The following is a 72,089-nucleotide window of genomic DNA, read 5'->3' on the forward strand; positions in this document are numbered from 1 at the left end:
TGTAACTCCGTTCAAGGTCCACGGAAGTACATTGCAACTACTGAACCGGCATGTCAAACACCAAATCAACAGTAGGGCAGACCTGAACACAGTCAGAATCAACCACATCAATTGGAGAACACAGCACTGAAAATCAATCAGAATGCCAGCGCGTGAGTGTGGAGTCTGCTAACGCTAATCATATCAATCTACGGGCAGAACTGAAGGCTATCAGGGTCAGTCAGATTGGTTGTAAAGTGAGACTAAAGATTGTGGGGGGAAAAAAAATCACAGTTTACCTTTTTCCAGTTGTCACTGAATCTGAATTGCAGTTAATGGGTTTTCAATTGCTTTATGGGCCGCAGGTCTGTGTTTGTTTATTTTGTGTTTGTACAAAAAAAAATGAGGTTATGCATTACAAACAATGTGCTAAAATGCTGCTTTTTTACATTTCCCTTCAGACTTTCTGGCATATGCCCAGCAACTGCCTTTTTGCGAAAGCTTATTTTCTTGAAGAATGTTGCGGTCAGACTTTGAACGAGGACGGGGTTCTGTGCTGCAAATAAGCTTTATTTAAGATTTACAATTGTTGCACTTGCAGAGTTGTGAAGAGTGTGGAAACAAAGGGTGTTGCTGGAGCCAGACAAAGCTTATTTTTTTTGAAAATAGCACAGTGAACACATAGATTTACAGTAGGTTTCGAAATTCGAGAAAATATGCCACATGCAGCATTTCTGAGAAGCTGGAGACTGCCCCAAACCCTCCTAAAAAATAAATCTTTATCCTTTCGTAACCACAATTGTTTTCAAACATTTTGGAATTCACTGCTGCTTCAAATTCTGCTTGGTGTAACAAAATACATACAAAATTATAAGCATTGCACTCACAATTCTTTCTGATGCAGTCTAGTGGCAGGTCAGAGAATTCCATCAACTGCTGGAACCTAAATTGACCATTTCCTTTTCGTTCAACACTGAAGTTGGGAGATTAAAGACTGAGGATAGGATTCTCCGTCGGCCAACGGCGGAATCGGGAAACGCGATCGGTTAATACGCCAAAATCGTGGCGGGAGCCGTTCTCATGCCAAATCGCAATTCTTGGAGAATATCGCCCCATGGCTCAATTCCAACCTTGTGTTGAGTTTGTATGTTCTCCTTGTGTCTGTGTGCGTTTCCCCCGGGTGCACCGGTTTCCTCTCACAATCCAAAGATATGCCGGTTAGGTGGATTGGCCATGCTAAATTGTCCATTAGTGTCCAAAAGGTGGCGCTATCTGGTTACGGGGATAGGCCGGGGGACTGGGCCTGGGTGGGATGCTCTTTAAGAGGGTTAGTATAGACTTTATGGATTGAATGGCCTCCTTCTGCACTGTAGGAATTCAAATAGAAAATATGGCAGATAAAATTTACTCTTTTCCACATAGAGATATTTGATTTCCTTTTACAGTAATTTAAAAAAAATTATTTCATGGGATATGGGTGCCAGGGCTTGTGGTACAGGGGGCAATGTCGCTATTTCTGGGCCCGAAGCTCCAGGTTCTAGTCTCACTTCAGAACGGCCATGAAAGGTGGATGCACGAAGTGGCCAAACAGGTTGGTTATCGGACTGCATCACCTTCCAATCCGCCTAATGGCAGGCGGTAAAGAGCGGGAGAGTTTCCTAGTCAGCCACATGGCAGAGGGTAACCACTATATTACTTTTCCAAGTATATCCATGGACCAATCCAAAGAAAGCCCATGGTTGTCAGTGCCCTCTTAGGGAATGGTACCTGAAGGAGCGGATGGACGTAGGTGTTGCTGGTAAAGGTGAGCATACATTGCCTATCCCTCACTCCCCTTGAAAAGGTGTCTGTGAGTGAGATCCCTTCTCGAATAGACCAGAGAAGCGTGCCGGGCCATCCCAAAGGGCAGTTGGCCATGTTGTTTTGGGTTTGGAGCCACATAGAGGCCAGGCAAAGACGGCAGATTTCCTCCCCGAAAACATAATGTAGAGCACTTCAAATAAGAACATTGGTGACTGAAGTAAATAAAATGTACAAGCAACATGATTTCTTGGCTTCTCTGCTGGAAGTCAGATATAGCTTTACATTTCCTTCCTGTGCTTATGGCAGGAAATTCTCTGAAGTACATCAGCACTTGTTCCAAATGAGGCAGCCCTAAGTATTTAATACTGGTGCGCATTAAGATTTGTTTATAACTTTTATCTTGCTTCAACAGCAGCACACCCAACAATGCAGAGCAGTCATTTGTGTTGAAAGCCAGTTCTACATTCTGCTTCCATTTCAGTAATCAGGATTGAAATAAATATATCTACATGTCTATATTTGACAATATCATTTAAAATTCAGAACACACCGTGCAATTTCTAATATCCAATTCCACTTCTACCAGTGTTTGCAATGCTTATTATCTACAGGATGCACCGATCACAACTCACTGAGTTTACTTTGACAACCATTCCCACCAAGCAGGACACAAGCAGCAAACATACAGGAATAACAACATCTCGAAATTAGCTTCCGATTCGTATTCCATCCTAACGTGGACATTCAAAACTATCCCTCATTTTCATTGGATCTGGACCCTGAAATTCTCAACTTTACACCATGGGCCTGTTGCCACCTCTCATGAGGCTGTGTCCCTTTATTTTTGGAAATTGGATTCTCCGGGTTCCCTAAACTGCTTATTTCTTGGCGGCACACCGTACGCTGGCGGCTGGATTCCATCCTCCTGCCGCTTCCCATTGGCAACATCCCAGGCCAATGTGCATATCAAAGGAGATTTGGAAGAACTGAACCAGAAATACAGCCAGGCACACCAGCAGGCAGGAAAGGCTTTCAAAGAGACTGACCTGAAAGACTGGCCGGTATTTTCTCTTCTTTTGACTGTGTGTCAAACTCACGAAACCCGCTGGCGGGGGTGCGCTGCCAGCGGGAAAAGTGAACCCCGGCGACCGGAGAATTCCGGCCAAGGTATTTCAACTTTCAATCCACTGGAAATTTTGCAATTTGAAATGAGACAGGGCACTGCAAGTTTGGGGGGAGGGCGACCATTGTGGAGGTTCAGGGTTGGGATTTCCCTGGGGGTTTCTGTGGCGAGGGAGGGGTTCTTCTTTAAATTTTTTATCACATTGGGACACGGTGGACTTGCCTGTCAGGGGCCTAGGTAGTTGGAGGGGGGGGGTGGGGGCACATGTCCTCGTTGGCACCGGCGCCACTGCGCATGCGCGGATCCTGCGGCACACAATTTGCACCGGGATCGGCAGCTGGAGCGGCGCGAACTGCTCCAGTGCCGGACTGGCCTCCTGTAGGGGCCAGAATTAGTCCTGGGAGCGGTCCATTCACACCATCATAAAACGTCAAAGACCCATTGTGGGAGCGGGGGGAGGAGGGGTGTAAAAGAGTTAATCCACACACTGCCGGAAGTATTGAAAACACCAGGCTTGTGTCAGCAGAAAGGTCACTTACAGTGCAGAACTGAAACTCTCCGTACTTCAGGTTGAGGAACCACACCGTTCCTCTTGAATCAGCTGAGTCTGCCAACAGTTGCATCTTGTTCTTCCCAGTTTAACTTGGCCCGGGTATTTTGCCAGTGTAAAAGCACGAGCGTCAACCACACTGATGCTAGATATACTGGGAGGGATTCTGCGGGAATCGGCGAGGTGGGCAACTCTGGCGTGAAGGAGTAGCGTCAACCACTCCGGCGTCGGGCCGCCCCAAAGTTGCAGAATCCTCCGCACCTTCAGGGGCGAGGCTGGTGCCGGAGTGGTTTGCGCCACGCCGGCCGGCGGGGGAGGGGCTTGGCGCCACGCCAACAGGCGCCGAAGGGCCTCCGCTGGCCGGAGCGAGTTGGGGCATGCGCGGGAGCGCCAGCATGTGCTGGCGTCATCCCAGCGCATGCACAGAGGGGTTCGTCTCCGCACCGGCAATGGCGGACTGGTCCAGCCGCCGGTGCAGAGGAATAGAGTGCACCCACAGCACAGGCCTGCCCGTGGATTGGTGGGCCCCGGTTGCGGGCCAGGCCTCCGTGGGGGCAACTCCCGAGGCCAGATCCCCCCCCCGAGGACCCCGGAAGCCTCCCGCGCAGTAAGGTCCCTACGGTAAGTACCTACTCTAATTTACGCCGGCAGGACTGGCCGAAAACGGGCAGCCACTCGGCCCATCGCGGGCCAGAGGATTGCGGGGGGGGGGGGGGCGCTGCCAGCGGTCACCGACCGGCGTGGCGCAATTCCCTCCCCTGCCAAATCCCTGGCGCCGGAGAATTCGGCAGCCGGCGGGAGCGGGATTCACGTCGCCCCCCCGGCGATTCTCCGACCCGGATTCAGACAAGGTTGCTTGAGTGAGCAAATCGTGGAACGGACCAAACAAGGCAGGGGGACATGGAGGGGGAGGGGGGGGCAATTTTGTTGTATTAAACAGGCAATTCACAAATTCTGCTCCCTTCCATTAGCAGAATAAAATAGGACTGTTGCAATTAAACACTGAACTTGCATTGAAACTGGCATGGATATCTGCACCCATGAGGGGGATTTTAGCCTGGAAGCTTTAGGTGTGGTGTTAAAATTGGGACAAATGTGAACATGCCAGATTCACATACTGGCCCCTGCACTTCACTCAAGAGCAGCTTGCAACACGGCCCTTTAATGTAGGCGCAATTCAACTAATTGGAAACAACGTCCCAAAGTGAGCGTGCTTAGCCGCGTGTTTCCTGGCGCTCACAGTGCTAAGAAACACATGGCTATACAATGCAATTGCCGTTGTCTAAGGGACCTCAGCGGGGAACGTGTGGCTGAGGCCGCACATAGCCCTGCTTTATGCACTGGGGAGCTCTGCTCGCCGGAACTCCCAAGTGTAGCGAGAGATCGGGACTCCATTTAAAAATGGGGAAGTCCCCGGTCCTCCCCAACACCCACGGCCCTCCCCAATGCAGTGAGACCCGACCGATCACGTGTGGGTGCGCACAAAATGCCAGTTTGGCATCTTGGCAGTGCCAACCTGGCACCCTGGCAGTTCCTGTGTCAGATGGCAGTGCCACCTGGGCATCTTGGCAGTGCCAGGTTGGCATCCAGGTGGCACTGCCAAGGTGCCAGGGTTGCACTGACAGGCCATGGAGCATGGCGCGACCACTGGAGGCTGCCGCCGTGCACATGTACCTTTGGGGGCTAGGCCTGCGCCGGAGTGGTTTCCGCTCTGCCGGCTGGCGCCAAAACTGGCGCCAATGGCCTTTGACGCTACGCTGCCCGGCGTCGGGGCTGGTCAAAAGGCCTTCGCCGGTCCGCGCCTGCGCCGGTGCGTACGCGGCCGCTGACGTCACCACCGGCGCATGCACGGTAGGGGGGGTCTCTTCCGCCTCTGCCATGGTGGAGGCCATGGCAGCGGCGGAAGAAAAAGCGTGCCCCCACGGCACTGGCGAGCCCGCCGATTGTTGGGCCCCGATCGCGGGCCAGGCCACCGTGGGGGCACCCCCCGGGGTTCGATCAGCCCGCGCCCCCCCAGGACCCTGGGGGCCCGCTCGTGCCGCCAATCCCGCCGGCACCAGAGGTGGTTTAAACCACGTCGGCGGGATTGGCCTGTCAGCGGCGGGACTTCAGCCCATCGCGGGCCGGAGAATCGCCGTGGGGGGCACGCCGATCGGCGGGGCATGATTCCCGCTCCCATCGATTCCCGGGTGGCGGAGAATTCCGGCCACGGCGGGGGCGGGATTTACGCCGGCCCCGGGCGATTCCCCGACCCTGCGGGGGGTCGGTGAATTCCGCCCATGGTGTCAGTCATATTTGGCATGGTCTTGGTCAAGGTATGAATGGAATTCTTTGATTGGAACATTTGATGTTCCACAGATCTGGCCACTCTATCCATGAAGGAACCCTTATCGCATCTAAAAAGTCATTTAAGTTTTACCATAATAATTTCAGAACTCCTAGAACTTTTGCAGCCAAAATCGAGACCAATATGAAAATGGCTTATTGTCACGAGTAGGCTTCAATGAAGTTACTGTGAAAAGCCCCTAGTCGCCACATTCCGGCGCCTGTCCGGGGAGGCTGGTACAGGAATCAAACCGTGCTGCTGGCCTGCTTGGTAAGCCAGCGATTTAGCTGAGTGAGCTAAACCAGACAAGACGTCAAACACGTCTTCCATCCTTTGAGTCTCACATTTCCTTGGATTTCAAGCATCATACCTCAGTTGGCGAAAAGTCAGCACAAATTAATATCTATAATAAACTTGTCTCTTTTTTCCCCCAAGTCCCTCAGAGCTAAGTTCATAATAATGCTTCCATTTACCATAACAATGTTACTCACAAGGAGAAGACAAACCAACCCAGTAACTCAGAACAGTTTTTGATAATGCTTTTCACTGACATTTTCCACCAATTTCAACCAAACAAAAAGATAACATTAGAATTGAAATAACATTTGAAGACAAGGTAGGTATGAGTCCAATCAAGGAATACAAATTATTCACATCAAACGCCATGGGCGCGATTCTCCAAAATGGAGACTAATATTTATCTCAACTAAAAATTTACAAAGTACATCATGACAGGAAAAATAAACGGTGACGATTTAAATGGAATTTCATTGTCCAGCTCAACTTTATTTATTATTGCTGCAGCATTGACAATAACATATTGTTAATTAGCCATTATAAAAAGGAGAGGAAAAACAGCATGAGAAACATCATTTAGGTGACAACAAAACTGGATGATTATTTTTTTAAAAACACTACCTTTGTTGCTAATTTCTGCTTGGGCCACATAAAAATTGTAAGTGACGGCAATATCCTCTTCACTTTCTAGTTTCTCTGAAGGGACTTAAAACAGGCAGAAGGGCTCTCATTAACATATGAGGGGACCTGTATACTTGTTTTAGGTGGCAGACAGGGATGCCTGGACGTGGCGTGACCCAATTTTACATGAGGTATCACACTACAAGCGTGACATTGTTAAGAAGCTTGGCAGCAGCAGCATACTGCACTTCTCTCTTGTCTGTGCAGAAGTACCTCAACACTTAAAGGCATTGTGAATGGGGAAGAGGCAAGAGGAAGCGACTAAAAAAACTGTACAAATTACATTTGCCCTGCATAAAGATGGATGTGGTTCCATCTTGATATACATGGAATACACATACAAATGTTGGATTCTTCAAAGCAGGCACTGCACATCTTCTGCAAATGTGAAACACTTGGAACTGGACTTAATAATAATAATAATAATCTTTATTATTGTCACAAGTAGGCAGAAGATACAAAAGTCTGAAGACCCGCACATCCAGACATAGGCACAGCTTCTTCCCCACAACTACTAGACTCCTCAACAACTCTCCCTCGGACTGATCTATTCCCTGTAAGAACACTATTCACGATGCCCTATGCTGTTCTTGCTCATGTATTTGCTTTGTTTGGCCCTTGTTCCACGCTGTACCCAATCACTATTTGTCGATGTACTACTTGTCAATGTATTCTGTCGATTATTTTTTTTGTCTACTGTGTACATACTGTGTACGTTCCCTTGGCCCAGAAAAATATTTTTCACTTTTCAGTTCATGTGACAATAAATCAATCAATCAATCAATCAATCAATCAACATTAACATTGCAATTAAGTTACTGTGAAATCCCCGTGTCACCACACTCCAGCGCCTTTTCGGGTACACTGAGGGAGAGTTCAGAATGTCCAATTTACAGAACAAGCACATCTTTCAGGACTTCTGGGAGGGAACAGGAGCACGCAGAGGAAACCCACGCCGACACGGGGAGAACGTGCAGACTCCGCACAGACAGTGACCTAAGCCGGGAATCGAACCTGGGACCAAGGCACTATGAAGCAACAGTGCTAACCACTGTGCTACTGTATCAGTAAGTCCCATTGCCAGGATCCACACTGGCTGGCATCAAGACTCTATGTGGCGTTTTACCAGCAGCAGCCAATTAAGAGGCCGCCACTGAGATTGCCGTCCAATTGAGGATAGAAACTTGTCTCTCAGAGCTGCCGGTTCAATTAGAGGGACAACAGTACATCAGTCTCGGCATTACCATTGCTGACGCTGCTGGAAGAAGGGGAAGTCCGTCCATGTTGAGGTGTCTTTGAAGAGTGGTAAGTTTTTCTTCTTACTGTGCTGGGGCCAGGCAGGCAGGCCACAGTGATTGGGGAGAAGAGGTTCCACGTTCAGCGCTGATGCCTTCGTCGCGAGGTTCACAATTGCTGACGGATGGAGCCCCTTCCAAGGCTGTGGAGAAGCCATAACAGAGGCTCCAACCTTCCAAAAATTGTGCCTGCATGCCGCAGCGACGCCTCCCAATTCTGGTAAAATGGAGGCGAGCTGGGAGGAGGCCATAATTGGGCACATACTCAGAATAATTAGCCACCCAGTGGGCCGTTGCACTCCTGAGATGCCCGCCTACCTGTGATATTTCATGACAGTGGGAGGACGTCAGGCTCTCTGCCCAATGCCTTTCACCATCAATTTACTAGCTCACCTTTCTTCAGGATGGCCAAGAGGGGTTGGAAAATTCAGCCTATAATTTTTTTTTAAACAGACTCTGACATTGCGAAAAAGCTCTGCAAAGGTGCACCAAACTTGAAAAAAGTTACCGTAAGTATTTGTCAATTCCCTGCCTATCGTTGACATACAAAATTACAAAGCGGCCTGAGATTGAAGTTAATACAAAATAACACAATCCTTCTGAAAACGAGCGTCCCAATCTTTGTGTTCACACCAGGTTCAGGTCATGTTAAATTGAGATCGAAGCTCTCCCGATGAATACATTTCCTTACCTGAAGATTAAGACAGTTTTTAAAAAATCAGATTCATCTAAATTACTGCTTCAATATATGGGAATGTGGTGCTGCAGTTGTAATGTCACTAGACTAGTTGTCCTGAGATGCAGGTTAATCCTCTGGGGGAGCTGGGGGGAGGGGGGGCTCACAGGTTTAGGTCCCATCATGACAGTCGGTGGAATTAAATTCAATTAATGAAAGCTACGGCTGAAAGCTAATTTCAGTAATGATGACCATAAAATTTAGAATTGATGAAGATAATCTGCCATCCTTACCCGGGTTGGCCTATTTGTGACTCCAGATAGTTGACTCTTAACTGCCCTCTGAATCGGCCATCTTAGCCACTCAGTTCAAGCGTAATTAGGGGTTGGCAGCGATTACTTGTCTCAAAAGCAATTATTGAAATTGAGAACCCTGTACCCTCGGGGATTACAAGAAAGGCTGGGGAACTCACGGTAGCATGGTGGTTAGCATCAATGCTTCACAGCTCCAGGGTCCCAGGTTTGATTCCCGGCTGGGTCACTGTCTGTGCGGAGTCTGCACGTCCTCCCCATGTGTGCGTGGGTTTCCTCCGGGTGCTCCGGTTTCCTCCCACAGTCCAAAGATGTGCGGGTTAGGTGGATTGGCCATGCTAAATTGCCCGTAGTGTAAGGTTAATGGGGGGGTTGTTGGGTTACGGGTATACGGGTTACGTGGGTTTAAGTGGGGTGATCATTGCTCGGCACAACATCGAGGGCCGAAGGGCCTGTTCTGTGCTGTACTGTTCTATAAGGCTGAAGGATCCTGAAAATATTGTTCATGTGACATTAGATATCTATATTTTACTGCAGTGGATAGATAATTATTTCTACTCTTTTAACTGCTCTGATCAGACACCTACCACTGCTTTTTTGAAGTTAGAATGAGTCCCCAGAAAACTGTGCATATTTACAAGGCATCCCCGAGACAGAAATGTTTGAGAATCATTGACGGACACACCTGCATGGAAAGTAAATAACACAAGGGGATGCAGCAGACATTGCGAGCATTGATTTGTTTGGAGACACCGTCCCAGTTCTTAATTCCCCTCCCCCTGACATGGATAGTAACAGGTAAGCTTCTGAGGAGAGGTGAAGTTGTGACAAATGTTCCTAAATATTCCTCATGGGATGGCCCGGACCATTCAAACTTCAGCCTTGGTCCATGCATGGACCAAGAGATGAGATGAGAGTGACTGACCTTCACGTCAAAGCAACATTTGACTGAGTATGGCATTAAGATGCCGCACAAAACTGAAGTCAATGGGAATCGGGGAAAAACTCTCCGGTAGATGGGGTCATGGCTAACATGAAGGAAGGTGATTGTGGTTGTTGGAGGTCCAAGGTTCCTATGATAGCACCTTTCAAAACCACCTCGCCAATGTCATCCACATTCTGTGGATGAACACATAAAAAAATATGGAGTTCAGCAGTCCTTGTGATCCTGGGGTCAGCAGTCAGTTTTTTATTCATTCATGGGACGTGAGCATTTCTGACAAGAATTTGCTGCTGTTCCCTAATTTCCCTTGAAAAGGTGGTGGCGATGGTGAGCCACCTTCTTGATCTGCTGCAATGCACCTGGTATGGGTACATCCACAGAGCTCTTATAAGGGAGTTCCAAGATTTTGACCCAATGCCAGCAAAGGAACGTCAGTAGCCAGGGTGGTGTGAACCTTGAAGGAGTACTTGTAGCTGGTGGTATTACCAAGCATCAGCTGTTTTTATTCTTCTCAGTGGTGGAGATTGTGGGATTGGGAAATGCTGTCAAGGGAGGCTTGTTGAGTTGCTGTAGTGCATCTTATCGCTGGTGCACACTGCTGCTACTTTGTGCCATTGGTTGAAGGAGTGAAGATTTAAGGTAATGGATTGGGGTGTTGATCAAATGGGCCGCTTTGCTTTGGATGGTGTTCAGCTTCCTGAGAGTTGTTGGAGCCTCACTCCTCCAGGCAAGTGGTAGTGTTCCATCACACTCCTGACGTGTGCCTTTTAGATGGTGGATGAACTTTGGGAGTCAGGTGAGTTGTTTACAACAAAATTCCTATGTGCAATGGTAACATTTTTTTATAGCTAGTCGTTTAAGTTAATGGTCAATGGTGATCTTGAGGATGTGATAGTGAGGAATATGGAATGGTAATGCCATTGTCATTATACATAGAGGGGAAATGGTTAGATTTTCTCTTGTTGGAGATGGCGTGACACTTGTTTGGCACAAATGTTACTTCACACTTATTGGCCCAAACTTGAATCTTGTCCCAGTCTTTCTGAATACAGACACAGGCTGCTTAATTATCTGGGGAGTTGAAAATGACATTGAACTCTGTGGAATAACAATGTACATCACCATTTCTGACCTTATGATGGAGGGAAGATTATTGATGAAGCAGCTGAAGATGGTTGGGCCTAGAACACTACCATGAAGACCACCTGGGCGAGATATCCTGGGTTTGACATGATCGGCCTCTAACAACCACAAACATGTTCCTTTGTGTTAGGTATGACTCCAACCACAGGAGCATTTTCCCCAATTCCCATTGGCTTCCATTTTGCTCCTTAATGACTTGCTAAAATGTTGCCATGATGTCAAATGCAGATAGTCTCACCTCACCTCTTGGATTTAGCTTTATTTCTTATCATGTTTAAACCAAGGTTTTAATTATGGAGCCGAGTGCCACTGGTAGAATTCTAACCGAGCCTCAGTGAACAGGTTATTGCTGAGTAATTAGCTTGACGGCACTGTCCATAACATCTTCCGTTACTTCGCTGATGATCGAGGGTAGATTGATGGGTGGTAATTGGCTGGAATGATTTGTTCAGGTTTTTGTGGACAGGACATAACTGAGCAATTTTCAATTTTAATTGGGTGGGTGCAAGTGTTGCAATTGTACTGAAAAGCCTTAGTTAAGGGCGTGGCTGGTGATAAAGTATTTTTCGTCAGTGCTACATATGCTGTCGGACCCATAGCCTTTGCTCTATTCAGTGCCTTCAGCCATGGAGTAAATCAAATTGGCTGAACACTGGCATCTGAAATTCAGGAGTACATGTGCTCATAGAGAACTCCAGGATTGTAACTGTCAGGTTCATTCCTATTTATCCCTAGTCTATCCCCTTATTCCCCCTTCCTTATATTTTTGCCATTAGGTTTTTGATTTATGGATGATTCATGGACATATGTCTTTAAGGTAAGTGGCCTGTGCCTTTAATCCGTGCAGAGGATTTCAGGACCAGAAGAGATCACTGTGCTGGTCTGTGCTGGCTGAAACTGGAGGTTTAGACTGACTGGCACCAATGGCAGAGATTTGAGTGATTTGGCTGGTGGCCAATGAATTGACCCAAAAGGTTGCGCTCTGCCTGGAAACAGGTGGTGGATTAGACCTTATCCCACTGAAATGGTTCAGAGGCCTAAGGATCTTTCAGTTTTCATTTTGGCAGCCCGATGAAGACACCTAACTAACTCTCTCCGAAAAGATCCAGCGAACTCTCACTCCAATGAGCCTGCAGGTGTTGGATTCCTGAAACTGCAGAGCCTGAAGGCAGGCCATGAACCTAAAGGAATGTTTGGTGAAAAGGGGACTCTGTCTCTCTAGGAAATCTGTGAGTACAGGCTGCAGAACTGTAATCTACCAAAGACTGTAATCTACCAGTTTACTGTGAAAAAAGCATGCTAAGAACCACCATCTGAAGCAAAGACTCTTTTCTCTTTCACTTATGATATTTCCCCCTTCTTCGCCCCTTTGTGTTTGTCTGTCTTGTGTATATGCGTAGAGGCGTGGGAGGCAGGATAAAGTAGGGGTTAGGTACTTATTAATATTTAACCAACTGTATTTGCTGTGTATTTCATTATAATCTTATTATAAATAAACAGAACTTGTATTTAAAATTACAAACCTGGCAACTGCAATTGTTGGACAGCCAATTGTCAAAGACTCCAGCTATTTTTATAAGATTTATTAGTTAATTCACTTGTGTTGTGACTCTTGGACGAGTAGGGCTGGAATTGACCGAACGCTTGCCCAAGATGTTGTAACAGTAACTCGCAGATTTTCAGGCTATCAAGATATTCAATTAGACAAACTTTTCTTTGAGTGTTAAAGTTCTGTTCTAAGACTAGCAAAGCCAAATTTTTGTTTTATTCATTGTATATTTCAGAGAAATCATTATCAAAAGTGTAAAGCAGTTGTTTAGACTTCTTTCAAATCAAAATCCTTCTATAATTTCAATAGAGAAGGGAAATTGCAGGGAATCATAGATTTGCGAAGCCCAGAATCCTCTTTAATCCAGGCGATAGGGGTCTCACATGCTGGAGCTGGAGAGCTGACCACCCACCAACCTCCTGCCCGATCCAAAGCCCCTCGTATCTTGCCTCAGGGGAATGCATGGAATTCCACCCAATCCAAACTAGGTGAAAGCATATAGCGTATGATTTACCGATATCATTTTTAAGCGGACAGTAATTTACCTATAATGTGTTTTTTCTAACCAACTGGATAATTGTTCATCAACACTGTTTGTATTTAATCACATCTATTTCGCTTTGTATTACTTAATACTTATAAATATTTGTTATAAAGAAATTAGGAACTTACATTCCAAAATAGCAGAATTAATGCACAAATAATGGCAATTGCTGAAGTAGCAATCACACCAATTACTATTGGATCCTTGTGTGAAATTTCTCTGTAGTTTCTTGTTCCTACAGAGCAGTCTGCATGATGTTCCATTTTTAACTCTGAAAAAATATAAAATACATCATTGTTTTGACAAAAGAATTGCACATTTTATATCTCCACATCATCATGAAATTATTTTCATTTTCTGTCACCTTTGCTTACGGAAGATAAAAATGAAGTTCAATAAAGAGAGAGGATGAAGAGCAGCACGGTGGCACAGTGGTTAGCATTGCTGCCTACGGCGCTGAGGGCCCGAGTTCGAATCCCGGCCCTGGGTCACTGCCCGTGAGGAGTTTGCACATTCTCCCCGTGTCTGCGTGGGTTTCACCCCCACAACCCAAAGATGTGTAGGATAGGTGGATTGGCTACGCTAAAATTGCCCCTTAATTGGAAAAAATAATTGGGTACTCTAAATTTAAAAAAAAGAGAGAGGATGAGATTCTCTTGTCCAACAGCCGCCTGTTTCCTGTCCGCAAACCGTTTGCTGGTGACGTGGTTCTATCCATGCACCGCTCGTCAATGGAATTTCCCATTGAAACCACCCCGCCCCGTGGCAAAAAGTGAATCACAACGATCGGAGAATTCTGCCCAGGAGATGTTGTGTTCCTGATTAGAGCACATTATGTGCCACATCACATTCTGGTGTTTAAGCCTCTGAGTACACTTGCAAGCTTATGGCTTCTGTCATCAACCAAAATATGCTGTCAATAACTGAGCTGGAATCACACAAGCACCAGCAACAATGATTATTGAAGAGGGTCAGGCATACCCTCACTCTCATGGAGGTTATGATGCTGGCCATCATTGAAGGTGTTGCGCATGTTCCCGCTGTCCTCTTTCAGGGTGGCACCACTTACCTTCGCACCTTTGCATTCTACCAGTGGCCTTGCAGTTTCCCATCAGCCAGTCAGACTGGTTGCTGCTACCTTTCACAAATTGGTGCAAACAGAAATCTAGCCTTCTGGCCCAGAGGAGCGAATGAGCTTCCTCTATATCTTCCTGCTCCTGAACTGCTTGTTCATGTCGGTGACCAGGGCGTGCCTTCGTAACAAAATCAAGTCTTCCCTGCTATTTAATAAGTCTGTGATTGAAACTTGACCTCAACTCTATTTTTCCACCTAACTCCCATATAGCTGGCTTCCTTGGAGTCTTGATGAGACAATTTTGCTTCAATCTCCATAATTCAATTTAAAATGGAGTAGTTTGGGGAGGGGTATCAGGCCTTAAGCTGAATGGAAATGAGTTCTTGTGACGCCATATGGAGTCTGGTCAAAGACAAGCCCATGCAATGTTGCACTAAGTCTGCCCCGAGAGAGGTCCATGTGACCTGGTTGTCATGGTGACAGTGGCAAAGGGTCAGAAAACATATGGAAAATAAGTTGTAAGCTTACCTGGATGTCAAAGGAGGAGGCAGCTGGTCTTGTTGCCACCCAGGCTTATATACTCTTAGGGGCAGTAAAACAGAGAACATTGGGGGAAAAGAGAACAACAGATTCTGCCATGCCTGGCAAAAGAAAAGGATTGCTTTGTGGGTAAATCATCAAATGAAGTGCACGTGAAGATGGAATTCATCTTTGAGGAATCAAGGACTGTTCATTAGAGGGTGCCTTGCTATATGACTTCCATTCGATTATGCGTAAAGGGTTGAGTAAAGGGGGTTTTGTTTAAAAGTACACTGGGAAATTGGTACACTTGGTGAAGCAGGGAGAAATGATCCCGTTAAAACCAAGAGGAGCAACACTGTAGCCTGGTTTCACATGGAGTCGGGTATACTATAGAAGTGTAAATATGGGAGGCATGGTAGCTCAGTGGTTAGTACTGATGCTTCACAGCGCCAGGGTCTCAGGTTCGATTCCCGGCTTGGGTCACTGTCTGTGCGGAGTCTGCATGTTCTCCCCTTGTCTGTGTGGGTTTCCTACGGGTGTTCCGGTTTTCTCCCACAAGTCCTGAAAGACGTGCTTGTTAGGTTATTTTTGACATTCTGAAATCTCCCTCAGTGTACCCAAGCAAGCGCCGGACTGTGGTGCATAGGGGCTTTTCGCATAACTTCATTGGAGTGTTAATGTAAGCCTACTTGTGAAAATAAAGATTATTATTATCAATGGCAGCTGGGACCCAATTTTCACCAGTATGGGCTAAGGAAACAGGCTGGTGATCCCACACCCTGCACTGCTGCCCTGACCAACTCCATTATGGGGATAGTTATGTCCCAGACCTCAACATTTCTTGTGGCATTGGGCCAGCTTTTAAAGGACTCGTGGTTTATGATCCCTTAGAGATCTCGTTAACCACATTCTGGATAAGAGAACCTTTCAAAAGCTAAGTTGAAATTGTTTCACCCTTGCCACCACGAAAAGCTATGTTCTCCACCCATGTCCCCTCATATCCCTCATGCTGAGTTATGTCCCTTGATGCAGCCCCTCCACCCCCTCCCACTGGCCTTCATACTCTCCATGCCAAGCTACGGCACTTCTGTGCTCATTCACCCACTATGTTGAGGACCATAAACCGTGCAGTAACAATAGGATGTGTGAAAAAAGGAACCTATGTTTAATTTACCAGACCTGTGTTAGATTAATAAATTTGTATGAATCAAGCAAGAAATGCACATAGTACTTCAGGTGTGGTCTTTCCAAAGACATATACAGATGTATAATGTCAACTCTACAGTTGCACTGCAACCTCCTTCCAATAAACACCAGTATAATGGTGAAGTTAGCAGGACATAGCAGAACATAATGAATCAGGAAACACACTCAGGTGAATACTGCATGGGGTCCTCTGAAAGTCTCAGCCCCAGAGCTGTTGCTGGATATCCTAATAGTCTGTTCTATAATGTGCTGTTTGGCGACGTAGCTTGCCATGTTGTGAAATTAGGAAGAGGTTTACAATATACGAATATATAAAAGTAGTGTTTTAAGTTAAGTGTTGAAGACTTTATTTCCATGGAAGCCGAGTTAGAGAGATTTTGATAAGGTAGGCTAGTTTGAACAAAAAGCCATTGCCATAGGAGATAACAGGTGGTATGAAGTTGCATTGGACTTTTCATAACTTTGATCAACCAAGATACTTGCTGAAGGTGTTTGTGCGAACATTAGACATGACTGGAGGAAACAACTTCCAGGCTCACTCCACTGTAAGAACAACTACACTGTATGGCTATTGTATATTCTTGTTTGCATGCCTCATGAACAGGCCTTGGCATAAATAACTGATAGTGAAATGGATGGGGGAAGATGGAAGGCAACTCAAGCGGTGTGAAGGAAGAAATAAGGTGAGAATGACTGAATATGGCTATAGGATACGTGCAAAAGCCAAAATAATTCCAATTGGGCATGTTACAGACTTCTGGATTCATCACTGAGGTCAGCAACTTTAGACTATGACCTCCATCTTGACCATTTTTCTTTTGGTTTGTCTCAACACAAAAGCCCCCATATCCCCCACAGGGCCATCTGTCACTTGGTCCTTGGGTTTGCTTTCACTGAGAACTGACCTCCATTCTCCTGTTGACACATTCTGCTACCTTACCTTTGTGCCACTATCAGCATCTTCGCTAGTCTTTAACACTACCTTTAACATTCCCTTTGTCTTGTGTCCGGGACATCTTTGCCAAACTCTCCTTAGCTCTGACCTCTTCCTGATCTATTCTGCTCCACTCCTTTCTCCAGCTATATAATCCATCAGATTTCCACCCCTCTTCAGCTCTGAAGAAAATTCATAAAATCTTGAAATGTTAAGACCATAAGACATAGGAGCAGAAGTAGAGCATTCGGCCCATCGGGTCTCCTCCCCCATTCAGTGAGTTCATGATTGATCTGATATGACAATCCTCATCTCCACTTTTCTATCTTATCCCCCTGAACCTTGATTCATTTCCTAATTAAAAATCTATCTATCTCAGCCTTGAACATATTCAACAACCCAGCTTCTCCATCCTCTGCAGTTAAACATTCCACAGATTCACTATCCTCTGAGAAAGTAAATTCCTCCTCATGTCTGCCTTAAATGGGTGACCTTTCCTTAGATAGGGGACCAAAACTGTTCACAGTATTCCAGGTATGGTTTAATTAGTGCCTTGTATACTTTTAGTAATACAGCCCTATTTTTATACTCCATCCACAGGTATTGCCAGACATGCTCAGTTTACCCAGAATTTTCTGTTTTTTATTCAGATTTCCAACATCTTCAGTATTTTGCTTTTATTTTATTGAAAGAATAATGGCAGGTGATTGACGTCAAAAATTCAGTCCAAAATTTAGATAAAGAACTCAGCACCACATAATGTATTTTGAAATAAAGTGAATCTTCATCAAGGCATCCACCCCTGAAAAAGGGTGGAAGTAAGAGACTTTAGTTCATTGCAGTACGAAGTGAAGTGAGAACTCTCAAGAAAGAGTCCAGTCAAACCTTTCTGAGGAATTCCGGAAGTCAAGAGGACCTGAGCACTGAGAAGAGAAGAAATGAAGAGGAAAATAGCTGTTCATGCACGTCAATCGCCCTGCTCAACCTGGGCTAGTACTCACTCCTTGTCACAATCATATCTTTTCACTGTATAACTAGTAATGATACATCCCATCTTATATTCTTATTAAAACTCAACATCGCACCGTAGCGGTGGCACTACATCCCGCTAATTCCAAGTTTAATTCAGAATATCTTTCAATGATTAAAATTCTCATGCAGGGCAGCACGGTGGTGCAGTGGTTAGCACTGGGATGCCGTGCTGAGGACCCAGGTTCGAATCCCGGCCCTGGGTCACTGTCCGTGTGGAGTTTGAACATTCTCTCGTGCCTGCGTGGGTTTCACCCCCACAACCCAAAAGATGTGGAGGTTAGGTGGATTGGCCACGCTAAATTGCCCCTTAATTGGAAAAAAAATAATAATTGGGTACTCTCAATTTATGGCGGGAAAAAAATCTCATGCAGTGGCATCATGTACCAGGTATTAAGCAGATAGTTGTTGTCACCCAGCAACCGCTGGCTGGTTTAACATGGTGGCTGAAACATTGAGGGAACTGAGGTGCAGAATAAATGTCATGATTGCTGTCAGGATAGTGAACACTTACCCACAAGGTGTGCGGAGTGTGGTCGGACACCAACTGTACATTCAGCACGTTGACATCTTTGCGAGACATGTCAGTCTACAAAGCTGTGTGTTCAACCAATGGCAGTGTAATGCTCTGGGGAGCTGGGTTCGAATCCCATCTCGGCAGATAGTGGAATTTGAATTCAATAAAAATCTGGACTTAAAAGTCTAATGATGACCATGAAACCATTGTCATCAAAACCAATTTAGTTCACTGATGCCCCTTTAGGGCAGCACGGTAGCATAGTGGTTAGCACAATTGCTTCACAGCTCCAGGGTCCCAGGTTCGATTCCCAGCTTGGGTCACTGTCTGTGGCGGAGTCTGCACGTTCTCCCCATGTGTGCGTGGGTTTCCTCCGAGTGCTCCGGTTTCCACCCACAGTCCAAAGATGTGCAGGTTCGGTGGATTGACCACGCTAAATTGCCCTTAGTGTCCAAAATTGCCCTTAGTGTTGGGTGGGGTTACTGGTTTATGGGGATAGGGTGGAGATGTGGGCCTGGGTAGGGTGCTCTTTCCAAGAGCCGGTGCAGACTCGATGGGCCGAATGGCCTCCTTCTGTACTGTAAATTCTATGAATTTAGGGAAGGAAATCTGCCACTCTTACCTGGTTTGGCCTATGTGTGACCCCAGAAACAGCAAAGTGGTTGACTCTTAACTGCCCTCTGAAATGACCAAGCAAGGCATTTTGCTCAAGGGGCAATTAGGGATGGGCGACAAATGCTGGCCTCCCATGAAAAAATAGACCTATACTACGGAGAAACCTGCTCTCCGAGAATGGCTGCATACAATGTCTGCCTGTTTTGCTCAGGCCAGAGAGAAGGTAATGAATTTCACTTCCTGGACATAAAGGGAAGCTTCCACCTCCCTAGTCCAGATGGAATTCTTCAAATTAGAATGATCAGGATGTAAAAGAATTCGGGCCACAGTTACATCCATAGCCACTGGCAGTCCTGTCTTTGCCTTGCTCTGAGGTGGCAGGTGTGCCTGCAAAAGGTAGAAGATTTCCTTAAGTACCTCCTTGTTAAAATGGAGTCGATACAGACTCTACTCCGGTCTCAGGTTGAAGTAAGAGAATGCTGTTGGAAGATAACGTGTGGATGAGGTCTCCTACTGAAAGTCCTTCACTCTTACTTGCTCCTCCTTCTGCAAGCAACCTGTCCTCTTTCTGTGATTCCTATGCTTAATCTCTACCTCAAGCTGCAGATCAAGAGGGATGCTAATGACAGGAGCCCAGACCGGGAGGGCCTCACCTGAGAATGTTTGATTGTCCCTTTAAACACAGCTGGTGGGTGGGAGGGGGGGGGGGGGGGGGGTGCGGGGAGTGTGGGGGGGGGCGGGGGGGGGGTGGAGACTTCCTCCTTGCTGTTCAATGCATGTTCAGCTGCATGTGTTTGAGAGACGGCTTTAATTGTAGTGATGAGGATGAAAATGGCAGCCTTTACATCAGTGCACTGACAGGCATAATGATCTGCCACCTGTATATCTATATATATTACAGCACACTCTTAACACCCACATTATTTACCACACTATAAGGGCGGAATGGTGGCAGTGGTTAGCACTGCTGTCTCACAGCGCTAGGGACCCAGGTTTGATTGCAGCCTTGGGTGACTGTGTGGAGTTTGTATGTTCTCCTCGTGTCTGCGTGGGTTTCCTCCCACAGTTCAATGATCTGCTAAATTGCCCCTTAGGATGGGGCTGCAGGAATAGGGTAGGGAATTGTGCCTAGGTAGGGCGGTCTTACAAAGGGTTGGTGCAGATCTGATGGGTGGAATGCCCTCCTTCTGCACTGTAGGGATTCTATGACCTTCTCAAAATGGCAGTAGTGTGGACATCATTTTGCACCTGAAATGGCCATCATTTTGCATCATTTTAGCACAGTAGCAAGACAGATACCTGACTGAAGGGGGAAAGGCACAGCAGGTAGTTATGGACAATAATATCTCCCAGGGTGTCAAGTCTGGGACGGCAGCAAGAAAGCAGTAAAGCCAAGTAGTGCTGAAGAGGGGGGTAAAGGATTGAGATGACAGAGGACCTGCATATGGAGAAGTGAAAGGAGGTGTGACAACAGAAGGGAGTCTCGGAGGAGAAAAGAGAAAAGAGTTTAAAAATAAAGAGCACCAGTGGAAATAGATTGATGGACTCAGGTCTGGAGCGTCAGAGTATGTTGGATGCAGAGATATCACAAGTTACATTGGTCCGTTTACATAGAAATGAGGAAACATAAAATCATCATAGTAAATGGGAAATAGATGGTGATAATAAGAAGCAGTCCAGAGTGAACGTCAGAGGTCCCATGGTGGAATACTAATAATTTAAGAAGGATGGAATGAGCCTGAAGCATAAAATGGCTGGAGTTGTTCAGGGAGAAATGATCATAATGGATGATTTTTTAAAAATGTATTTTGGATTCCTGCATCTTCAAAATGAATGAAAAGCAGCAAAATGTCACATGTCCACTTTTTCTCTTTACAAATATTGCTTTTGAGAAGTAGCTTCCCCTCAGTAAATTATGTCAGATGGCAATTTGAAAGAAACATACCTGACACGATCAACATTGTTCCTTGTCCGTATTGATCTGATAGTATATCTCTTCGTACTCCAAAGACACAATAGTAAATATCGGTGTCATTTTCCTGGAGATTTTTGAGCCTTATGGTGAAGTTTTTTGCTTCTCCCTTAAACTCAATGCGATTGATATATGACTCATTCAGCGTAGTTCTACTCTTGTGGACGTATATCAGATCAATGGGATTTGAAAGTTTTCTTCTTAAATAGACGCCCACAAGTGAATCTTGTTTGGATGAAAATTCGCAGTTTATTGAAACTGATTCTCCCTCTTTCACTTGTTTAATGGAAGTAGATTGGGAGTCTGTAAAATATACAATTAAAAAGTACAGTCACAAAGCTCTGAATCAGATCATGAAAGAAAATTTTCTCTCTGTGTAAATAATCCTTGAAGTAGAAAAATAGAAGGTATAGAAAGCAGGAATGATTCCATGTCATTTCTAATATCTCAGGTTCCTGGAGAAAGATGGCTCCTTTCAGTAGCTGAGAGTCCAGGTGCCATTTTGGTATGTAAGCTCCTGAGTGACATGACTAAAGCGGGTGCCAAGATATCTTAAACTCACACGTCAAACTGGTAAGGCGGACTGACAGCTCAGTGGCCAAGCTCCCTTCATCTCGCAGATTTGAGGCTAGCCTTGTACAGAAAAGCTTGAAAAAGTGCACATGTTTAGTTAATAAGTTGCCGTTTTCCATGACGGAGGGGCATAAGAAGATTTACTGTTCTTGCACAGGAATGAATGTCCGTGTGAGCTCGGGGTGCATGGTGCCATGAAATGACAGTGTGGAGGATATCTATGGTAAACCAATTTTAATTGAAGTGCTTTATTACAATAGTGATTTTTCTCTGCTGGTGTCCAGCTTCAACCGCGCCCACTAGGTGACTATAGTTTCTTATTATTCCTCACCCTCCCGCTGAATCAAGGTGTATCCCCAGATTCCACAGCTGGGGTGTAGGTGGCCTGTTAACTTCCACGTCCTGTTGCCTGTGATGACCTTGGTCGGCGTCCACTGGAAGGCCTGGACCTTGAGGGTCCAGGCGTAATTTAGGTGTTGCTGTGCTGCCCTCCTTAGTGTTTGGGGCTGGAGGTGTGTCGCTGACAGGAAAGGGTGTGTCAGATGGGCTGGATAACATAAGAGTCTCCTGGGTGGAGGGCCCCAGGCTGCGAATCTGCCGATCCTCTTCCCTTCGGGAGCCCCTGGGCTCCTCCATGGGATAGAGGGGCAGTGGGAGTGAGATCCTGATGCCCCGCCGTCCTCTAGCGTGGACAGTCGTCGATTCCCACCAGTGCCTGCACCATATAGTTGAAGCCTTGCACCATGGAGCTCATGCCCTCAGTCATGGAAGTCATGAGCTGAGCCACGTAGTGGACATACCCCACTATTGAGTGCACGTCCTGCGCTAAGGTGTCCACTGTGGATGCCACCCTTGCAGTGTTGACCTTGTTTCATTGGCGTGACGGCATCATCTCCTCAGATAGAAGGACATGGGACTCCACCTGGCCTTGCAGTCTGAGGAGTGATGCTATCACCTTGTACTGATGCTTACAACTCAAACTTTGCAATTTCAGCAGCTGTGGGATGACGGTACAGAGGGGGACATGTTGGCCCCGGGCTCAGCAGAGTTCTGGGCTCCAGCATCCCTCCGAGTGCCAGATCCTTGGGACATACCTGCCGCCACCTGCTGTGGATCATCAGGTGCAAGGTGCTCACTAGTGAGTGACCCAAAAGCTTGCCTGCTACTTAATCCAACTGAAGTGTGAGTGTAATCCAACTGAAGTGCGCTGGTGGATGGTGCAGGTGGCAGCTGTGACATGTACTTGAAGTTAGTCTCCGAATTAACTCCTCCAGAGTTGCTCGGGTCTGTGGTATCCAGAGGGTGCGAGGATGGTTCAGGCTGGTGACTGGTTGATCTGCAAGAGAAGGAAGCTGGCATTTGTACGGGCAATAAATGATGGGAGAAAGTTTACTCACTTCAGGCCTCCAACATAGCTCGATATGTTGAAGGTTCTCACTTTTCTCTGCTGCCCCCACTCCTCCCTCTGCAGAGGTGTAGTCCTGCTCCTCATTGGCCAACTCATGGGCTCTCTCCTTAAAGGAGGTTTGGGTTTCCAGTTTGGCCATGACTCCGGCAGGCTGTACTCGTTCATGACAGTTATAGAGTCAGAGAGTCAGAGAGGTATACAGCATGGACACAGGCCCTTTGGACCAACTTGTCTGTGCCGCCCAGTTTTTACCACTAAGCTAGTCGCAATTGCCCGCATTTGGCCCATATCCCTCTATACCCATCTTATCCATATAATTGTCTAAATGCTTTTTAAAAGACAAAATTGTACCCACCTCTACTATTGCCTCTGGTAGTTTGTTCCAGACATTCACCACAATTTTCTGTGTGAAAGAATTGCCCCTCTGAACCCTTTTGTATCTCTCCCCTATCACCTTAAACCTATGCCCTCTACTTTTAGACTCTGTTACCTTAGGGAAAAGATGTTTTTTTTTTAAAAGTATTTTTATTAAGGTTTTGCAGAATTTTTCATAATAAAACAGTAGTAACAATAATAACAAAACAAACTAGAGTGAACATTAACAAAGTGTAAAAAGAGAATATACAATAACAATTAAATAGATATTACCCCATGGTGGACCACCTTAAATTGAATTAGACTGAGTCTGGCACATGATGAGGAGGAATTAACCCTGCCCAGGACTTCTGCCCACAGACCCGTTTCCAACTCCTTCCCCAGCTCCTCCTCCCACTTGCCCTTGAGCTCCTCCACCGGGGTTTCCTCCGCCTCCTGTAGTTCCTGGTAGATATCCAACACCTTCCCCTCCCCCACCCAGGTGCCGGAGACCACCCTGTTTTGTTATCTTCAGTGGCGGCAGCATCGGAAAGGCCACTTCCTGTTTTTTCAGGAAGGCTCGTGCTTGCAGATATTTAAAGGTGTTTCCTGGCGGCAGAATGTGGTAGTATGACTATGGTACCTGGGAGTGTGAGCTGCTATTGGTGTAGAAGGCTCGCTGCCCATTGGCACAGGTGTTGTCTTCTGATTGGTCGAGAGGAAGGTAGCTCCTCCTACGAGGCAGAGTATAAGAACCCGTGTTTCCCAGCAACCATTGTTCTTTCTGTACTCAAGCTGCTCGGCACACTTCTTGTAGATTAAAGCCTTCGATTCGGACTACTCCGTCATTTCTGTGTTCATTGATCGCGCATCACAGATTAAATTTGTCCTCTAGCGCCTTCAAACTGGGAAAGCTTCTGTCTATGAACAGATAACCCATCCTTCAGATGCCTGCCCTCTGACAGCTCTGAAACCCACCATCCATCCTACCCGGGACAAACCTGTGGTTGTTACATATCGGAGTCCAGACCGACGCTCCCTCCACCTTCTTGTATCTCCTCCACTGTCCACAGATCCGCAGTGTCCACGACCACGGGACTTGTGGAGTAACGGGTTGGCGAGAATAGCAAAAGAGCCGTTATCAAAGCTCGCAGACTAGTATCTTTACATGACGCTCCCACCCCCCCCCCCCCACCCCCGCCCCCCAATCACCCACTTCCTAATCACAGCTATATTGGCCGCCCAGGAGTAGTTGCGAAAGTTCGGCAGTGCCAACCTACCACACACCCCCTCCCCCTCCGACTGTGCTCCAACACCGATCTCCTTCCTCGCGGGGCCTTATTCACCCACACAAAGCCCGTAATGATCCTACTCACCTGCTTAAAAAAGGCCTTAGGGATGAAGATGGGGAGGCACTGAAAGACAAACCAAAATCTGGGGAGGACAGTCATTTTCACGATCTGCACTCTCCCTGCCAGTGACAGCGGGAGCATGACCCACCTTTTAAAGTCCCCTTCCATTTGCTCCACCAACCGAGTCAGGTTGAGCCTGTGCAGGGCATCCCATTTCCTGGCCACCTGTATACCCAGGTAACGGAAACTTTTCTCTACCATCCTGAGCGGCAGCTCTTTCTGTCTCTCCTCCTGCCCCTTGGCGTGGATCACAAACAACTCGCACTTTCCCATGTTCAGTTTGTACCCTGAAAAACTACCAAAATCCCTCAGGATCAGCAGAACCTCCCCCCATCCCCTCCACAGGGTCTGAAATGTACAGGAGCAAATCATCCGCGTATAGCGAGACCCGATGGTTCTCACAGAACCAGTCCCCGCCAGTTCCTCGAGACTCTCAGCGTCACAGCTAGTGGTTCTATAGCTAGGGCAAATAGTAACGGGGAGAGGGGACACCCCTGCCTCATTCCCCGGTGAAGCTCAAAGTATCCGGATCTCAGCCAGTTTGTACCTACACTTGCTACAATTTTACCCAGCCAATAAAGCCCTCACCAAACCCGAACCTCCCCAGCATTTCCCACAGGTACTCCCACTCCTTTCTCTGCGTCCATCTCTGTTACCACCTCCGCCTCCCCTCCCTCGGAGGGCATCCTAATAATATTCAAAAGTCTCCGGACATAGGTATTGAGTTGTCTGCCTTTAACAAACCCAGTCTGGTCTTCCTCTATCACCCCTGGGACGCAATCCTCAATTCTTGTGGCCAGAATCATAGCTAGCAATTTGGCATCCATGTTAAAAAGCGAAATCAACCTGTATGACCCGCAAAGTTCCGGGTCCTTCCCTCGTTTAAGAATGAGTGAGATCAAAGCCTGACATTGTTGGGGGGAGGGTTCCTTTCTCTCTTACCTCATTGAAGGTCCTCATCAGGAGTGGGCTCAATATTTCCGAAAATTTCTTATAGAATTCTATCTGGTAACCGTCCGGCCCCGGAGCTTTACCCGATTGCATGCCCTCTATACCCTTGACAATCTGCAATTCAATCGGGGCCCCAAGCCCCTCCACCAGGTCATCTTCCACCTTTGGAAACCTCAACTGGTCCAAAAATTGCCTCATCCCTTCTGCTCCCGTCGGGGGCTCCGACTCGTATAGCTTACTATAGAGCTCCTTAAAGACTTTGTTCACCCCCCCCCCGGATCCAAGACTATGTTACCCTCCTTATTCTTTACTGCCCCGATTTCCCTGGCCACCTCCCTCTTTCGCAGTTGGTGTGCCAGCACCCTACTCGCTTTCTCCCCGTACTCACAGGCTGCCCCCCTTGCCTTCCTCAGCTGTGCTACCGCTTTCCCTGTGGTCAGCAGTTCAAACTCCGCCTGCAGACTCTGCCGCTCCCTCAGTAGCCCTGCCTCGGGGGCCTCCACGTATCTCCTGTCCACTCGGAGTATCTCCTCTACCAGTCTGTCCCTCTCCTCTCTTTCTCTCTTTTCCCTATGGGATCGACTTGAGATGAGTTCCCCTCTGACAACTGCCTTCAGAGCCTCCCACACCGTTGCCGCTGCTACCTCACCTGTATCGTTTGTTTCCAGGTAATTCTGGATGTTCCTGCTAATACGGCCGCAAACCTCTTCATCCACCAGCAGCCCCACATCCATTCTCCAGAGTGGGTGCTGCCCTCTCTCCTCACTAAGCCGCAGGTCCACCCAGTGTGGGGCATGGTCTGAGACTGTGATTGTTGAGTATTCTTCCCCTGCCACCTTTGGGATTAACGCCCTGCTCAAAACAAAGAAGCCTATGTGGGAATAAACCTTATGAACGTGGGAGAAAAAAGAGAACTCCTTCGCTCTCGGCCACGCGAAATCCAGGGATCCACCCCCCTCATCTGCTCTATAAAACCCTTCAGGTCCTTAGCCACTGCTGGTCTCTTCCCTGTCCTGGACTTCGACCGGTCCAGCTCGGGGTTGATGACTGTGTTAAAGTCTCCCCCCACGATCAGGTTGTGTGACTCTAAGTCCGTGATTTTGCCTAGTGATGCACCATCGATTGCACGTGAGGCGAGTGATTTACCAATGTCAGGCTTTAATTAACTAGAACACAGCCTGGCGATCGTCTACAGTGGAAAGGGACGATCGTCAGGCTTCTGAGCATTTATACCTCGTTGATAGAGGCGTGGTTAACTCAGCCTCTCGGCCAATCGGTCGAGAGGCACATGACCGACCAGGGCCAATGGTAAGCCGACGTTCTGGCCCAATGGCAGACGAGTATGCAGATCATATCATCACATTTACCCCTTACGGAGAAGGAAGGCGGGGGGGGGGGGGGGGATGTGAACGAGACCCGGGGTGGGGGGGGGGGGAAGAACTGATGATATGAGTAGCCGTCGGGAGAATAATTTTCTCTCCGTACCCTTGTCGAATTTGGGGGCTTGCCACTGGCCCAGACATAACAATATTTACAAAAGGAAGTCCATGGGACCGTAGAACTCTAGATGGATTCGATCAGTCGTTTGGTGGTCCTTGACGTCCTGGCCGAGCGCCGTAGTGGAGGAGGTGTCGTCGGATCGGCTGATGGTCCTGCTGATGTCCTGGAGTCCGGGAGCGATAGACTTCGAGTAGTCTCCGTCACCTGAGCTGGCCGTGGAGACGCCATGGATGAGGGATGGGGAAGCTGAGTGGGGTGCTGGGGTGAAAAAGGGGAGGGGGGTCTGTGGTGGGGGGGGGGGCTGCACGCCGGCGGGTGCCAGGTCCCGGAGGGAGACCGTGTCCTGCCGACCGTCGGGGTGCTCCACATACGTGTACTGCGGGTTAGCGTGGAGTAACTGGACATGCTCCACCAACGGATCGGACTTGTGCACCCGCACATGCTTCCGGAGCAAGATGGGTCCGGGGGTGACCAGCCACGTCGGGAGAGGGGATCCGGAGGACAACTTCCTGGGGAAAACAAGAAGACGTTCATGAGGTGTCTGATTAGTAGCAGTACAGAGCAGTGAGCGGATAGAGTGCAGCGCATCGGGGAGCACCTCTTGCCATCGGGAAATAGGGAGATCTCTGGATCGGAGGGCCAGTAGTATGGTCTTCCAGATGGTACCATTCTCCCGCTCGACCTGTCCGTTACCCCAAGGGTTATAGCTGGTCGTCCTGCTAGAGGCGATGCCCCTGTCGAGCAGGAATTGACGCAGCTCGTCGCTCATAAATGAGGACCCCCGGTCGCTGTGAATGTACTCGGGGTAGCCAAACAGGGAGAAGATGGAGAGGAGGGCCTTAATGACGGTCGATGTGGTTATGTCGGGACAGGGAATGGCAAAGGGGAAGCGGGAGTGTTCGTTGACAACCGCCAGGAAGTAAATGTTGCGGTTGTTAGAGGGAAGGGGCCACTTGAAGTCAATGCTGAGACGTTCGAAGGGGCCGGATGCTTTGATCAGGTGTGCGCGCTCGGGGCGGTAGAAGTGCGGTTTGCACTCGGCGCAGATGTGGCAGTCACGGGTTACTGTCCTGACTTCCTCGATAGAGTAGGGCAGGTTGCGGGCCTTAATGAAGTGGTATAGGCGGGTCACCCCTGGATGGCAGAGGTCCGCGTGGAGGGAGCGGAGGCGGTCTATCTGCGCGCTGGCGCAGGTACCGCGGGACAGGGCATCGGAAGGCTCATTGAGCTTCCCAGGACGATACAAGATATCATAGTTGTACGTGGACAACTCGATCCGCCACCGTAAAATCTTGTCATTTTTGATCTTGCCCCTTTGTGCATTATCAAACATGAAGGCTACTGACCGTTGGTCTGTGAGGAGGGTAAACCTCCTGCCGGCCAAATAGTGCCTCCAATGTCGCACGGCTTCGACTATGGCCTGGGCTTCCTTTTCCACAGAGGGGTGGCGGAGTTCGGAAGCCTGGAGGGTTCTGGAGAAGAAGGCCACGGGTCTGCCCGCTTGGTTCAGGGTGGCCGCCAGAGCTACTTCAGATGCGTCGCTCTCGACCTGGAAGGGGAGGGCCTCGTCGATGGCGCGCATCGTGGCCTTTGCGATGTCCGCTTTGATGCGGCTAAAGGCCTGACAGGCCTCCGTCGACGGTGGGAAGGTCGTGGTTTGCATGAGGGGACGGGCCTTGTCCGGTTAGTTGGGAACCCATTGGGCGTAGTATGCGAAAAACCCCAGGCAGCGTTTGAGAGATTTGGGGGTATTGGGGAGAGGGAGTTCCATCAGGGGGCGCATGCGTTCGGGATCGTGGCCTATCACTCCGTTACGCACTACGTAGCCGAGGATGGCTAGGCGGTCGGTGCTGAACACGCATTTATCCTTATTGTACGTGAGGTTAAGGTGTTTTGCGGTTTGGAGGAATTTCTGGAGGTTGGCGTCATGGTCCTGCTGGTCGTGGCCGCAGATGGTGACATTATCAAGGTACGGGAAGGTAGCCTGTAATCCGTACTTGTCGACCATTCGGTCCATCTCCCGTTGGAAGACCGAGACCCCATTCGTGACACCAAACGGAACCCTAAGGAAGTGGTAGAGGCGCCCGTCAGCCTCGAACGCGGTGTACAGTCGGTCACTCGCACGGATGGGGAGCTGGTGGTAAGCGGACTTAAGGTCCACAGTTGAGAAGACCTTGTATCTCGCGATCTCGTTTACCATGGTAGAGATACGGGGGAGAGGATACGCGTCCAGTTGCGTAAACCGATTGATGGTTTGGCTGTAATCGATGACCATCCGGTTTTTCTCCCCCGTCCGGACCACCAGCACTTGGCTCGCCAGGGACTGTTGCTGGCCTCGATGACCCCTTCCGTCAGCAACCTCTGGACCTCGGACCTGATGGAGGATCGGTCCTGGGCGCTGTACCGTCTGCTCCGTGTGGCGACGGGTTTGCAATCGGGGGTGAGGTTAGCAAACAGGGAGGGAGGGTCCACTTTGAGGGACGCGAGGCTGCAGACAGTGAGGGGGGTATAGGGCCGCCGAATTGAAAAGTCAAGCTCTGCAGGTTGCACTGGAAGTCCAGTCCTAGGAGTGCCGGTGCGCAAAGGTCAGGGAGGACAAGGAATTTATAATTTTTAAAAACCTTCCCTTGGACCGTGAGGTCCGCGATTCAGCACCCGGTGATGTGGACGGAGTGCGAACCTGAGGCTAAACCGATTTTGCGTGTTACGGGATGGACAGGGAGCGCGCAGCGTCTTACCGTGTCAGGGTGAACGAAGCTTTCCGTGCTCCCGGAGTCCAGCAGGCAGTCCGTCTTGTGGCCGTTGAGGTGGATCACGTAGTCGTTTTGGCGAGCGTGCGTGGATGAGACTGGTCGAGCTGAACGGCCGCGAGCCGTGGAGAAAATTCGTCGTCGCTGTCCGATTCCATGCTGGAGGGACCTTGCGTGGCAGATGTGGAAGCCGGTGGCCAGGATCCCCAGGTGAGGTCTGTTCCCCAAGATGGCGGCGACCAGGACCCGCACGTGGGGTCGGGGCCCCAAGATGGCGGCGCCCAGGAAGCCCTCGTGGCCGCTGGAGGCGGAGCTAGCGTTGCCGGCGCTGTGAGCGGAGAGGCGCGCAGGCCGGCTCCAGGACGCCGGCTAGGTGCATCAGCTGTGGGAGGAGGTAAGGCGCGCGGGCCGGGTGTGGGGGGCCGGGGGCGGGGGGAGCCGAGTCGCGCTGCGGACAGGCAGGGACCGGGGGGGCCCGGAGAGGCGAGCCGGTCGGGCGCCGGGGCCCGGGGGTGGGGGGAGCCGGTGTCCGGGAGCGGGGGAAGCAGGGCCGCTGCGGGCAGGCAGGGACCGGGGGGGCCCGGAGAGGCGAGCCGGTCGGGCGCCGGGGCCTGGGGGCGGGGGGGAGAAACGTGCGCGGCGGGCAGGCAGAGGCCTGGAGGGGCCGGGGAGGTGCGCATGTCGGCCGGCGGGGCGCGAGTCGGGAGCGGCTGGAGGGGCCCTGGAGGAGAGAGGGAGGCACACAGGCCGTTTGCAGAGGCCTGGGGGAGGGGGGGAGAGTGCTGTGCAGCTTCCAGAAACGCTGCAGCCAGCGTTTTGGCCTGGCAGACCGTGGAGTAGTGGCCCTTCTTCCCGCAGCTCTTACAGAGGGCGGAGCGGGCTGGGCAGCGCGAGCGAGGGTGCTTAGCGTACCCACAAAAGTAGTAGCGGGGCCCCGCGGATTTATCGGGTCGCCTCGCGGCACAAGCCTGAGGGAGGCCGGGAGCGGTGGGTAGCTGGTGGGAAGCGTGCCAGGAGGCGGCCTGGCCAGGGTCATAGGTGCGAGCGCTTAGATCTGCGACCTCCAGGGAGGCGGAGAGAGTCAGCGTCTCCGTTAAACTGATTTCGTCTCTTTCCAGCATCCGCTGGCGGATCACGGGAGACAGCATCCCAGCCACGTAAGCGTCTCTGACGAGTAGCTCCATGTGCTCTGTAGCGGACACCGCTTCACAGGCGCAACCTCTCCCCAGGGCACAGAGGGCCCGGGCGTATTGGTCTAGAGACTCACCGGGGACCTGCTTTCTGGTGGCCAGCAGATGTCGAGCGAATACCCTGTTGATCGGTTTGATGAATTGTCCTTTTAGCTTTTGTATAGCGTCATCATAATCTGTTTCGTCTTCGATTATTGAGTAAGCGTCAATACCCACGCTGGAGTGGAGGACGTGCAGCTTCTGTGCCCCGGTGGGGGGGGGGGGGGGGGTGGTTGTAGATGCCAGGAACCCTTCGAGGCAAGTCAGCCAGAGTTTGAAAAGTTCTGTAGAGTTCGGAGTTTGCGGGCTGATGCGGAGGCATTCGGGCTTGATGCGGAACTCCATCTTCAAAGTTGTAGTTAATTAAATTGATGCACCATCGATTGCACGTGAGGCGAGTGATTTACCAATGTCAGGCTTTAATTAACTAGAACACAGCCTGGCAATCGTCTACAGTGGAAAGGGACAATCGTCAGGCTTCTGAGCATTTATACCTCGTTGATAGAGGCGTGGTTAACTCAGCCTCTCGGCCAATCGGTCGAGAGGCACATGACCGACCAGGGCCAATGGTAAGCCGATGTTCTGGCCCAATGGCAGACGAGTATGCAGATCATATCAACACACCTAGCATGCGTCTCATAAATTCCACATCATCCCAATTCGGAGCGTAGACGTTCACAAACACCAGCCACTTTCCTCCCACTTTCCAATCACCATTATATACCTGCCCCCCTTATCTGCCACAATCCTCCCAGCCTTGAATGCCACACCCTTACGGATCAGAATTGCTACCCCCCTGGTCTTCGAATCCAGCCCTGAATGGAACACCTGGCCTACCCAACCCTTTCTCAATCTCGTGTGATCTGCGAGCTTTAAATGTGTCTCCTGAAGCATTGCTACGTCTGTCTTTAACCCCTTTAGATGTGCGAACACGCGCGTTCTTTTGACCGGCCCATTCAAACCCCTCGCATTCTACGTGATCAGCCTGGACGGGTGGCTAACCCCCCCCACCCCCCCAACCCCCCGCACCCTCACTGCCGACTAGCCATCGCCCTTTCTTGGCCAACCTTGAGCCTGCACTCTTCACTTCCTCGAGCGCCCCCACAGGGAGCCACTGCCCCCGACCCTCAATTGGTAACACAAAATTGATACCTCCTCTGTCAGCAAAGCAGCATCCTCCCCCTCCCCTCCTCCCCCAACAGCCCCACGACCCAAAACCCCCCCGCCAAGCACCAGCTGAGCACTTGCTCACCCCCACTACGCTCCCGAGAGTCAGCTGACCCATGCTGACCCTGGCAGCTCCCGCCGCCCCGGCGCCGATCAGACTGTCGCCTCATTGTCCGGACCCTTCTCCCGACGTGAATAAACCAATTAAACTACCTCTCCAGCCCCAGTGAGTAAATAGTAATACGAAGCGAAAAATAAACAGAAGACACTAACATTGCCCCGTGAGGAGATAATCGAATTAAGTACAGGCCCCCTCCCCCCTCCGTATCTCAACTTTGCCGAAAACACGGCACCCTCCAGCCACCACCACAGCCCTTACACGCACCCGACATTGTATACAATCTTATATTAGAAACGGTACCGTGTCGCCCAGCCCCACCGCTGCATTCCACCAAAGCTTAACTGTCCTTTAATTCGAGTCCAGCTTTTCTTGTTTGACGAATGACCACGCCTCATCCGGCGTCTCAAAATAGTGATGCCGTTCCTTGTACGTGACCCATAGCCTCGCTGGGTGTAGCATCCCAAATTTCACCCCCTTGCTGAAGAGGGTCGCCTGCACCCAGTTGAATCCAGCATGCCTCTTGGCCAGCTCCACACCCAGGTCCTGGTAGATGCGTATCACGCTGTTCTCCCGCCTGCTGCTCGGTTCTGTTTTTGCCCACCGCAAGCAAAGTTCCTTGTCCGAGAAGCGATGAAATCTCACCACCATGGCCCTCAGCGCTTCATTCGCCTTGGGCTTCCTTGCGAGGGCTCTGTGCGCCGCATCCAGCTCCAGGGGTCGAGGGAATACCCCCGTCCCTATCAGCGTCTCCAGCATCTTGGACACAAATGCTCCCGCATCCGACCCCTCCACACCTTTGGGGGGGCCCACAATTCTCAAGTTCTGTCTCCTGGTCCTTTTTTCTAGGTCCTCCAGCCTCTCCTGCCACTTCTTGTGGAGGTCATCCTGCGCCTCCACCTTAAGGGCTGATACAAACAACTCGTCCTCATGGTCGGATTGCTTTTTCTCCATCTTAATCGCTTTTCCTTGTGTCGCCTGAGTTGCGATCATTTTGTCTATTGATGCCTTCATCGGCGCCAGCATGTCCTTTTTAAGATCAGCAAAGCAGCCCCTAAGGAACTCATGTTGCTCCTGTGCCCACTGCACCCATGCACCCTGGTCTATACCGGCCACCATGCCGTGCCTCAGCGCCCGCTCCGCACGCTCTCTCTGTTGCGACTTAAACGCTTCGCCAGCCACTCCTGGTCCAGCTTCCATACAGCAGAGAGGGAATCCTTTTGGCAGTGTTCGCTTCACCAATCTGCCCCAAAATGTCCGTGAAAACTCCTGAAAAAAGGTCCGAGAGTCTGTTCCAGACGGGAGCTGCCGAATGCGTGACCTACTCCTCCATGGCCGCCACCGGAAGTCTCGTCACCGCTTCTTCAATGGCCTTTGCGAGATCTTTTCACAGTTGTTCCCTCTGCTGCTGGAATTCAGCTTTAATAAAGGCCATCCAGTCAGTTTGAAGCCTTTAACCTTGCCCTTCCCCTGCCTGCATGCTGGAAGAGGCTTTTGTCTTTGCTGCAGCTCCAGCCAAATCTTTCACTGTTTCTGCCGGGTCTGGTAACCAAGAGATATACCATTCCTGGGGGAAAGTACTCGTCCAACATTCACCGACATCTTGTCATCAAAATTCCTCCCATATTGATTAAAAAGAGCTCTTTTCTGTAACCTTGGGCAGGAGCTGCCTTGTGTGTGACCACTTACTCCATGGTCCACACTGGAAGTAGGGAAAAGATGTTGACAATCCACCTTATCAATGTCCCTCATTATTTTATAGACCTTTCTAAGATCACCCCTAATGTGCTCGTCTTGCCCTGCAATGAGACAAATAATAATAATAATCTTTATTGTCACAAGCAGGCTCACATTGCAATGAAGTTACTGTGAAAAGCCGCTAATCGCCACATTCCGGTGCCTTTTTGGGTGCTCAGAGGGAGAATTCAGAATGTCCAAATTACCTAACTTGCCAAACAGCATGTCTTTTGGAGCGAGTAAAAGGAATCCGGAGCACCCGGAGGAAACCCACCCAGACATGAGGAGAACGTATAGGCTCACGTACAGTGACCCAGCCGGAAATCGAACCTGGGACCCTGGCGCTGTGAAACCACAGTGCTAACCACTGTGATACCGTGCTGCCCACGGTATGGAGAGTGTGTAATCGGATGGGGAGTGTGTAATTGTCAGATGTCATGAAGTTTGGAATGCGTGGGACGAGGGTGGGAGAAGGGATATGAGAGTAATTAGTCTTCTGGGGGGAACATGGGCAGTGGGAACAGGAGGAGGAAGGTTGAAATGAGAAGTATTGGGAATGCGTGAGATGGCTGAATGAGAGATCAGCGTGGAGTTGTGAATGGTGTGTGAAGGGGTGAAAGCTGTACGCATTAGGAGGCAGACTGAGCCTGACTGTACGAAGAACGTCATTCATCATCTTCTGATACTGTTGTCTCGTTCTCTTATTCAGTGAGCTGGCACTCACTTTGGCGGCCACTGCCTCCCAGGCCGGTTGGCGACCTTGGTTGATGGATGTCTGCGGAAACACGCGTAGAGGAAGTCACGTCCTGCTCCATACCATCAAGGATGTAAGGGTACCCTCCAATTATCTTGGTGCTGCCATTCTGGCAGCCATTTCCCGACTGGAGTTTGGACAAGTCTTTGGGAGTTCTGGGGAGGCGTTTAGAAGGAGCGCCCCGCTGATTCCAGAGATTACGGGCATGATTTAGCTGCCGGGTTGCTCCCAGCATGGATCGGGGCACGCCAGCAGAATAGTGGCAGAGAGAAAAATCTAGATTCATGCCGGGCACAAAGCATTTTGGGATTCACCTGACCCGCTCTTGGTGGAAAGTTTCAGATCACGCCCAGAAATGGTGAGAATATCATTGACCCTCAATCTCATTAACGAGATTGAAGTTGAATGCTGCTGCCTCCTGGGAATTACCCGACGCGCCAGCGGGAAGTTACACGGGCGTTGTTTAGTACTCCTTTTCAAAAACAGGACCCTGATGCAATGGCTACTAAGGAGGTGAGTTGCCATTTCCATTTCCTGGCATGCAGCACAAGGGTACCGGAGCTGCTGCCCCAGTGTTCAGGCCAGTGGGGGTGGAAGGGACCCTTCAGGAGGGTGGGGCTTGGCCGGGTGGCTGAAGCTTTCCAGGTCGGGGTTCTCCCCTTTGACGGGGAGATGAGGGACTGGAAAGCCTTTAAATTAAAAAAATATATATTTACAGGATGTGTGCATTGCTGGTTAGGCCAGCATTTAATACACATCCCCAGTTGCTCTTCAGAAGATGATGGTAAGTTGTATTCTTGAACTGTTGCAGTCCTGATGTGTAGGTACACCCAGAGTGCTGTTAGGGAGAAAGTTCCAGGATTTTAAAGGAACAGCGATATATTTCCAAGTCAGGGTGATGAGTGATTTGGAGGTGAACCTCCAGGTGGTGGGTTCCCAGATATCAGCTGCTCGGGTCCTTCTAGATGGTGGTGGTTGTGGGTTTGGAAGCTGCTGTCTAAGGAACCTTGGTGAGTAACTGCAGTGCATCTTGTAGATGGTACACACGGCTGCCATTAATCGTTGGTGGAGGAGGCATTCAATGTTTGTGGAAGGGGTAGAAATCAAGTGGGCTGCTTTGACCTGGATGATGTTGAGCTTCTTGAGTGTTATTGGAGCTGCACTCATCCAGGCAACTGGAGAGCATTCCAGTACACTCCTGACTTGCGCCTTGTAAATGGTGGACAGATTTAGTGGGGTCAGGAGGTGAGTTACTCACCGTAGCATTCCTAGCCTTTGACCTGCCCTGGTAGCCATAGTATTAATGTGGCTAGTCCAGTTCAGTTTTTGATCAATGGTAACCCTCAGGACGGTTCAAGAAAGCAGGTCTCCACCACCTACTCAACGGAAATTAGGAATGGGCAATAAATGGTAGCATAGTGGTTAGCACAAATGCTTCGCAGCTTCAGGGTCCCAGGTTCGAATCCCGGTTTGGGTCACTGTCTGTGTGGAGTCTGCACGTTCTCCCCGTGTGTGCGTTGGTTTCCTCCGGGTGCTCCGGTTTCCTCCCACAGTCCAAAGATGTGCAGGTTAGGTGAATTGGCCAGGCTAAATTGCCCTCAGGCTCCAAATTGCCCTTAGTGGTTGGTGTGGTTACTGGGTTATAGGGATAGGGTGGAGGTATGGGCTTGGGTAGGGTGCTCTTTCCAAGAGCTGGTGCAGACTCGATGGGCCGAATGGCCTCCTTCTGCACTGTAAATTCTATGAAATGCTGGCCTCGCCAGCGAAGACCGCATCCTATAAAAATGAATTTTAAAAAAGCCATCTTGTTCCAGTGCATTATGAACTTTCAGTCAATAATTTGAAATTCTGTATGCAAACATCCTTTTAAAATGCTGCAAATCCTGTGATCTATAGCACTTAGGCTCATGCAAGTACCTAAATAAATATGGATATTCACAGCTTCACAGCCACCTGGGAAATTCACACATCCTTCTGTTTAAGGATGGATCATTATCAATGAAACTATAGCATTGCAGCAGGCCTGCTTTTCTGTTTCACCATGGACAAAAGAAACAGCTAACCTCAATAAGTGTCAGATGAATTTGAATATTTCCCATCAACCTACCATTAAATCTGTTAAATGAAATCCAAGCGGCTAGGGTAGATCAATATCTTGAGAGTGGGATAGAAAGTCCTTCCAACCCAAGCCCAATTTTGCTGCTGCCGTTCAATGAGATTGTGGCTGATCTGCACGTTAACTGCATCCTCGCGTCTTGGGTCCAACCCCATTTACTCCCTTTTCCAACCAAAGTCTCTAGACCTCAGATCTAAAATTATTAATTAAGCTAGCGTCTACTGCATTTTGTACGTGGGATTTCTACACTTCTTATGAACATACAAACGTACGAAATAGGAAAATAAGTAGATTATTTGGCCCATCCAGCCTGCACAGCCATTCAACAAGCTCATGGCTGATCTGTTGGTTTTGAGTTCTGCATTCCCATCTATCTCCCAGGACACCTTGATTCCCTTGCCTAACAAGAATCTATTTATCTGCACCTTAGAAATATTTAGTGACCCCCCTTCCACTGCCGTCTGAGACAGAGAGTTCCAAAGTCATACAAACCTCTGAGAGAAAAAAGAAGTCTCATCTCTGTCCTCAAAGGGCAACCTCTAATTTTAAAACAGCTGCCCTAGTTCTGCACTCACCCACAAGAGGAAACATCCTTCCCACATCTACCTTGTCAAGACTTTTCAAGATCCTATGGGTGCGATTCTCCGCTGTCACGCCGGTTCGGAGAATAGCGGGCCTCGCCGATTTTCACGGCGACGCCGGTCCGACGCCCTCCCGCTATTCTCCGAACCCCGCACAAATTTCACGTCGGCATTCCCGGCAAAGGCCTCGACAGACCTACCGACACGACCAGAAGCCCGACTTTTTGGCCACCCGCTATTCTCCGGCCCGGATGGGCCGAAGTCCCGACATCATCACGCAATGTTTTCACGCCGGCCAACACACCTGCTTTTCAAGTTCGTCAACCAGTCGTGCTGGCTGATGAGAGCATCGAGGAGGTGAGCGCACCGCTCAGCACACTGCTGGAGTCTGGCCACAATGGGGAAGGCACCCCCGATAACGGGAGGGGGGTCCAGAGCGGGGGGTGTGTGTGGGAGACTGAGGGGGGGTGTGGGTGACTGAGGGGGGGAGTGTGGGAGACGGAGGGGGGGAGTGTGGGAGACGGAGGGGGGGAGTGGGAGACTGTAGGGGGGAGTGTGGGAGACTGAGGGGGGAATGGGAGACTGAGGGGGGACTGGGAGACTGAGTGGGGGAGTGTGGGAGACGGAGGGGGGGAGTGTGGGAGACTGAGGGGGGAGTGGGAGGCTGTGTGGGGGACTGGGAGACTGAGTGGGGGAGTGTGGGAGGTGGAGGGGGGTGTGTGGGAGACGGAGGGGGGAGTGGGAGACTGAGGGGGGACTGGGAGGCTGAGTGGGGGAGTGTGGGAGACGGAGGGGGGGATTGCGGGAGGCGGAGGGGGGGTGTGTGGGAGACGGAGGGGGGGAGTGGGAGACTGAGGGGGGAGTGTGGGAGACGGAGGGTGGGAGTGTGGGAGACGGAGGGGGGAGTGGGAGACTGGGGGGGGGGGAGTGTGGGAGACGGAGGGGGGAAGTGTGAGAGACGGAGGGGGGGAGTACGGGAGACTGTAGGTCAGCACAATGTCTGCAAACAGAATGGCTATGTTCAGCGCAGTGGTTGGGGCCGCTGCACTGCATTTGGAGATGGAGCAGCGTCCACAGCCACAACCCGCAGTGGATGCAAAGCCAGCTGCACAGCAGAGGGAAGGGCCGAGGAGTTGCCAGTCGTCGAGCAGCATGGGGGGGGGGGGGGAGGAGGAGGAGGGGGAGGAGGAGAGAGTGAGGGTGCAGCCACAGCGCCAGAGGCGATGACCAAGGCCGAGGGTGTACCGTGCCCGGATCTCTTTCCTAACAATGATGGACATCACCTGCAGGAGGTGACTCCGGCTGAGTAGGGGGACGGTGACACATATCTGTCACCTCGTGGTGCACCTCGCCCCACGTGGAACGGGGGGAGGACTCGCGATCCCGGTTGCCGTCAGGGTGACGGTCGCTCTTAACTTCTATGCGACCAGCTCCTTCCGGTCTCTGAGCGGGGACCTCTCCGGGATCTCCCAGTCATCGGTGCACAGGTGCATCTGTGATGTGACCGACGCCCTCTATGCCATCACCGATCACTACGTCACCTTTCCCGAGGACCGAGCAAGTCAAGATTTACGAGCTCGTGGATTTGCCAGCGTGGCCGGGATACCGAAGGTGCAGGGGGCAATCGATTGTGTTCACGTCCCCATGCGCCCGCCTGCAGGGGACAGGGAGGTCTTCACAAACAGGAGGGGGTCATACTCCATGAATATCCAGGTGGTATGCGACCCCCACATGAGGTTCATGAACGTCTGTGCAAGGTTCCCAGGGGGTGTGCATCACTCCTACATACTGGCGCAGTCGTACATCCCTGCGATGTTTGAGGGGCGCCCCCCCCCGGCTGAGGGGCTGGATGCTGGGCGACAGGGGTTATCCGCTGAGGTCTTGGCTGATGACGCCTATACGGAGGCCTCAAACCAATGCGGAAACCCGATACAACGAGGCCCATGCAGCAACCAGGGGTGTGGTGGAGCGCTGCCTTGGGCTCCTGAAGATGAGATTCAGGTGCCTGGACTGCTCTGGAGGGGCCCTGCAGTACCAGCCCGACAGCGTCGCTCGCCCTGTTGTGGTCTGCTGTGCGCTGCACAACATCGCGATGCAGAGGGGAGATGACCTGCTGCAGGAGGCGGAGGGAGAAGCCAGTGGCAGTGGTGCCAGCACAGAGGAGGAGGAGGAGGAGGAGAGGGAGGAGGGGGAGGATGAGGAGGAGGTAGCTGGCGGAGTGGCGGGCGCAGCACGCAGATACGACCCAGGTGCTGGTGATGCCCAGGAGGCGGCACAACGGACCTGGCGAGGACGGCGTGCACGTGACGCCTTGGTGGCAGCACTGTTCACGCGTCGCATGCGACGTCCCCGCTGAACACCAAATCACCACCTGCATCGCCAGTCGCGCAGAGGGTCAACACACAACTGCCACCTCCTCCCCCCCCCCCCCCACACTCACAACACCCCCTCTCCGTGTATACTGCTCCACTTCGACATCACCCTTCCCACTGCGGCACAACGGAATGGCACAACATTGATGGCTGTGTCAGCGGGTGTGATCAGTGCCATGTGGAATGATGACAGCCCGCTCTGCGATGAGCTGTGAGCTCAGAATCGTTAGAGAGAGTCTGACCCATGGCAAGAGCTGAACTATCCACCTTGGTGGCCGCTGAGATTGTCACGGACACTCCATCACGTGCCCGCGTGGGCTATCTGTGGGAGGGAGTGGGGGGAGGGGGGGTGGGGGAGGGACTACACACCCGGCACCGAAGTTTCACCGCTCGTCAACTCCAGTGACACTCGGTCACCATCACGATTCCTGTGGCTGTGGAACAATCACACAGTATTACAAGTAAGGTGGAACAGTGCGTTTAATGTTAACAATAATTTACAGATGCCCTAGCCCCTACAACTAAATTGTTCCCTTCACCCATGCCAACTTACTCGGTGTCTCTCTTTGTTGCCTTACGGGCCCTACCACTACGTCTCAGTGATTCCCCAGATGATACAGCAGGAGTGGAGGAGGACTGCTGCGAATCACCCCCTTCGACTTGTTTCTCCTTTGGCAAGCGTTTCCTGGGGCGATCGGCCTTGATGGACCAGGCTGCTCTGAGGGCGTCTCGGGTGACATTGTGCCACCCTGCTCTGCCCGCTGCCCACCCGATGCACCAGGGATGGGACGGGGGGAGGCCGAGCATTCCGGGACGTCCCATGATGGAGTTAATGGGACGGGCCCCGAGACCTCCTCCTCCCTCGGGGAGCCCGGTGGCCCCCGGGCCTCACTGTGGGACCGAGGTGCGAGCGGGGAGTTGCCCTGTCGCGCCACCGACACCTGGCGCTGCCAGTCCTGGAGGCCTGCAATGGTCTCCACCAGAATCCGAAGGTTTGCAGAGACGGAGACCAGGGAGTTAGACATTCCCGCCAGGGACTGTGCGATCTCAACCTGTGAGTGCACGACGCCATCATGCACGTGTGACAGGCGGTTGATGCTCTCCGCGACTGACTGCTGGGACTGTGCCATCGACTGCTGCGACTGGGCCATGACTTGCTGAGACTCGGCCAAGGCCCGCAGCGCGTCAGCAATGTCGTGTTGGCTCTGGCGCATTGCCTCCTCAGCTGTGATGTGCGACCCAGACTGTGTCCCAGGAGCCTCATCACTAAATAGCCCAACCGGGGTGAGTGTCTCTGGGATGGTGGATAGTGTGGGAGATAGCTGCGCCGCAAGCTCGAGGTCATCTTCAGTGCGCGCCTCCTCTATTTCATCGGCCCACTGAGAGGCCGCAGGGCGTTCGTGGGCCATTTGTCTCTCTCCCTCTATCGCTGCCCTCTGGGCGTCCTGCTCCACAGATTTGGTTGGGGAGGATGGGACTCCCCGCTGATCGGGCACCCTCTGTCGTGCGGCCCTGGGTGCGGTGGAGGCAGATGCCTGTCTCCGCCTGGAGGCAGACGGCCCTGGTCATACAGCATCACGTCCTAGGGAAGAGAATGAAACGGGTTATTTAGAGACGCTCGGCCGGGCACTGGACAGTCCCAGTGGGCAGAGTGTGAAGGGACAGAGGATGGGGAAGGTGTGCCAGTGGGTAGAGTGTGAAGGGACAGAGGATGGGGGAGGTGTCCCAGTGGGCAGGGTTTGAAGGGACAGAGGATGGGGGAGGGGGGTGTGTTTGTCATGCAGGGTTGTCTCACTTGGTGCAGCTCCGCCAACCTCGCAATGCGCGACCTCCCGGGTGGCAGATCACCCAACAAGGTGCAGTGCCCTCTTCTCGAATGTGGTGAGGGGGTGTAGAATGGGCGAACCCCCTCCAGTCTTGTTCCGCTCACGGTTGTTGTCAGCGGTCTTGTCCTCTTGCGGGGGGGGGGGGGGGGGGGGGGGGGGCATAGGTAGATCATTACAATACAGCAGGTATCAGCAGGCTGTTCAGATACTGGCACGGGTTAGGGGTCAAGTTGTAACAAGACCATTGCACCTCTCCATGGGGGCCAGAGTGCTGGGTCTGTGAGTACTTAGTGAACCACCCTCCACTCACTCTGCCCCAATCCCTCTCCAACCCTGTGCCGGGGGGGAGGTGGGTGATTAAGTACAGGGGGAAGGGATGGTTGTGACCCGGGGGCACACTTTTGGCACTTACCCTGGCAGCCCTGGTGAGGTCGTGCAGCTTTTTGCGGCACTGCTCCCCAGAGCGAGGGGTCTGCCCCACAGCACTCACGGCAGCAGCCACCTCTCGCCAGGCCTGGCGCACCACGCTTGCAGGGTGGCGATGCCCTCTTCCTGGGCGGATGATGCCCCTCCTCTGCTCAAGTTCATTGAGCAGCATCTCGACGTCAGCCTCTGTGAACCTCGGGGCTGCCCTCCGTTGCTCCGACATCTCTGGCCTCCCGTAGCTGTGCTCGCCCGCGCCTTTTTACGACGTTGGGCGGCATCACGTGGGCGTGTTCGTGGCGTCGCCGCGTTCCGACGTCATCTGGCCCCGTTCCTAGCCCATTTCCCGGGCGTGAATACCTCGGGAATGGGGCCGTGTCGGGCCGTCGGCAAAGTCGCCCTAGATACTTCAATCAAGGTACAATTCTAAACTCCAGTGGAAACAAGCGGAGCCTGGTCAGGCCATCCTACTTTTCTCGCCTGTGCATGAAGAAATGTTTCTTAAGTTCTCTCCCGAATAGTTTGGCTCTGATTTCATGAAATACGAACTTGTCTAGGACTTTACCAACATAAAAGGTTTCTCTCCACCTTATTTATTGTTGTCAAATTCTAAAAAACCTCAATCAAATAACCAAACCAATAAGCGACAAAGAATATCTCTCATAACAAATGCTCGATCTGAAAACGATCCATTGAAGAATTAAAACCTGAGACTATAAAATATAGTTTTGCTATATGAAAGCTGACTGCTCTATCTCTGCTGAAGGCAGTTTTCATATTTAAAAAGTAAAAATAAAATCTCCTTCGGTTTGTTGCAGCAAGTCCTTCATTTAAAATTCTGAATTAAAAGAGGTCCTCATTTGATCAATGCTGTTCTGGCAAGAATTTTAATTTTTAATTGTACTATTTTACTTTTTCTATGTGAATAACAATTATTTTGATGTAAAAGTATTTTAATTTCATCATTCTAAGCTTCAAACAAAACGGCATTAGAATTTTCCACATTGCATTTCTACAAACTGCTTCCAACTTAGAAATATGGCCCGCAGTACTCGAAAGAGAGGTGAGGAACTTGAACGGCAAGCTAGAGAGCAGAGGTTAGGCGAAATGTAATTAAAAGAGTTAAGTTTTAAAGATAATTTTTAATCTGAAGGGAGAAGGGGAACCAGAGGTTTCGCAAGAAGATTTCAAAGACAAATTGAATGCGTGAGACAACTTTGGTCTAGTCTGGAAAACGTTACGAGGTGGATCATCAGAATCGTTATCGTGCTGATATGTTGTATCGACAAACTGTCACGACGAAACATTTCAAAAATTCCACAGAATAAAACATTTCTTACCTGTCTGTTCTGCAGAAATCATGAGAAAGAAAAGAATATGAAGAAGATGAAATATTTGTGTAGCCATGCTTATATGTCCACAATTTACTTCTGTCAACACGTTACAGAAAGCATTGATACAGTTCCATCTACATTTCCTCTGAAGAGTCAGTCCAACCCCCAGACCAGAAAACAAATCACATTTCATTAAGCAGAAGAAAAAATCCTTAATATTCCACCCTCTGCTGGTAACAATGGCACTCTAAATTCTATGATTCTTTAACTAATTCAATAAAACAGAACAGGGCAGCACAGTAGCCTAGTAGTTAGCACTGCTGCCTCACGGCGCTGAGGTCCCAGGTTCGATCCCGTCTCTGGGTCACTGTCCGTGTGGAGTTTGCACATTCTCCCCGTGACTGCGTGGGTTTCGCCCCCACAACCCAAAAATGTGCAGGGTAGGTGGATTGGCCACGCTAAATTGCCAATTAATTGGAAAAAATAATTGGGTAATCTAAAATTCAAAGAAAAAAAAATAAAACAAACCAGGGAATAAATGTAATCTGACATGGACAGGATGTAGCTCATTGCTGGGTGTAATGGGTTTGTGAGAAAGGACCTGTTTGAACCCTCAAATGGCATCAAATTGCAACTCTTGGGCAGTTATTACCTAAAAATGTACACATTTTAGTTACTGCTGTGCTTCAGTTGATAGGGTCATCATCTCTCAGACATGGAGATTAAAAATTCATGACCCAGAGCGGAGCATAATTCATTTTGTTTCTCCTCAGTTATTTGATATTCTCTATTTTTGTTAGTTCTTTCTTGACTCAGTCACCTGACACATGAGAAAAATTAAAAATATATAAAATGTAAAGGAACTGCATTACCCAACTGTACATATAGTAAACATCATCATCTAACAAATGTAAAACACAGAGATTAGGGGCGGGATTCTCCGGCCCCCTGGCGGGTCGGAGAATCGCCGAGTGGTGGCGTAAATACCGCCCGGCCGCCCCGCGATATTCGCCAGCCCCCAAAAATACTGTTGTCGTGAATCGCGCCGCGCGCCTCGGAGAATGTCGAGGACCAGCGCGACGCAACGGGCCCCAGGGCCGCCCCAATTCTCCGGGCCGGATGGGCCGAAGTCCCGCAGATGTGTCCACGGGTCAAAATCAAACCATCTATTTAACGGCATCAACCAGTCGTGATGGCTGACGCCGGCCAGCACAAAGGTAGGGGTCAGCGTGGGGCGGCCGCCGGAGAAGTGATGGCACGGCCGCAGGTGGTGGGAGGGGGGGGGGGGATCGCAGGAGCCGTTGGAGTGTGCGTGCCGGGGAGGGGAGAGGCTGCGGGGGCAGGGGCTGGGGGGGGGGGGGAGGAGCTGGGGGAGGGGCTGGGGGGAAATGAGGGAAGGGGGATAGGGGGAAAGGGGATATGGGGGAAGGGGGATATGGGGGAAGCTGGGGTATGGAGGAAGGAGGATACGGGGAGATATGGGTTAAGGGGGGATATGGGGTATGGGGGGATATGGGGGAAGGGGATATGTGGGAAGGGGGAATAGGGGGGATGGGGGGATGGGGGAAAGGGGGGCACACACTTGGCGCTGTGCGGTGGGCGGCCATTTAGCCGGGTGTCTGGGGGGGGCACATTTTGTGCAGTGACGCCGTGACAGGTGATGCCGTCGTGAATGGCGTCACGCCGCTACTAGCCCATTCGGGCCCGGAGAATTCGCAACGTTTCGGGGGGCCCAACGCCGGAGTGTTTTGCGCCGTTTCTGGCGCCAGTTTCGGGCCATCGCGCCAATTCACGGAGAATCCCCCCAAGTAGATCAGAATACTGGATTAAAAGACTGCAAAGAAGATGTGCCAGATTCTCCATTTCTGAGGCTAAGTGCGGAGGATCTGTGGCGTTTTACGTAGATAAAATCGACGCTGCCCCCTCACCGATCCTGTTACCGGTGAGGGGGCTAGCAGCAGAGCCACGCAAAGCCCCTGGCCTCCACAAAATAAATAGCCGGGGAATGGCCGGATCCGTGGCCGTGAATGGACGATGACCTGCAGCGGTCGCGCCGTTAAACATGGCGCCATCCTTGCACGGACCTGGCCTGCCAGATAGTGCCCCCCTTGCTATCCTCTCGCCACCCCCTGGCCACTCCCAACCAGTCCCCCAAGCCTCGTGGAAGCCCCCCGGCCAGCAGCACGGCTCTTGCCCAACCGTGGCGGTGCTGGACAGTCCGCAGCCGCCACGTCGGGTTCCCGCACGGCTGAGACCACACATCAACCGCGCAGTTGCGTCCCCCCCCCCCTCCTGTCCCTGGTGAATCTAGTAGGCAGCGGGCAGAACAGGGCAGTGCCACGCCACCCGGGACAGCCGAGTAGCGGCCGGGCCCATCCAAACCGGGTCGTCCCAGGAAACACGCGCCAACGGGAACCCTTGTTGCAGGGCAGGAGTCACAGCAGGCTGCCTCCACTCCAGCTGTACCCTCTGGGGAACTACCTAGGCGTAGTGTTGGGGTCCGTAGGGCCAGAAAGTTAAACACCAGTTAGGTTGGCACAGATTAGTTGGAGAGACTCGTGCACCGACGTTATGAATTTGTTCACAATAAACACCTACCACCAACGTTACAACCTGCCTCGGTGCTCTGTCTGATGGGTGTGGGGGTGGACTGGTCTGGATTGGCGGAGGGACGGGTGGGGGGAAGGGTGGGTGGGGGGCGGGGGGGGGGGGGTGGTTGGTGAGGGGATGGACCAGTGCAGGCCCTGTGGGTGAACCGTGCTCCCCACCCCATGCCACGGCCATCCCCAGCACCCCCACCCCAGGGATTCGACGGGACCATGTGATGGACTGGTCAGCTCACATGCAGGGCTCACCCAGGTGGAAGGTAGTACCGTGGGCATTAGTCAGACGTTGTCACACGATGTGGAGCATCAGAGCTCATCGCATAGTGCGTTGTCACCATCCTCCATCCCATGGACCAGACCAGCTGTAAGTGCCAACCCAGGGCCCCCAGCTCATAGCGCCGCAGATATGTAAAATGGAGGAGTGTGCAAGCAGACGGTTTGGCGGTGTGTGAAGTGAGGGGTTGTGGGCCTGGGATGTGGTATCTGTGCCCCTGGCCAGCATCGCCCCTTCCCCTCTTTCCCTCCTAGTCCGTAAACCTGGAGGCGATCAGAGTGTCCCTTGTGTGTTGGCCCGGGCGCACACGTCATGCGGCCTCTCCTGCCTGCCTAGGCCCATGCCCTGATCATCTTCCCCCTCCCCCCATCCTCCTTGTTGGACGAGGCCTGCCATTCCTCCTCATCCTCCTCCTCCAGCACATCGCCCGTCTGCTGCGCGATGTTGTGGAGGATGCAGCAAGCCACCATGACGCAGGCGATCCTTTCAGTCTCGTACCGGAGGGCCCCTCCAGAGCCGTCCAGGCACCTGAAGCACATCTTCTGGATGCCGAAGCACCGCCCAATCACACTCCTGATCGCTGTATGGGCGTCCTAGTCGGTCTTCAGCCACGGCCGCAGCAGGTAAGCCCCGCCACCCATGAGCCAACCCGTCAGCTTGGGGGGTGGTGCCCCTCTTACATGTCAGGGACCGCTGAGTGTGCCAGGATGAAGTAATCCTCCAGCTTGTGCAGCCACCACCTGCCCCTCTGCTAGCCGTTCCTCTGCAGCCTGGTCCTCTGCAGCCTGGTCCTCTGCTGCTGCTGCTGCCGGCTCCACTGTTGCAGCTTCCCCCTCCTCTCTGAGTTGCTCCCGCTTACACGGCCGCAGGACATCTCGCAGACCAGGGCGGCCGCTATTGCTGGTTGAACACCAAATGCCATTGTCTGCAGTGCGGGAAAATCAACATGTTAGCATTGTGCATACTCCCGTGCCTCACCAGGTTGGCTGGTTTACACAGTGTCACTGCTTGGCAGTGCGGTTTCCACCCACGTCTGTCCCTCCCCCACCCCCACATCCCTGCTCAATTGTTATCCAACACCTTGGGAGCCCCTGGTCCTAGCGATTGTTGCTGCTGCCAGGGATAGCGTTGGCTGGCATTGCCCTCACTGGAGGCTGCCGTGGGTGTTGCCCCGGATGGTCCCCGGGTGGGTGGCGGCCGATTGGGCGGGGTGCCTGGGGCCCGGAGGGGATGCGCGCTGTGGCAGGGGATGTGTAAAAACAGCGTCCCAGGCGTGTGGTTAGCAAGGTGGCTGCAGTAATGGTGGTGGGCGCCTGGTCACCGCCCCAGTCCTGTGGGCGGGCACTCCGGCTGCTCGGCCTGTTCCTCCCCTGCCCACGGCCCTGGCAGGCCCCCCCCACCCCAGCCAGCAAGGCCAGCAAGCAGTCACTCCACTCCATTTCCTACCTCCTCTCTCTCTCGCTCAGCAGCCATGACACGGCGTTCACAATTTCTGAAACCAAAAGTGAACGCCGCCATTGGGAACTGGGCCCATCAGAGGCGGTGAATCTCGGAAGCCCCGGAGAATAGGGGCTCGCTAATGATATGCCTACTGTACTTTAATGCCACACGGCGAGCGACACATTCGTGCCATTTTCAGGATGCCGGAGGACCCTGATTTGAAATCAAACCAGTGCCGACCCCGATTTCGGCATCGGAGGCTTTTCTCCGCCCAATTGCACTTCGCGATTTCGGCAAGCGGAGAATCCCGCCCCATGTTCCACAGAGTGATTATTCTGATAATATGTGTACTTCTTTTGTGGTTATGTAGATATTCTGTGTCGGTAAGAAACACTGTGACTGTGTGCATCCAGGGTTAATCAAAGGAGAGGTTTTTGGAGGCAAATTGTCAGTGGCGTCTAAGGGACTTTTTGCATTTGTAATGAGGCCTTGACGTGGGTTTTAATTTTTACAAGTAAACAGCGTAGATATGAAACTTGCATTTGGGTGTAGGTGTTGAAGTTCTTTTGTAGCTATTTGATTTCAAGAGATGTTGAAAGGTGTTAAGGTGTTTGCATCTTACGGGAGATTCGTGAGTAAACAGGGGGAGATAACTTAAACTTTATTGATCCAAAATAGAGATGTCATTGACAGACCCTACTGGGTAAGGAAGCGGGGAATTCTCAATTTAAAAGAACAGCAACAACAGAAGAGTCTGAAATTGAATGTCACCCTCAGGGAAAAACTGCTGAACTTTTACATCTTCATGTGAGATGCCACGACAAGGAGAGCAGAGAAGTGAAACTGCTGAATTTCTGGACAATCAATCTGAGACTCAACCACATCCTGCTGTGTGGTCAGAATGTGTGCGAGGAGTTCAAAAAAGAACGACCTGCTTTTAGCTTCAGGTGGTAAACTTGGTACACAATTTGTCAGGGCACTTCCAGCTTGAAGCTATATTCTGCATGAAGGGTCAACACCCCTCTTGTGAAATACCCTCGTCTGGAAAGAACAAAGAGACAGAGCTGCCCTCCTTTTACAAAAACATAAATGAACGTAAGAAATCTGCAGCTCCCAGGGAGGCTGAAAAAAAAGTCCAAGCTTTGGCCTGAACAGAAACCCTTCTTACTCTGAATGCTAGGTGTGAAGAAGAAGCGTTTGAAACCACCGCTCGTGTATTCCGTACAGTTTACTACACTGGCAAAACAAATCGGCCACTCCGTGACCACAAACCTCACTGACCTACAGCAAATCAACAGAATGGAAATGGGCTGCTTGTTGCAGAGTAGAAAAGTCTGTGCAGGCATGATCAGTCATATATTCACTGAAATGAACAAGAAAAAGTATCACCAAAATCATCGGCTGGAAGTCAAAAGTTACTGTACTTGTTGATGAATCAACTACTCTCGTTGGAAATCCAACTCTCATCAATTTTTGGAAGCCAGTATGGATGGAATTTTAAGGCAAGTTACATTTCCTCTGGACATGATTGAGCTGCAAAGTGCAACAGCAGAAGCCGCAATAGGGGAACATTTAAAATGCTTGCTGCCTTGTGGGTTATTTGAGATGTTGATCAGCTTTCCTAGTGATGGCACAAATGTGACTTGATGAGTCAAAGCCGGTATTTGATGACTGCAACAGAACACCCCTAATGTGATATTATGGCATTGCCTCAACCATAGACTGGAACTTGCTGTTGATTATATTTTAGATGGCCTATAGCTTCCTGGATCCCAGTGTTGGATTTGGGGATACCCCCAAAGATGTGAAGTTCCTGGATAAGGGTTTATGCGGTAACTGTGGCAATTTTATTCATGCAACGTAGAGATGCCAATAGAGTTAGGGTTACACGCATATGGCGACATGTGGGCCCATAACTTCCTGCTGGCAGCAGGAGGCCACGAGCCGCCAATTTTAAAATTGATGATGCGTCCCACTTTTCTTTCTCGGGGCCTCCAGTGCCCCAGACTGCGCAGGCTCGTGCGTGGCACAGGAGGGGTACAGCCCCACCACCTAATGATGTTGCCAGCTTGCAAACGCCCATTGAGGGCAGGCATTTAAACAGCAAATTTAGAGTGAAAACAACAGGTAACATTTTTCAGCAAGTCTTTTAAAGATGTGTAGATCATTTTTTAAAACATTATTTTTGCTCTTTCTTTTAAACAGGCATTACTATTGTTGTCAATTATTAGTTTTAATTTAGATTATGTTCATAAGATTTTGAAAGCATCCCAGACTTTTTGCTGTCACTATCCTCGTAACATAGCATTTTCTTTGACAAGTGTTTATAGAATCACTGCAGTGCAGAATCAAGCGTTCAGCCCATCAAGTCGGCACTGACTCTGAAAGAGCACCCTATGTCCCTGCTCTATCCTCATAACCCACCATAACCTTTGACACAAAGGGGAAATTTAGCATGGCCAATCTACCTAACCTGCACATCTTTGGACTGTGGGAGAAATCTGAAACATCTGGAGGAAACGGAGGCGGCACGGTGGCACAGTGGTTAGCACTGCTGCCGTATAGTGCCAAGTACCCGGGTTCAATACCGGCCTTGGGTGACTGTGTGGCATTTGTGTGTTCTCACCATGTCTGCGTGGGTTTCCTCCAGGTGCTCTGGCTTCCTCCCACAGTCCAAAATGTGCAGGTTATGTGGATTGGCCATGCTAAGTTGCCCTTAGTGTCCAGGGATGTATGGGTTAGGTTCCAGGGATAGGGCAGGGCAGTTGACCCAGGTCGGGTACTCTTTCAGACGTCGGTGCAGACTTGATGGGCTGAATGAAATGAAACAAAATGAAATGAAAATCGTCTATCGTCTTTCGGCAAATGGAGTTACTGTGAAAAGCCTCTAGTCGCCACATTCTGCCGCCTGTTCAGGGAGGCTGGTACGGGAAATGGCCTCCTTCTGTGCTGTAGGTATTTTATGGTTCTATTCCATGGTTCTAGGTACCCATGCAGACATGGGAAGAATGTACAAACACCACACAGTCACCCAAAGTCCAAATTAAACACTGGTCCCTGGTGTTATGAGGCAGCAGCACTTAATACTGTAGTGTGCCATCGTGTTACCCATGTTAAATATGTTTTTATCTTATTTATTTGAATTATCTTATTTATTTATAATTATCTTAATTAAATGCAGTGTTCTGAAGTTTCAGTAAGACATTTGTAGAAGCTTGTAAAGTTTAATTTAAAACATTTATTAACAGAAATTATTTTATAAATACAAAACTCTGAAACCAGTTAACATTTAACTTACAGCTGAACAATGACATAAAACTGCCTCAACATTTACAAATTTCTTGCAATAAAATATATTTTCTCACTTAAACATGTGAGTTCTATCTATTTGTGAAAGGGGAAAGTGAGGGAGGGAAGAGGGGAGGGATGGAGGGAAAGGGGAGGATTTTAACAATTGTTAATTGACAAGCTCAACTTCCGAAAGCAGCAGCTGCTGAAATGCAGTGTCCTGCACACATTTCCTCTGACATCATTTTGGGATGTCTTTTGACAGCATACTCTTAGGGGTGGGTGATTGATTCACTGCAATACCTGTCGGACAGATAGTTCACATTAGTTTAGAGGAGGCTTACATATATCAACTAAGGCATTGAATATTTTTAAATAATTTGAAGTAATCACTGAGGCTTCTAAGGATGAATATTACATCAGGGAGATTCTTAAACAACTTAGTTTAAATTGCATTGCAAAATCCAAAAGTACTTTAGCTTAGCTGGGAGAACAGGCATGCTAACATTAGTGTCCTTGAAGGAGTCAATAGCACCAGTATCGAGGCCATATGATCATATGAAACCAACTCTGCTGGGCCACCCATATGCTTAGGATGTCAGAGTCCCGACTGTCAAAGCAAATCTTCTTCATCAAGCTCAAGGAATGATCCCAAACAAAAGGAGGACAAAGTGTCATGTGAGAGCACCTTTAAGAAATTGATGTTTATCAAATAGCTGTAGTGGATGTATCTTTAAGGAATGGGTGCTTATCAAATAGCTGCAGTGATGTCAGTGTGTGGGTGGAGCTGAGCTGTGACTCTGCTTTTACTTTTGCTTTGAGCCAAAAGGCTGGTGTTTTAGTTTTAGTCTGTTTTAGTTTTGTTTTCAGAGTTGAAGAAGCTGTAGTCATAGCAGGAAAGTGCATTCATCTCTCTCTGCAATCTAAAGACTGTCTCCAGATCATTTGAGGATTTCAAAGTAAAACCTGTTTCTGTAGAGAATTTAAACCTGCTGTCTTACTGTAAAAAGATTTTTGGTCTTATGGATGTTGTTAGGAAAGTTATGAATGGTTACTTATAGAATATTGTATTTGTGGGAATTATTGGTGTTAATAGTTGTTAAGATGTTTACTGTGGGTTTATAAAGTGTTGACTGGATTCATAAATAAACATGGTTTTGTTTTAAAAGTACTTTAGATCTCTGTTGCATCACACCTGTAAAGTAGGCCCTTGTAACCACAATCTGTCAAAAGTCGTAGGTCAGGTGAACTCCATGATATACTTTAGGGTTTTCTAAGCCCTCGCTCATAACAAAAGGAAGCTCTTCAAAGACACCTTGTAGGCGTACATCAAGAAATGGATCCTAGACATCAATGCCGGGGAGATCTTTGCTCAGAAGAGACCTACTTGGAGGAGCCTCCTGATTGAAGGGACACAATTCTTCGAGGACACCCGACGACAAGAGGAGACCCGGAAAAGGAGTCTGAGAAAGAAATACTCCCGACTTAGCATCAAATTGGCCATTGCTCTCTTTTGAAAACTCCTGACAAGTGAGTGTTTGAAGATGCGGCTCTTGGATCGGGCTCATCAGCCACGAAAGGATCCACAGAACCTGTGACCAGTAACACTGACTTTCTTAGGTGGACAATCATACCCATCAGCAAATGATCACTGCATTGTATTCATTATAGTTCCTTTCATGGAATTAACATCCTTATGACAAACCAAAGTTTAAACAAAATTATTCTTTCACCTTCTGTGACTACAAACACTTTATACAGCAAAGTGTCATTTTAATGGAATTAAGAGCCTCATGACAACCAAAGTTTAAAAAAAAATAAAAATAGATCTTCCTTTCATTTTATTTGCATTTTAAACATATTTATGAAAGCTAAACACTAATAATATAAAATGTTAACCGACCAAGAACACATGTCTCCTGATGTCTCCTGCCTGTGCTAGGCTGGGGGGGCTGGTTTAGCACAGTGGGCTAAATAGCTGGCTTGCAATGCAGAACAATGCCAACAGCACGGGTTCAATTCCGTACCAGTCTCCCCGAAAAGGTGCCGGAATGTGGCGACTAGGGGCTTCTCACAGTAACTTCATTGAAGCCTACTCGTGACAATAAGCGATAATTATAATTATTAGACTGAATAATTTCACTGAAACTAAAAAGGTGTAAAAACCCACCACATAAATGGGTAAGTGGGCCAAATTAGCACTGTAGCTAGATTTTTAATTCAGCAGAGCGGTGCTTCAAGCAGGAGGAAAAGAAAAGGCCGGGCGTTTAAACGCCGCGTGATTTTAGCGTGCACGCCTGAACGCCTGCACCTCCGGGTCGTCATGCCACAACTGTGAAGCGCAGCAGCAATTTAAGTCGCAAATGAGTTACTGGCCCACCAGATTCTTACATGTCTCACTCTGTGCAATACTGTGTAATATCTGATAGCAAGTCACCAATGAATCAACAGATATAAGAGTTGCAAGATATGTAAAATGGGACTGTTGATTCGTTATCACAATGGTTCTGGCGTCGGCCTCAGTTTGTGCAGTGGTTTGTGCAAGAAGGACTCGTCATGTTTGAGTTTACGAACAGGAGCTGCAGAGCATGAGATGTCCCACGTCACAGAGGACGTGAAAACCAGTGCCACACGAGATCAACACTTTGTAGGTCATTTAATTAGGTCTTCAAAAAAATCATTTTGTGTAATGTCAAAGTATGCACATGGAAAGGAAATGGCAAAGGCATGCAAATTGACTGACAAACTGAATCCACTGTCTGTTTCTTTGATTGTGTAGGAACCCATTTGGAAAGCGTTAAGGTCAGAACTTGCTGCCTGACTCAAAATCTTTTTAACCATTATAGTCGACACATTTTTGGTGCTGTTGTCCTGCTTGTGGCTGTCTGTCCTGGAGTCATTTGTGATCCTTTACTGAAGCTCAGCCTTCTACATGAACATGGTTCTGTTGGGCAAGCAGAGGTCGTGAGATGGGTGGTGACGTTCTTTGTTGGTTTGTTGGTTTTTGCTGTATTTTTTTAATCTTGGGTCTTGTGGCCAGATACATTCTGGCCTGAAAGTATTGTTTTTCCATTGCAGACCAGTGGTCTCTTTTTCTCTGAAAAGGCAGCGTGCAGATTTTAGCAGATTACTCTTCTTCAAAAGGTCTTTTAGCCGGACAAAGTCTGCTGGTGAGACGTCTGCATGACTGGATGAAGCAAAAAAGCATTCCGTTTCTCATTTAAACTATTCATGTTCCTGGGTTGGAGCAGCTCAATTCTCAATTAGAAGTTTCAATTAAAATGTTATTATTATTTACTGCACTTTTATCTAAAATTCTATTTACCACCTTGATGAGCACCAGTTTCATCTGTCACAATGCAGGAAATCAATCTACTCTCAAACAATTTTCTACTTCAAATTAGAAATAATGTGCTTCAGTCAAAAGCTGTTGAACCTTTCATCTTGCTCTCATCAGAACAGATGCAGGAACACGGGTTGGATTCTCCGCCCCGCCGGGCCACTTTTCAACCTCGACCTGTCGACAGGATTCTCTATTATTTACCATAGAATTTACAGTGCAGAAGGAGGCCATTTGGCCCATCGAGTCCGCACCGGCTCCCGGAAAGAGCACCCTACCCAAGGTCAACACCTCCACCGTATCCCCATAACCCAGTAACCCCACCCATCACTAAGGCAATTTTGGACACTAAGGGTAATTTATCATGGCCAATCCACCTAACCTGCACATCTTTGGACTGTGGGAGGAAACCAGAGCACCCGGAGGAAACCCACACACACACGGGGAGGATGTGCGGACTCCGCACAGACAGTGACCCAAGCTGGAATCGAACCTGGGACCTTGGTGCTGTGAAGCAATTGTGCTATCCACAATGCTACCGTGCTACCCAGTCAATGCCGACTGGTCAATGGGGTTTCCCACTGTGGGGCAGCCCCACGCGCCGTCGAGGAAACCCCGGGCTGCCGGAAAAATGGAGAATTCCGCCAGCGAAGAATCCTGCCCACCAAATTTAAAAGGGAACAACAATTTATACTGCATGAGAAAAGGGTGCTGATTTATGTTGGCACGTTGCCTCTGATTGATCAAGGGATTGCATGGAAAATTCATCAGAGCACTTTTCATTTATAAAGGACACAATGCCGGAGTTCCTTTTGCCTGCAAAGGACAGATACCTGCAAATAAATATATGTAGCTTCTAGTAAATGTGTGGCGTACTAAAAGTATTTACTTTTCTGGGGGCGAGATGGGTGGGACAATGGGTGGGACAATGGGCACAGTGGGCAGGAAGGGCTTGAAGACTGGGCTGTCGCTAGATGGAGAATCCATGCTTTACCTCCCATGGTAATTTGAAGTAGACTTGGCATTTAACAGAACTGGCCCTGGGTCCATTTGTGAGTCACCATCCTCTTCTTCTTAGGCAGATCCTCTGAGTTTAGGATGACTTGCTCCCACGCTAAAAATGAGTTCTCAGGTGCTGAGGAGTCCAATGCACAACCTACGTTCACAGGTGAGGCAGATGGTGGCTGGAGGAACTGGTGGGTGGGCTGCCCAGGTTATCACATGTTCCTTTCGTTGTCGACCCTTGACTTCAGCTTGCTCGATTAACCTTGAGATATTCAGCTTCTTCCCTCATGGTTTTCCTTCGCTTCGAGCGGTCTTGAGCCAGGGATTTTTTTTCTTTCTTTTTAAAAAAATTTTAGAGTACCCAATTATTTTTTCCAATTACGGGGCAATTTAGCATGGCCAATCCACCTATCCTACACATCTTTTGGGTTGTGGGGGTGAAACCCACGCAAACACGGGGAGAATGTTCAAACTCCACACTTGAGCCAGGGATTCCCAGTTGTCGGTGGGATGTTGCCCATTTTCAAAGAGGCCTGGATGGTGTCCGTGAAGCATTTCTTCTGTCCTCCTGGGGCGTGTTAGCTGTGTCAAAGCTCTGAATGTAGTGCTTGTTTTAGGAGTCTTGTATCAGGCATGCGGAAGATGTGTCCTGCCCAGCCGAGCTGGTCAATGCTTCGATGCTGCGGATGTTGACCTGCTCAAGAACACTGACATCGCTCTGCCTTTTCTGCAAATGATCTTGCAGAGGAAGCACTGTTGGTACTTCTCCAGGGTTTTGAAGTGCCTGCTGTACATAGTCCATGTCTCCGAGCCACAAAGGAGGGAGGGTGTTGCTACTGCTCTATGGACCTTAACTTTGTGCCAGATCTGCGTTCCTGGTCTTCAAATACCAAATACTCTGGCCGGGATTCTCTGAGCCCGCGCCGGGTCGGAGAATCGCGGGGCGGGGGGGGGGGGGGGGGGGGGATGAGAATCTCGCCATGCCGCTCCGACGCTGGGCCACCGATTCTCCGCCGACCAGAGAATCGGCACAAATCGCGCACGCGCGGTCGCCGCGGTGCTGGTCGAGGGCCGTTGAAAGTGGCCGCCGACACTTTCAACGATTCTCCGTGCTTGACGGGCCGAGTGCGAGGGGCAAGGTTTAGAGGAGATGTACGAGGTAAGTTTTTCACACAGAGGGTAGTGGGTGCCTGGAATTCGCTGCCGGAGGAGGTGGTGAAAGCAGGGACGATAGTGACATTTAAGGGGCATCTTGGCAAATTTGTAAGGATAACATGAGTTGCAAGACTTATCTTATGCACTAATATTCTCAGGAAGCATATGGTTCATGCAAACCCAGAGGCAAAATGTGGTCAGACACATCACACTCTGAAACCAAGATGCCACCCAAATCAACTTCTGTGGATTTTTCATCAAATCTTCCCAGATGTTTGTGACACTGTGAACCAACTGGTTGCACTAGAATATTGACTTACACACGAGGCCTTCCAAACACAAGTGTTCAGGAGAGACAGGAAAAGAAGAAATTGAGGTGGGTTGGTTTTGGTCGTTTTGAATAAGAATCACATTACAGTACTGGAGAGAAAGGGGGCGCGATTCTCCGCACTCACGATGGGTCGGAGAATAGCGGGCGGCGCAAATTTTTATGGCGACGCTGGTCCGACGCCCTCCCGCTATTCTCTCCCCCCCCCCACGCCCGTCCCCCGACACGAATCGCTGCTCGCCATTTTTTTACGGCGAACAGCGATTCTCCCCTGGCCGATGGGTCGAGTTCCCAGGCCTATGCGGCCGTTTTTACGAACTCCAACACACCTGCTCTCACCGTTCATAAAAACGGCCGCAAAGTGCCGTTCTGGGGAACCATGGCACCGATTGGCACGGCCGCACCACGGCCAAGGGCGCCATGGGCCTCCGATCGGTGCCCACCGATCGCGGGCAGCAGGTACTTACCCCGCTCACTCTTTGTTACTCTGCCGCCCCGATGGATCCGTCCGCGGGGCGGCTGAGGGGCATAACGGCCCGTGCATGCGCGGGTTTCACGCATATGCGTGATGACGTCATCTGCGCATGCGCGGGTTGGAGTCGTCCAATCCGCGCATGCGCGGCTGACGTCATCATATGCGTCAGCCGTCGCTAACTTTGGCACGTGGGCTTAGCGAAATTCGTTAAGCCCGTGATGCCAGAGTTCACAGGGCCGCGATGCTAGCCCCGACCGGGGAGCAGAATCGGGTCTCCGGGAGGGGGCGCGGAGGCTGCCGTGAAACACGGCCGGTTTCACGGCAGCCTTCACGACTCTCCGCATTTGCGGAGAATCGCTCCCAGGATGTTTCATAGAGGTCAAGGACAGAATCACCCGAAAAGGTGCAATAACATTGACCTGCATGCCATATAGTCATATACACATATGAAAATGGCAGGACACTTTGCGAGAGCGTAATAAAATTAGAATACATTGGGCTTTATTAACACGGACACATTAAGGGGTCACATTGAACTAGTTTAAGACACTAGTTAGGCCTCATCTGGAGTACCTCAGCCGGTTCTGGGCACCATATATAAGGAAGGATGTGAAGGCATTGGAGAGTGTACAGAGGAGGATCATAAGATGATTCCAGGGATAAACTTTAACAATGAGGATAGGTTGGAGAGGTTGAGACTGTTTTCCTCAGAAAAAAGAGGGTTGAGGGGATCTGTTGTTATGTTTTTTGCTAGTTCACTCTCCGAATCAATGCTGTTGCACTTTATCACTTCTTTTTTTTAAGACCCTCTCAACCATTGGCTTGGTCCTTTTGACAATATTGTAAGCCCCTTTATTTATAATGCCATCCTTACTTCTCTAGTAAAGCATAATTGTACCATTTTTTCAGTGGGGTTTCTGTTCCTCAAAAAATGCATTGGATGTGTTGAGAGTTTATAGAATCATAGAACCCCGACCATGCATTTGGCCCATCGAGTCTGCACCAAACTTCCGAAAGAGAATTCTATCCAGGCCCACTCCCCCATCCACCCCTATCCCCGCAACCTGCACATCCCTGGAAACCAAGGGGCAATTTAGCATGGCCAATCCACCTAATTGTTTCTTTGCTTATTTGAATAGTTTCTTTATATGTTTGTCATTGCTCATCTACCCTCATTTGAAAAAAAAGTAACAACTTGAGCCAATTCGCCTCTCAAATCTCCATAATTGTTTTCATTTAAAATTAAGATCTTGGGTTTTATACTTATCCACAACACTCAAACTTAATATGAAGTAATGCATCTTATACTTTGTTGAGTGATATATAATTTAGTTGATGATCAGCCATTTATTAAGGTGCATGCAATAGAGAAGATCCCTCTTCACAGTTTCATCACAAATCCTTGTTTTGGAAGGATCCTAGAAAAGTACAACTGAGACATGTACAGAGATTACCTGGTATCTTGGATAATACTCTGGCGTCAACAATTCCCACTGAAAACAAGTCCTTTGCCTGATTTTCTGTTTCCAGGATATTATTAGGCTCAATTGGTAACACAATAACATAATGACAAGGATTGATATTTTGCAAAAGTAATTAATTGGTTCTGACGTACCTTGAGACACCCAGAATGACGGAGCGAAGTGTTGTTTGGAAATAAACTTCCTTCCAAGCACATTCAAATAGCAGAATTTTAAAAATTAAATAGCGTATTTAATTTTAATTCCAGCAGGGGGAGCTATTTTCTCACCCTGACAAAAGTTGACTGTTCGTTTACTGAGAGGCAGCAGATGGCGGGCAAGCGATTCAACCGAGTTACATAGAGGCAGTAGGAAGGGAAGGCCAAAGATTTGTTGTTGCAAGCTCAGTTGGCTGGACAGCTAGTTTTTTCTTATAAATTTAAAGAGGCCAATTCGTTTTTTTCTAATTAAGGGCAATTGAGCGTGGCCAATCCATCTACCCTGCACATCTTTGGGTTGTGGGACCCACACAAACACGGGGAGAATGTGCAAACTCCACACAGACAATGACAGAGAGCCGGGATGGAACCTGGGTCCTCAGCGCCGTGAGGCAGCATTGCTAACCACTGCGCCACCCTGCTGCCCCGACAGCTAGTTTGTGATGCAGGGCAAGGCTAACAGTACAGGTTCAATTCCCGTACCGGCTAAGGTTATTCATGAAGACGCCACCTTCTCAACCTTGCCCCTCACCTGAAGAGTGGTGACCCTCAGGTTCAGTTGCCACCAGTCAGCTCTCCCTCTCTAAGGGGAAAGCAGCCTATGGTCATTTGGGACTATGGCGTCTCAAGTTTACTTTGCATGTGGAATGAAGAAATGCAATGTTAAGTTTCAGGTGCTCAAATTTAAATTGCATAAACATTTGCCCAGACCTTGTGGTGGGAGTAATGGTAAAACTGTAGGTGTCCACTATAATTCCTCCACTGATACTATCAGCTAGCGTGGGAATCTGTGTGTGCGCAGAATATTGCGGAATTCCAGAATTGTGCCTCTAATTCAATGCTATTCCAGTGGCTGCGCTGTTGAGGTCTCCATGGAGTGCAACCCCTTAACGATCAATTAATTGGTTAAAAAACTTCCGCTTTTGAACACTTGGTCTCATTGGGAAAGTCTTGAAAAAGGTTAAATTTTTGGTGATATATTAAATTCATAAATGCTGCTGGACATCCTCACTGGCCTTTAAAAATTAATTCCATTTAGTTGTGGAACCTCAATTTTTTACATTATGATTGAAAACCTTCACATTTTTAAAATACTGTACTTTTGTGGCTTATTTATGGTGTTTTCTAGATCGAATGGTGATCATTAATTTTGCCATCTGTAAATTTAATTTACATGTGAAGGGGGTTCAGCACTTTTAACTTCCTGACTCACTTCCTGTGAGAATACTTAATTTTCACAGAATTTACAGTGCAGAAAGAGGCCATTCAGCCCATCAAGTCTGCACCGGCTCTTGGAAAGAACACTCCACTTAAGCCCATGCCTCCACCCTATCCCCTGAACCCAGTAACCCCGCCAAACCTTTTGGACACTAAGGGGCAATTTAGCACGGTCAATCCACCTAACCTGCACATCTTTGGACTCAGAGGAAACCCACATACATGGGGAGGAAGTGCAAACTCCACACAGTCACCTGAGGCCATAATTAAACCTGGGTCCTTGAAGCTGTGAGGCAGCAGTGCTAACCACAATGCCATCGTGCCGCCCCATTGATTAACTGTTCACCACCCTTCCTGATATCATTCCTGGTGAACGCTGGGCATTCCCTTTTCATGGTGATGTACTTAACCTTTCCATTGGGAAAGGAAAAGATTATATCATGGAGATCGCTATCTCTTTCTTCAAGATCATCGGTGAGTGCCATTGACCATGGAAACCGGCCCATTCTCTTTTGTACATGTGAATGCCACATTTATTTGCATTTCAAATATCATGGGCAGGATTCTCTGTTCCTCAGACTGTGTTGACACAGGCACAGAATTTGTGAACTTTCACAAAGCTGCCACCACACCTGGATCGATTCTGCTACTTAGACATAGACATAGAACAGTACAGCACAGAACAGGCCCTTCGGCCCTCGATGTTGTGCCGAGCCATGATCACCCTACTCAAACCCACGCATCCACCCCATACCCGCAACCCAACAACTCCCCCCCCTTAACCTTACTATTAGGACACTACGGGCAATTTAGCATGGCCAATCCACCTAACCCGCACATCTTTGGACTGTGGGAGGAAACCGGAGCACCCGGAGGAAACCCACGCACACACGGGGAGGACGTGCAGGCTCCACACAGACAGTGACCCAGCCGGGAATCGAACCTGGGACCCTGGAGCTGTGAAGCATTTATGCTAACCACCATGCTACCGTGCTGCCCATACTTTTACGGGGCTACCACCGGTGCCACGTGGAACACAATAGATTCCAATGAGAAACGGTGCCGGATCACTGGTTTCGCGATTGACACTCAGGAGGCTGACAAGCTGCAGCCTCATATACACACTTCACTCCCCACACGCATCATCCCAGCTAGCAAGATGGCAGCAAGACACGCAGCCCCACGCTTCACAGATGCCAAGCTGGAGACCAATCTGGACGTGGTGGAGGAGGGGTGGATGACCCTGTACCTTGGCCCGGAAAGCAGGCTGCCCCCTTCCACCATTCGCTGTGCCTGGACACAGGTGGCAGAGGAGGTGAGGGCCGTGGACAACATCGTCCAGAGTGGACAACACTGTCTCTAGGACTGGCAGCACCAGGTGGCAGGGGAGTCTCAGGGAATAGCTCCACTCGCACCGCCTGTAATGTTCTTGTTGGATGGCCTGATTGATATTACAAGTACACTTGTAGCTGAAGCTATACACGCTTTATTAACATTAACTGTAGGTAAACTATATACAAAACAACAGATGAAGCACAAGCAACCTCTCTCCAGCTTCCTCCAGCCAGTCTGAGGGGTTACCTGACTCTAACATTCACTTATATACTAGCGAGACTCCTGGTGGTCAGTCGGTGAATCACAACGCAACCATGACACCACAACAGCCCCGTCCCACGGCATAGCCTGGGGACCATCAGGCATCCTGAGGGAGAAGGAAGTGATGGGCTGTGCTGGTGGCTCCTGCAGGGGTGGTGCCAGAACACCGCAACACCTCGTATTCCTTCCCCCCCTGTCCTTGGTGCATCTTGTGAGCAGTGGGCAGAACAGGGTGGCACCATGCCACCTGGCATGCACAAGCAGCAGCCGGGCTCATCCAGGTGTGGGCGTCCCAGAAGTCGGCCGCCAATGGGGACCCAGGTCGCAGGGTGGGAGTCGCAGCAGGCCGCCTTCACTCCTGCTGTACCGTCTGGGGATCCACCAAGACGTAGAAGGGGTCCGTAAGGCCTGAAAGATACACATTAGTTAAGTTGGCATGGGCGCATGTCTCAGTTTAGTTATAGGGGCAAGGTCACTAATCTGTATATACATTGTCACATTAAACACCTGATCACACAGTTACAACCTGCCTCGGTGCGCTGTCAGATGGGTGTGAAGGGTAGGCTGGTGTAGGTTGGCCAGAGAGTGGGGGGAAGGGGAATGGAGGGATGTTGTGGGTGGCCTGGGCTCCCCACCCTCTCACCCCTCCTGACCATCCCCACTACCGTCACCCCAGGTATTCAATGGGACCCCATGATGGAATGGCCAGCTCTCACGCAGGGAACCCCAGGTGGACGGTAGAAAATGCTCCTATGGGCAGGAGTCAGACCTTATCAAATGATATGGAGCACCAGAGCTCATCGTAGAGTGGGTTGTCACCATCCTCCATTCAATGGACCAGAGCTGGGTTACTGCCAATAACCCGTAGTGCGGCAGGTATGTATCACCGAGGGGTTTTGCAAGCGAGGGGGTGGTCGGGGGGGGGGAAGGGTGTGTGTGTGCGGGGGGATAGTGTGGTGTCTGTGCCCCTGGCCACGTTCCCCCCCCCCCCCCATCACTAGTTGGTGTGGTGAAGCGAGAGGCGATCATAGTGTCCCGTGCGCATTGGCCCTGGCGCACACGTCGTTTGGCTCCCTTGCCTGGGCGCCATGTCCTGCTCATCCTCCCCTCCCCCGTCGGACGAGGCCTGCCTTTCCTCCTCCTCCTCCAGCACATCGCCCCTCTGCTGTGTGATGTTGTGAAGGACACAGGAGGCCACCACAACTGGAGGGCCCCTCCAGAGCGGCCCAGGACCCTTAATCACATCTTCAGGAGGCCGAAGCACCACTCGATCATGCTCCTGGTTGCTGTATGGGCATCGGTGTAGCGGGTCTCCATGTCGGTCTGTGGGCCCTGGATAGGTGTCATACGCCACGACCGCAGTGGATAACCCTTGTCACCCAGGATCCAAACCCCAGCCAGGGGGCATTTCGAACATGTCAGGAGTTGTTGAGTGTGCCAGGATGAATTAGTCGTGCACACTGCCCGGGTATCGGGCACATCTGATGGTCACACGTTCATCGAGTGGAACCACTTTCGGTTGGGGTAGAGCAGCCTGTCATTTGCAGGTGCTCGTAGGGGGCATGCTTGCTGTCAATCACCCCCTGGACCCGGGGCATCCTGTCAATCGTGGCGAACCCCACTGCTCGGGCATCCACATTGTCCACAGTGAAGTGGATGTTTTGAGCAGCCCGGGCATATATGGCCTCAATGATGGCATGGATACACCTGTGTACCGAGGTCTGTGAGATACTGGACAGATCCCCACACGGCGCCTGGAAGGACCCCGTGGCGTAAAAGCTCAGGGAGCGGGTATCCTTCCCATTCCCCCGTGTTGCCAGGTGTGACATCATCTGGCAGATAGCCCTGTTCAGCCAGAGTCTCCGATAGCATGCCTGATCTGGCAGGTCCTCGAATGACAGGCACTGCCAGTACACAGGAGGCCTCATGCGACGCCTCCTTGGCACCACCTCCTCCTCGGCCTGTTAGGCGGCTTACCCTCCACCTGGGCAGCTGCCTCCTGTTCCTCTCTAGTACGCGCCACTGCTGCAGCTTCCTCCTCCTCCTCGAGCCGTTCCAGTTTGAAGAGCCGCAGGGCATCCCCCAGGGCTGCAGCGACTAGCAGGAAGGCCAGTATTGCTGATTGAAATACAATATACATTGTCTACAGGAGGGGAAAGGCCGACATATTAGTATGGTGCATACCCTTGTGCCCAACCAGGTCCAGCAGGCTACATGTAGCCCCGGTTGGCAGTGTGGGCTCTGCCCCCGCATTCCCCTTCCAATCTCCGCTCCAGCGGTGACTGTCCCTGATGCTGTGGATACCGTCGGCTGACACTGCCCTTGCCAGCAGTACGCTCCGCAGCGCCCGCCTGATGCCCCTATAGGGGCCACAGTGGGTGGGCCGTCTGCATGTGGCGGCCAGGAGTGGGCGGGGAGTATGGTGGAGAGTTAGGTGCGGGGGATGAGGGTACCAATACAGCCAGCGTCACTCTGCAGAACCAGGGTCAAGATGGGTGGCTAGTGTGATGTGCAGCAAGATAGCTGCCTAGCAGGCCGTGGTAATGGCGGTCCGTGACTGGACACCGCCCCAGTCCTGTGGGAGGGTCACCCGGGCCTCTCGGCCTGTTTCCCCGTCACCAACCCCTCCCTGCGGCCCTGGCAGCCCCCCCCCCCCCCCCCCCCCCCCCCCCCCAGCCAGCCCGCCCAGTGTCCGGCCCGGCTACCCATGTTTGTGCCTCTATGCATCCTACCTCCTCTCTCTCTCTCTCCCTCATCAGCCATGACGCTGGTTTCATGATTTTTAAAAGCACAAGTGAATAGCGCCATTGGGAACTCGGCTCATCGGAGGCGGAGAATCGCGGAGGCTGCAGAGAATACCGTGTTGAGCCCGCTAATGACATGCCAACGGTGTTTACTGTATGTGTGTTCCAGAATGCATTGACACTGCTGTTGAGGTGACGGAGAATTGCGATTTGGCGTCAGAACCTATTCTCTGCCCAATCGCAATTTTGCCGTCACCCCAAGGAGAATCCCGCCCCACATTTCAATTAGAAAGAGAAATTAGCACAAGCTAATTCTACACAATTATCTAAATATCTGTCATCTAACTCCATGATGATGCGAAAACTATTGATTCCGGTTCTCAAAGCAGTGTTATTTGCAAACAAAATGACAAACCAATCAAAATTGGTTTGACGATATTTCTGCTGAACATTTTTTGCCAACAGCAATCAAGTGGAAGAAGCTTAGAACTTGACCAATATTTGAAAACAGGATTGATCTGTGCTTGAGGCTAAAGAACATAAACTAATCAAATTGAACACCACACATTGCTTCAATTTTAAAACACACAAAATAAAGGGGCAATTTAAGTGGCATTTCACCCATTGGGCTCAGCAGTTTATTTCTTCACAGTGTCTCCTCTCAATGCAATATGGCCATGCAAGATACCTGCCTGTGCACATGTCTGCCCACGTACAGACATCCAATGATGTCACTGCTGGAGCCTGTGGTGATATGCATCACTGTAAATACACAAGGGGTTAATTTAAATACACGAGAACAAACTAAACACTAGAGGGAGCACCAGAGGCATCATGACACACAGACATTCAACCAATAGGTCAGTAAGATAGGACACAACCAATGGGCAGTCAAGACACACCCCGAGGTGAAACTATTACAAGGGGGCTACCCATATAAAAGGACAGGGCACACATGCTCTTTCTCTTTCCACAGGCGACACTGAGAGACGCAGGGGCAGATCAGGGAAGCATCTCACCCACCGCATGGATTAGAGCAGACTGGTTAGTTAGATCGAGTTACTGTAGGTAGATTAGCAGGAGAGTTGAATCCAAGTAGGAGAGTTGTTAACTGTTCAATAAATGTGTTAAATCCATCTCCAAGTCTGAACCTTCCTTTGTCAGAATATATATCAAGGAAGCAGCTGATGCTATGTGAAGAAGCATAACACAACAGAGCCTACAGTCTGGAGTTCAGCGTGGCAGAAAGGGGCGGGAAGGATTTGTAGGCAGGAAACTGAAATCCTTTCCTTGATTGCAGTCCTGTTGCTGAATGTTACTAAACTCTACCTCACTATCCCAGTAATGTAAGTGGATTGTGGGTTCCTATGGGCGCCATCTTCCGGCATAGTTACACTTGCGCTCAAGCGTAACGAGGCCAGTGAACAGCGGGAGAGGCCAAAAATGGGAACCGCGTCACAGCGTGGCAAGAAACCAATTATCACCACTACAGCCCCATTTCCATACAATTAACAAGAGCCACCCCACATCCAATGGCCTCTCATCATTCAGTGACATGCTCAGCAAGTGGTCACGCTGGCACTGATTAATTCTTTTTAAAAACGTGAACCTGACGGAAGGGCTTCTGTGGGGAGCTGAGCAGCCATCTTTGCTCACAAGCAAAGAGCCCGTCGGCGCTAGACTTGCTGCCCCAGTGCTCGGCGAGGAAAGGGGGACCTTCGGCAGGGGATGGGGGACCCTCTGCGGGGTGGGCTGCCAAGGGAGGGTATGGGAGAGGTGCTGAGAGGGCACCTGGAGTGGCAATCGCTCGCAGCACCACCATGCCAAACCCTGAATCCAACCATATTCCGGGGGCAACCCTTGTCCCTGCCCGTCTGCCCCACCGACCACCCATAATCCCAACCGACTGCTGAGGACTCGGGCTGCGCAGCTGAAGGCTTTCACTATTAGAACCTCATCAGGGCCACCCAACCGCCAGTCTGGACCCTCTCCCACTGATTATTGGAGATCTTTTCCAGAGGAGACACAGAGAGGGCATCGTTAGCCACACGAGTGGTTCACAGTTTGGGCAGAGTGGGGTGTGAAGGGAGGGTCGGGGTGGAGGGAGTGATGAAGGGGAATGGGGATGGAGGGAGGGAGGGTTGGTGGTCGCCTGGGGGAATGCTCCCTTGGTGGATGGTGGGGGGGGAGGTGTGGGACGTTGGTGTCTACTCACCCGTGCTGCCCAGTGTAGGTCACACTGCCACAGCTGACTGCTGCCGCCACCTTGTCCCAGGCAGCACTGGGTGCCTTGTGGCTCACCCTCCGGGACACCCGGGGGAACAGGACATCCCTCCTGTCCTCCACCGCATCCAGGAGGATCCCCCAGGTCAGCATTCCCAAATCTTGGGGCCGGTCTCCTTGGCATCATTGTTGCCAGCTGGCTGAGCCAGTGCAGCTTGAGTGCTGCTCGACCTTGTCAGGGGCGGGGACTGGTGAGTGCGGTCCTAGTGAATCTGCTGGCAAGCTGGCATTCAGGGCAGGAAGCCCTTGAGGCCGCGTGAAGTGTGCCGCTTAACATTGAATAGCATTGCCGGCCTCGCTGGGCTGAGTGCCGACAATTCCCGCTCGCTTGCACACTTAGAAATTTTTCCAGAGAATTGCGCCCTATGAGTGCTATATAATCAAATTTGGGGGGAGATGTTTTGAAGACATTCTTGTGCCGCAGGGTATTGGTCTCTGGAATTAGGCTCCATTTTAACCACTTAACATCAACAGCAAGAGTGCAACAAGCTATTTTTCCCATCCAGCCTTTTGTACAAAAGGGACCAACTCACAGACCCTCTCTTTACATCTCTGAATATTGAGATTTTATATCATTCTAGCTGTCTTATTCTGAGCTTTCTCCAGACTTTTAATATCATCCATCATGTAAGGGAACAAAATTAAACACCATAACAACCTACCTTATCCAGCTGGCACCATTCCCACCTGCCACCTAACCACACTACCCACCTACCACTTTACCCATCTACTGCCCTATCAACCTACCACCTAACCAAACTATTCACCTACACTCTATCCACCTACCACCCCACTCAGCTGCCACCATATCTATCACACTAACAACCCATCACCTTTCTGACTTGCCATCCTACCACCCTATCACCTGCCCACACACCAGCTGGTCCAACTGCTATCCTACCCCATTACCCACTTACCTCACCCGCCTTACCCTCTTACCCTATCTGCATCAAATCTCTTAGAAGGCGAAGAGGAGGTTTGATAGAGAAGTTCAAAATTATGAGGCAGATAGGACGGACAGATGGGATCGTAAAAGGATCGAGAATTTGAGGGCACAGATTTAAAGTTACTTGAAAAGAAGAAAATGTGACATGAGAAAAAACTTTTTCACACAATGTATTGTTCGGGTCTGGAATGCACTGCCTGGAAGTGTGGTGGAGGCAGGTTCAATTGAGACATTCAAGAATGCATTAGATGGTTACTTGAATAGAAATTATGCACAGGGATATGCAGTATAGGCAGGGGAATGGCACCAAGTCATGATGTTCGTTTGGAGAGCTGGTGCAGACTCGATGGGCCAAATGGCCGTAATGGTTCTGTGATACCCAATTGCCTCACCAAGCCTACTCCCTTACCCACTTCCATCATCCACTCTGGCCTCTCACCCACATACATTTCCATCCATTCACCCAATCACTCACCTGATCACTCACCCACTCACTCTCCCAGGCTGTCATCCATTCACTCACCCATTCATTCATTCATACAATAAAACACTGAAAAGCCTTTTAAATATTCCAACTTTTTAGTGAACACCTCCCAGAAGATGACAGCTACTGCTATGAAAAGGGATGGTGGCTTGTCTTCCCCCAGTGATCCAATTCTCCGAGGAAGCAGCTTCATTTCTGAGGAAATGTGGAACTCCAAAAGTGGCGGAGGATAGGAGGAATGGATTGACAATCGACGAAGATTTCTGCTCCATGGGAAATTTCAGCTGATATCCTGAGTATCTGCATCCCAGTGTGCTTAAGGAGGTAGCTCTGGAAATAGGGGATGCATTGGTGGTCATCTTCCAGGATTCTATAGACACTGGAACAGTCCCTGCCGATTAGAGGGTAGCTCACGTCACTCCGATATTCATAGAATAGAATTTACAGTGCAGATGGAGGCCATTCGGCCCATCGAGTCTGCACCAGCTCTTGGAAAGAGCAAACATACCCACGGTCAACACCTCCACCCTACCCCCATAACCCAGTAACCCCACCCAACGCTAAGGGCAATTTTGGACACCAATGGCAATTTATCATGGCCAATCCACCTAACCTGCACATCTTTGGACTGTGGGAGGAAACCCACGCACCCACGCATTCAAAAAGGGAGGTACAGAGAAAGCAGTGAATTATAGACAAGGAAGCCTAACATTGGTAGTGGGGAAAATTCTTGAATCCATTATCAAGGACTTTATAGCGGAACATTTGGAAAGCAGTGTCAGGATCAGTCAGAGTCAGCATGGATTTATGAAGTGAAAATCATGCTTGACAAATCTGTTAGAATTCTTTGAAGATGTAACCAGTACAGTTGACAAGGGGGAGCCAGTTGATGTGGTATATTTGGACTTTCAGAAAGCGTTTGACAAAGTCCCGCATAAGAGATTACTCTTGTGCAAAATTAAAGCGCGTGGGATTGGGGGAAATGTATTGAGGTGGATTGGCAGAGAGGAAACAAAGAGTAAGAATTAATGGGTCCTTTTCAAATTGGTAGGCAGTAACTAGTGGGGTGCCACAGGGGTCGGTGCTGGGACCCCAGCTATTCACAATATATATTAATGATTTGGAAGAGGGAACAAAATGTAACATCTCAAAGTTTGCAGATGATACCAAGTTAGGTGGGAGGGTGACGGGGATGCAGGGATCCTACAGAATGATCTGGACAGGTTGGGCAAGTGGGTAAATCAATGACAGATGGAGTATCAATTGGATAAGTGTGAGGTTACTCACTTCGGAATAAAAAACAGGAAGGCAGTTTACTACCTGAATGGTTGTAAATCGGGAGAGGGAAGTGCGCAGCGGTAACTGGGTGTACTTGCGCACCACTCCCTGAAGGTAACCATGCAGGTGCAGCAGGCGGGAAAGAAGGCTAATGGTATGTTGGCCTTCATTGCGAGTAGTTTTGAGTATAGATGCAGGGATGTGTTGCTGAAGTTGTACAGGTCCTGGGTGATGCCATACTTGGAATATTGAGTGCAGTTTTGGTCTCCTTCTCTGAGGAAAGATGTTCTTGCTCTGAAGTGAAGGTTTACCAGACTGATTCCAGGGATGGCGGGAATGTCATATGAGGAGAGATTGACTAGGTTGGTATTGTTTTCGCTAGTATTCAGAAGAATGAGGGGTGATCTCATAGGGACTCAGAAAATTCTAACAGGACTAGACAGGATAGATGCAGGGAAGATGTCACCAATGATGGGTGTGTCCAGAACCAAGGGTCACAGTCTGAGGATTCAGAGCAAACCATTTCAGACAGAGATAAGGAGACATTTCTTCATCCAAAGAGTGGTGAGTCTGTGAAATTCATTACCACAGGAAGTAGTTGATGCTAAATCATTCAATATATTCAAGAGGCGGCTAGATATAGCATTTGGGAAGAATGGGATCAAAGGGTATGGGGAGAAAGCAGGATGAGGCTCGAAGGGCCAAAAGGCCTCCTCCTGATCTTATCTTCTATGTATCTATCTATGTATCGCCCAACAGTTGTGTTTTAATTGTCATTTTATATGTAATCATTGTAGCTGGACATTGTGATGCTCCATTGGCTTTGTGCAAGAATTATGGGCCTGGTCATGAATCTTCACTGTCCCCACTGGAGATATCAAAAGTCTGATCGCAAAATTAAACTAATCCTGTAATCTCTCATCAGTTTCACAATCAATTCCACCCATTCTACAAGCAAAAGCTGTGAAGTTGTGGGGAAAAGTTTCGGTAATTAAACTGCTCCTTTGCACATATGTTCCTTGACACCTTAATTGTCACGTGCAAATTCTGCAAAATTCTCTGATGCAATCATTTGGGCCTTGGCGGTGTTGTTGATGTTAAATCAACTGGCAATGTTCTCTTTCCAGTCTTCTAGGAACTGGTGGGTGTAGGCATGTGAGAACTGGTGATGCGCCTTCTTCAATGGCAGCAAGGAGTGCTCTTGCACAAAATAATGTCAGCACTGGTGGCAATTTCGTTCACGCAGCATCGAGCTGCTCCCAGGGTATAGGCATTGCACAGGTACAGCAACCCGTGAACATATTGAGTTCCTTATACTCTTCCATCAACATAAGCAGTAAAAAATTGCATACAGTCTATGCGATAGTGTATAAGAATTGATAGTGAGTCAGCAATGCAGTCAGAGTGTAAAAATTGGAAAAGATCTGCAGACTCACTATCACTCATTTTACACTATCCCACAAAGTTAAGATGTCCCCCTCAATTACATTTGGACATTAATGGCCATTTAGTGTCTCATAGGTTAACAAGTAATTTAATAAGGTTTATGCCGCTGGTGTGCAATTAATTATCTAAAATGGTCTGTTTCTGTAAGTATTACTCAATAATGAAATCAGCTTTCTGATACTCTGCATAAAAGGTCACCACCACAATGGTTCTGGTGTCAGCCTCAGTTTGTGCTGTGGTTTGTACAAGATGGACTTGTCGTGTTTGAGATTATGAACAGGAGGTGCAGTGCATGAGATGTCACACGCCACTGAGGACGTGGAAACCAGTGCCACACGAGATGATCACTTTGTGGGTCTATTAATTAGATCTTCAAAACATCATACTCCGTCATTCTAAACTACGTACGCAGTAAAGGAATGCCGAAAACATCCAAATCAAACTGCAAACCAAAGTCACTAAACATTTATTTTTCTTCCTGGCCTAAACCCTTTTAATCACGACAGGAACATATTTGGTGTTCTAGTCCTGCATGTGGCTGTCTGTTCTGGAGTCATTTGCGATCCATTACTGCAGCTCAGCTTCCAAAATAAGCATGTTTCTGCTGGATAGGCAGAAATAGTGAGATGAATCTAAGCTTTTGTGACATCATTAAACTCAGGGTTACAACCAACTTGTTTACTGATTAAAATCTTGCATTTCTGGCATATATTGTGTCTACTGAGCCTCGTTGTATTTCCAAATCATAATGTGTGACTAACAATGGCCCACATAACAAATGCCCCATAATGCAAAGTTCGGTACATATGA

The 72,089-nt window shown here is 49.8% G+C and overlaps 1 protein-coding gene across 1 annotated transcript; it reads right to left on the reverse strand.

Moving 5' to 3' along the window:
• Positions 1–7,683: 7,683 nt before the first annotated feature.
• On the reverse strand, positions 7,684–43,846 carry LOC119953407 (T-cell antigen CD7-like). The gene is made up of 4 exons (XM_038777662.1): positions 43,702–43,846; positions 21,064–21,393; positions 13,349–13,491; positions 7,684–8,745 (listed from the first exon to the last, which is right to left on the reverse strand). The coding sequence occupies exons 1-4, from the start codon at positions 43,766–43,768 to the stop codon at positions 8,698–8,700; spliced, it is 588 nt and encodes a 195-aa protein (XP_038633590.1). The 5' UTR covers positions 43,769–43,846; the 3' UTR covers positions 7,684–8,697.
• Between the last annotated feature and the right edge of the window lie 28,243 nt (positions 43,847–72,089).

The sequence above is a fragment of the Scyliorhinus canicula genome, chromosome 18 (assembly GCF_902713615.1).
Source record: "Scyliorhinus canicula chromosome 18, sScyCan1.1, whole genome shotgun sequence".
Lineage (NCBI taxonomy): Eukaryota > Metazoa > Chordata > Chondrichthyes > Carcharhiniformes > Scyliorhinidae > Scyliorhinus > Scyliorhinus canicula.

Bases quoted from the DNA above. Each gene is read 5' to 3' on its own strand.
- LOC119953407 (XM_038777662.1), bottom strand. From the start codon at position 43,768: ATGGCTACACAAATATTTCATCTTCTTCATATTCTTTTCTTTCTCATG. The intron at 13,492-21,063 runs GTATGTTTCTTT...ATATTTTTTCAG, and splicing joins AACAATGTTGATCGTGTCAG to AGTTAAAAATGGAACATCAT. The intron at 8,746-13,348 runs GTAAGTTCCTAA...CTTAATCTTCAG, and splicing joins TAATTCTGCTATTTTGGAAT to GTAAGGAAATGTATTCATCG.